Raw genomic sequence first — 72089 nt, forward strand, 5'->3', positions numbered from 1 at the left:
CAACTATTATCAAGTGCGATACTTAACAATTCAAATGGATTCACAACGAATGACAGAGCATAGTCCGAATTCGAACAGCACTCAAACATTCAAGTTGAAATCACAATGAATAACAAAGTACAAGCTCAATTTGAGCAGCACTCGGACAATCGTTAGATAGTTATAATCGATCGGACGTTGAATCGTAATAGCGATCGAGTTATTACCTTGATTGCGGCAGCACCTCGTGATCGTGTGTGTTTAATTGTAGTGTAACAGCTATAACTCGACGTACAGACGGAATCTGTGCGACGTTTGAACAACAGAAGCTAAGTGCCAATGTCGGCTATTTATAGTAATTTTTGGGTCTCCCTTACGGACCGTATGCCTGACCCCTTACGGTCCGTAAGCTAAGCAGTCTAATTCATAGGCTGCCTAGACTCGGGACTAGCCTTGGTGACTCAAGAATTTAACCAATCAGAACTGTGCAACGTTTTAATTTAGATAATTATCAGCTAGGGTTTGCCCCCCTCGAGTTTTAGGGGCCCTAATCCTGATTCTGATCATTCTGAAAATTTTAGGGTTAGTGCAGAATTACTTGGGTGTCTCAATTAGGGTTTTCTTATTGACTAATTATCGTCCTAATTATTGATTTTAGTGGCAGTTGTTACATGTAGGGTGCAAACGAGTCAAGCTGAGCCCGAGCTCGACCAGGCTCGAGCTCGTTTAACCTATGAAAGCTCGAGCTCGGTTCGAAGGTAATTTTTCAAGCTCGAGCTCGGCTCGGGCTCGACTTGTTTAGTATTTATTAATTAATTTATATTAATTATAATTATACATATAATTTAGTTATTTTTTATATTTATGTAAATGGTAATTATTATTATTTAAATATTTATTTAATATATTAATAAAAAATTATAAACAAAAAACTCGTTTAGGCTCACGAGCCGGCTCGAGCTCGATAAGCGAAGCTCGGGCTCGAGCTCGTTTACTAAATGAGCTTGTTTTTAGGCTCGGGCTCGAGCTCGAGCTCATTTAAGCTCGGCTCGTTCGAGTTTTTTTTTCGAGTCGAGCTCAAGTAGCTCGCGAGTAGCTCGGCTCGTTTGCACCTCTAGGCGGGTGCTCCCCTTGAAAATTAAACTTTAAGGGTTACACGTACGTGAAAATTCCGAGCGCACCTCATGAAATTTTGACACCGCACTCCATGAAATTAAAGTGAGAATGGAATAGTGTAGAGAAAAGTGAACATATAAGAATAAAACCTATTTTTCTGGCAACTAATGTTTTCTTAAGATTTTTCTCCGGCCTGCAATTATAGACAAGGATGTGAATTGATTGTGTTGAAGAAGACGAAGATAAGGAATAACGATTAGGTTTTTTATTTTAAGTAAGTACTGGGCCCAATAAGTTTTACAACAGCCCACCAAAGGCCTAATATTTTGATCCCTAATTTTTTTTCTCATTTAGTTATTGTTGTCTTTTTTTTTTCTGGTGGTTGACTAAGTAAACTTTTTAATGAAAGAGTAAGCTTTAAAAGTTTTTATATAGTTTAATTTTTTATTTATCTATATTTTCATATTTTTACAGTAAACTTTCTAATCAAAGAGTAAAGTCTTAAAAGCTTTTATTTTCTTTATTATGTCAGTTGATTTGGTTAATTGATTTTAACTAAAATATCAAGATTTACTAGTTTATTTAATGGTTTTGTTTATTATTATTATTTATTTAATAATTAGTACTGGTCCCAATGAATGTTACAACAGCCCACCAAAGGCCTGATATTTTGATCCACTATTTTTTTTTTTCGTTTAATTATTGTTTTGTCTTTTTTTTTTCTCGGTGGTTGACTAAGTAAACTTTTTAATGAAAGAGTAAGCTTCAAAAGTTTTTATATAGTTTAATTTTTTATTTATCTATATTTTCATATTTTTACAGTAAACTTTCTAATTAAAGAATAAAGCCTTAAAAGCTTTTATTTTCTTTATTATGTCAGTTGATTTGGTTAATTGATTTTAACTAAAACTAGAAATTGACTCACGTGCGTAGGGCCGCGGCCAACGAAATTGACATGCTGTTAAATCAGATTTACATTTACAATGTGTTTAAGATGTTTTTGTCGGTTAAGTCTCTATTACTATCTTATACAAATAAGTAATTCACCAAATAAGCTCAATACAATTAATGGTATCATAAATACTACGTTACATGACTTGTATCCATACAAATAACCTATCGTATTAAGCCCCTGCGTTGCGGCGGGAGCGTAAAACGGTGACACATAACACCAATGCCACACTATAGACAACGACCACCAACATTGAAGTTGTGGCGTTTTACCGTGGAGAAACTAGACCGACATATAAAACATAGAAAATAATAACTAAGGCGATTTAGGACTCGCGCGTTGTGATGAACTTATTAAACGGGAAAAAAATAGACGACGTAAATACACTGAACAACACACGTACGTTGCGCCATGTTAACTCGCAAAATTTAGAACGAAACGTATAACAAAACGTAAAATCGTTGAACCACACACACACATTGTGCCGTGTTAACTCGCAAAATTTAAAACCAAACGTAAAACGAAAAATTTTGCAAAATATGAAAAACATAGGGGATCAAAGTTGAAAGTAAAAAAGTTGTGAGGTTAAATTGGAAAAACTAAAAATTTTTGGATTAAACCTACAATATCAAGTAGATTTGGGTTTAAAGTGAAATATCAACAAATTTTTTTGAAAAACCCCCAAAACATAAGGTACAACATTTAATGCGTCAATTTGTTGCTAATTTATATGATGTAAATGTAAATATCAAGATTTACTCTTTTATTTAATGGTTTTGTTTATTATTATTTATTTAATAATTAGTACTGGGCCCAATGAATGTTACAACAGCCCACCAAAGGCCTGATATTTTGATCCACTGTTTTTTTTTCTCATTTAATTATTGTTTTGTCTTTTTTTTTCCGGTGGTTGACTAAGTAAACTTTTTAATGAAATAGTAAGCTTCAAAAGTTTTTATATAATTTACTTTTTTATTTATCTATATTTTCATATTTTTACAGTAAACTTTCTAATTAAAGAGTAAAGCCTTAAAAGTTTTTATTTTCTTTATTATCTCAGTTGATTTGGTTAATTGATTTTAACTAAAATATCAAGATTTACTCTTTTATTTAATGGTTTTGTTTATTATTATTTATTTAATAATTAGTACTGGGCCCAATGAATGTTACAACAGCCCACCAAAGGCCTGATATTTTGATCCACTGTTTTTTTTTCTCATTTAATTATTGTTTTGTCTTTTTTTTTCCGGTGGTTGACTAAGTAAACTTTTTAATGAAATAGTAAGCTTCAGAAGTTTTTATATAATTTACTTTTTTATTTATCTATATTTTCATATTTTTATAGTAAACTTTCTAATTAAAGAGTAAAGCCTTAAAAGTTTTTATTTTCTTTATTATCTCAGTTGATTTGGTTAATTGATTTTAACTAAAATATCAAGATTTACTCTTTTATTTAATGGTTTGTTTATTATTATTTATTTAATTTAGGGTTTAAACATCTATTTAAACCTTGATTCCGTTATAGAAAACTAATGTTATTCGATCATTCTTAGGTTTATACAAATAGTAATTGTAAGTTGTAACATCTTAAAGAATATAAACTTTTTTATTATGACCCTCATGACGTAAAGTTCTAGTTCTACACTTCTACCACTATTTGTTAGACTACCTTTTAATAATAGGATGTTAGGTTAAAAGGGAAGAAAATGTTTGTTTGAGACTTTTGGTTAATAGCTTAGGATATTCTAAGATTTCCATACGTTTTATTTAGTTTTTTTATTTATTTAATATGGTTCAAAATATTTGTTTAGAGGGTTTTCTAATTTTATTAATTTTATTAGGTTATGGCTAAATTCCAAAAATAAAAATCTATAAAGAGCAATTGTAAATATATTGTACTTCCGTTATGTATTTCTAGTGAAGAATGATGAATTTTCATTATATATTTAGAAATTAATTAGGTTTAACCTTTTTAGTCTGTGACCCGTCTTGACTCGACCCGACCTGACCCGACCCGAAGTGGACCATATTTTAATATTTAATGATCGATAAACCACCCCATAAAATTTCCACCACTCATGAAAAAATTCCTATGTCCGCCACTGTGTGTTTAATAACAAGGTTTCCATGAGACGTTTCAGTTGGCTTTAAGTCCCAAACGAAATCCAAACCAAAGTATTTAGTTAAGAATCTTATAAAACCGATCAGATTTAAGTTGTGGTTAATTTGATCCCGGTTATGTCTAATGAATTGATTTAGTTTTTGGTTAATATAATCAAAAACTTTGTATATTTTACAATCATTGGGTGTTTAAGTTCCTTACAAGTTTTTGACATGAATCCAATTCTTTTGATGTGTGGGTTTAAAAAGTTGAATGGCCTTTTGGTTTATTAATTATACCTTTGATATTGTTTTGGAATCTTGTGCTTCTTTATTGTTGATTAGATATAAATTTGACATGGGTTATAGAATTTGAAAATTCTTTTTGTTTGATTAGAAGATTTTTTTATGCCAACAACAATAATAATAATAATAATAATAATGTTTGTTTTTTCTCTAGTGTTACACTATTACAAAATGTTATATATACCTAATAACATATGTTTTGGGGACGTGCATATAAGCTCACTTTTTTTTTTGAACGGCAAATTTGGATCACTGACGGACCACTGGAGTATCATCGTGCCACCAGCGGAACCACCCGATCATATCCATCTCCACTAGGCATAATGGCTATACACCAATTCAGGAGGAAACCCAATAAACATGGGAAAAACCCCCTTTGTGGGAATCGAACTCAGGACCTTTTAGTCCCAAAGCTTTATCCCACCACCAAGATGCCACTAGGCTATAAAGCCATGGACTATAAGCTCACTTTTTAATTAGATGTTTATTTTCTTTATTTTGTACGAAGATTTAAAATTATTTTCTTTATCTAATTTGATAAAGGCTCTTCTGTTATCAATTGGTGTTATTGACTTGTTGGTGTTTTTTGATAAAAATTGTGTTATTGGTATTTTTATTTTGGAATCAAAGTTGTGTTCAATGTTCCATTAAATCAGAGCCCACACATTCTCAAATGGAATTATATAGATTGTCACGGGCTTTACGCAAGGAAGACAACAAGTGCTAGCCACATCCCTAATCAAAAAGACAAATTGGGGATAGTTAAATTGTAAAGGGGTGATGGAAACAACAGAAAACGAGACGCTTCATTTAAAGACTTCAATTTCTAGTGAATTAAAGCTAAATTAAATGTGTAATCATCAATTTCGAGTGATTGATGAATTAAAACAATTGGTAAGTTCTTTTTGTTTGATTAGAAGATTTTTTTTGCCAATAATAATAATTTTGGTTTATTTTTTTTTCTAGTGTTACACTGTTACAAAATGTTATATTTACCTAATGACATATGTTTTGGGGACGTGCATATAAGCTCACTCTTCAATTAGATGTTTATTTTCTGTATTTTGTACAAAGATTTAAAATTATTTCCTTTATCTAATTTGATAAAGGCTGTCTGTTATCAATCGGTGTTATTGCCTTATTGGTGTTTTTCGATAAAAATGGTGTTATTGGTATTTTTATTTTGGAATCAAAGTTGTCTTCAGTGTTCCATTAAATCAGAGCTCAGACCGTCTCAAATGGAATTATAGAGATGGTCACAGACTTTACGCAAGGAAGACAACAAGTGCTAGCCACATCCCTAATCAGAGAGATAAACTGGGGATATTTAAATTGTATAGGGGTGATAGAAACGACGGAAAGCGAGAAACTTCATTTGCAGACTTCAATTTCTAGTGAATTAAAACAAACTAAATGTGTAATCATCAATTTCGAGTGATTGATAAATTAAAACTGAATACAACGGTGCCTTTATACATCATGTGCCTTTTTGTGTGAGTAAGGGCACTTTGGGAAATAACTTAGGTCAAATATGGATTTGTGAATGAAACCTTTCACATGTCATCTTAAAATGTGTGTAACTTACTTTTGTGCTAATACTTCCTGCTTAATAATGTATTACATATATATAGATATTACATAGTTTATTCCATTTGTTTTCTTGAGTCTGGTGACATATACATGTATTTCTTCGATATCATGACTTAAGGTTCATGGATGACCTTATTTACCTCACCATTGATGTAATTGCAACTTCTCTGATACGTAAGAATATAAAACGTGACACGCAATAATATAAAACGTGATGTAATGTATTGTCTCTTATACAATTTTACTTACATCAGCTTATAAAAAGTCAACATATTTTTATTTTCGGTTTTTATGGTGCTGACACCCAACACCACTAATAAAAGGATCCAGACTACTAAACGCAAAAATGCATTGAATCATGACCAACAACACTATTATCCCAGTCTCACGAAAATTAAAGTAAAACAATTGAAAACTATAAAAAAATAGTACACATAATGGTTTATTAGTTGAGAACATGAAACTATATGTGACGACAAGTAACTCTTGTGGCTAGGTAAAGAAGTCTAAAGAGCATTAGTTCCCAGTCTCACGAAAATTAAAATAAAACAATTAAAATCTATAAAAAAACGAGTACACATAATGGTTTATTGGTTGAGAACATGAAACTATATTTGATGACAAGTAACTATTGTGACTAGGTAAAGAAGTCTAAAGAGAATTACTTAGAAGTCTTCAAAGACAATTTGAGTGTACATCCAAGAACATATACAATTCGAGGAGCTTACGGACATGCTAACTCAGCGATGCATGATCAATCACCTCAAGACCTTCACCCACTCTTGCTTCTCATACAGACGACCCATCTTTCTCTCTCCTCCCTTCTCACAAAACCTGCAAGCGTCTTCCACGCACCATTGACACCAACTTCCCTCTCCCATACCCTTTCTCCTCCATGCCAACCATCTTTACTCCATCCCCCCTTCACATATGTCTTGTCTTTCACTACAAATGCTTTAAAGAGCGGATATCACGTGTATATTGTATTTTTTAAATATCGGTTATTTTATTTAGATTTGAACCTTTTTTGCCTACTTAATCATCTACTTAACTTTTTTATACCTTTTTTTGTGTATTAGTGTATTGTTATGAATATATTTATTATTAATGTGGTTATCAACACCTAAAATAGATTAGGCTTGTTCCACAAGTTTTTCTCAAATATATATAGTCTTTTGTATCTCTTGTAATATACACTTCCAATCAATGAAATATTTCTCCCTATTATTTTCTTCTTCTTCTTCTTCTTCTTTGCTATTAGGCTAGTTTCACAACACGTTATCAGCACGGAAGTGCTCTCTCTAAAAACCCTAATCACAGCCACCACCGCTTGATTGCAAGTGCCTCGTAGATCTGCTTAAGCTAGGTCATTCTCTGGTTACAGGTGAACATCCCGATTAATTTTCACTTGTTTTCGTCTGAATTCTAGATGTTGGTTGCGTGGACCAGATGACTCATAATCTAGGTACGTACAATCTACTTTATCATTTAATATTTTACTTTTTCTTGGCAAATAATCACATATAATTAATAAATATTAATGTATTGTGACAAACCAAAATCGTTATTGATAATATAACACCATTAATATATATGATAGTTATTAATAAGAACATTATTATATTCTGGTTATTAATAATTATGATCGTATAATACATTATTAGTAATTATGTATGCTATTAATATATGTTATTTACATATACTAGTGGGAATGCCCGCGCGTTGCCGCGGGTAATTATGTTTTTTTTTGGCGCACGTTGCCTGGTCGATTTTACGTAATCTTTTTAATACCAAATTTGTAAAACAGCTAAAGTATTGAAATAGTGGGAACCCGGGCGTTCGGCAGAGTCGACAATACGAGGTGGTTACATGGTTGAAATCTTAAAGCACCAAATCTGACTCGGTTTACTTGCGTTAACCACAGTTGACCCGAAGTCTCACCCGTCTCCGACCTCACCCGATTACCCTCCCAACTTCACCAACCCTTTCCGGGTATCTAACTATCTCTTTCCACCGCGCAAACCACCCCTGTTTGCCGACATGACATCCAACGGTTCCGTTGCTGGAAACCACACCTCTATCCATCATCAAACATCACCGTTCATTCCAAGATTCACTACCAGCAAAATCTCTAAGGTAAAAGCACAACAGAGATGTAAAATCAGTTATTCTAGTTGAATACATTACCTGTTGAAAACTTGCCCCAATGTAATCAATTCCACTGAGCCAGTGGTTATGAAAACCTACAGTAACCATGTCACATGGTGAAAAGAACTGGTGCCCAACATCAACCCCTGCAATCATTAAGCCCCTAATACGGTCAACTTATGTATAACAATAAAGAAAACTCATAAGAATAATTAACAATTAAACAAAAGATTAATTCATAAGAATAATAATTAATAATAAAATATATAACATATTCTAAAGAAAACTCATACCATGTGGGCGTACGCCTTTCAACTCTAGGATCCTCGCCATAATATTTATCTGAATTCGGCTCGTATTTGTAAGTCAGTGGAAAATTTAATGCGCCTTCTGTCTACCCGTCAAACACACCTCCTAGTCTTAGCTACAAATTTATCGTAACGTTATTAAATAATCTCAAAATTTATAAGGGAAAACTTCGATGCGCTTGTTAGCTACGGTTCGTAATTTCTTCCCGCTTACTTATGAAAGGGTCAGGTCGGTTTGTATTTTGTTAGCTAACGGGTCAAATGGGTAAAATCTAAGAATTTTGGATAAAAATGAAACGGGCCAAAGGGGTCAAAAGTTTTTCAACGTGTATTTTTAGCGCATACAACCTCATAATCGATTTATACAGGAAAATCAAAGTTACGAATATGGTAATATCATAACTTACTTGATCACTCTCTAGCAATGCATTTTTGGAAATCAAATCGCATGTTTCCTCGTACGACAAATTAAAGCGGTAATTAAGGTCACCCAGCCATATAATTCACCTAAAAATTACAAAATCAATTTGTAACCTTTAAACATGAAATAAGCAATAACAGATAAAACAAACCACATATCTAAATCATGTACTCACTCATGATCCTTAATGCTCCTTGGAAGTGCAGCATTTGACATTGAAAATGAGTCAATCTACAGATTCTTTAACCCATTCAACAGATTTGAAAATTTGATTCAATGAACTAAGGCTACTACTTAAACAAAAGAAAATTTTAACATACAATTAACAGTTGAGCTGGAGTATGTCATGTTACTTGTGCCAAACAAAGGTCGCGATTTAACTGGAGTATGTCATGCTCTCTGTGCCAAATAACGGTTGTCTGCAATGCAATGCAATCAAACTAAAAGTTAGTCAACTAAAGCCTTAAGGCAAACAAGCAGTTGATTTGAACCAAGCAAGCAAAAAGCGAAAGGTCATGTTTCCTAAGGCTACCATCTCTAATGGTTGTAGGGCCATCCGCATAGAGAGCAACGACAGCAAGAGTCATGGTAACAGATCCTGACAGATCCTGTAAACTGTAATGTGTGGTATAGATATTAATTTATCGATAATTTCGATCTGTACGTCTCCGAGGGCGAGGGGGGAAGCCATAAGCAAAGCAGTAAGGTATTGACTACTTACAGATCCTGAGATCTTAACCTGTAAACATGAAAGACATATTTATTGTTATTTTACTATCATCACAAATCAAATTATTGACAATTTTTATATTTCCACTAATCAGTTAACCTTTACAAGAATGGTGTTATTGAAACGAAAAAAACAAATTAAAATTATTTGTTATTTTTACACATTTTTAATACAGGGATTTAATAGGTTTGTGCATCAAAAATAACTCAACAAAACTTTTGATCAGTTCGACCTGATTTATTAATTTGATACAATATAGACTCTGGTATTTTGTAATTGACGGAAAAGAAAAATTGTTAGGCTTTTAAAAGACGATAAACAAGATGCTTTTGTTGTTCTTACCAGTTATGTGATGCAGTTCTTGATCCTGATTTCGTGAAGTAGAAAAAAACGACGCAAAGGTCATGAGGAAATTATAAACCAACAATCGATTAGGGGTATCAACTGGTTAAACTTGATTCTTACCAGATGCTTTTGTTGTGCTAGCCCAAAAAACCAGCAAATTATTTATTACCATAAAAATACAAAAATCTTGACATAATAAAGCAAAAAAGTAAGAGTACAAAAAAAAATATAGGCCCTTGTTGTCCTTCCTGATCCGCATCTAACATCATAAACTAAAACAATCAGTCCAGATTTCTAACAATCCAGTATACCTACTAACTACTAAAAATACAAAATAATAATAATAATAATAATAATAATAATAATAATAATAATAATAATAATCAAAAACTAAAATCAGAAGCCTTCAAAACAATGCTTTCAGTTGTTTTCAAATACTGGCTCTAATATTAGGGTTTAAATCGATTTAATTAATTTCTTTGAGCTTATTTTCCCCAATTTGAGTTCTGATCTCTCTCTCTCTCTCTCTATGCACATATTGATCAACAATTCGTATACATATGCAATGAAAAGTTCAAATTAGGGTTAAATTAACGAAGAATTAGCAGCAGAAATTGACAAGTGGATGACTGAATCTTTAAAATTAAACATGAAAAATATTAATTATTAAACTGGTAATGATGGAAATTAGGATAATCAGAAGTGAATTGAGTAAAAGTGAAAGATGAATTGGGGATAAATAAGGGTGAGAATGAAGAGATACCTGACTGATTGGGATGAAGAAGAAGAAGAATTATGATGCAGTTACTTTGTATGTTTGTTTGATCATGTGTCGTCTACGGAGGAGACCACTGCACCGCCCAAGTCAAAGAACAAGATCAAGAACATGCCACTGAAAGAAGAAGATCAAGAACATGCCACTGAATTTTCCTGTACATTTATGAGCGACGGTATGATTTCTAGCATTTGGTGGTGAATTTCTTTTATTGATATAGCAATCATGGGAGTTTCAATCGATTAGATTATTGAATGAAATTGGACGTTTTGTGTGCTTGACATTCACTCTTCCGTTTGATTGAGGGACGTCTATTAGGTTTCCTGAGGGCAAAGAAGTAATGGATTTGGGGTGTTGTGAGTATGGGGTGTAGGTTGAATTTACTATTATACCCCTGCAGTGTCTTAAAATTTTGTACTCTTTACAATTTTACCCTCAGAAATCAAGCATTCATTAGTTGTACCTATTGCATAAAATGATGAACGCCATGTAAAATTACATGTGTGTACATCACTTCTCCTTTTTATAATAGTATAGATTATTTCTCTACATCTCTTTAAATATTTTTATAAGTAAAGTATTAATGCTAATATAAATATTAGTAAGGTTTTTATTTTATAAGATACTTATTATTGGGTTTATAGTTTTGTTTTTCTACTAAATCTATCAAACCAATCCATTCATACAATATTGGTTAAATCAAAATTTATAAGTATTATTCCAGTATGCTTAAATTATGAACTATTTTGGTTTTGATTTCATAAGATATAATGACAAAGTGGGTTTAATTGGTTCGGATTAATGTTCAGTAACATTATGAATTTGTAAATATTTCGATAAATGTTTTGTGTTAAAATTAGAGAAAAGAATTTGAAATCCATTGATTAAATCAATATATGTACAAAATTGGATTTATCGGCTACAGATTGAAAAGATATTTACTTCTTTCAGTTTATTAATATTTGCAATGCTATTAATAATGTGAGCAATAATTGTTTTAATATTGCATGGAAATAATATTTTGAATCCGTGAATTATCGTTTAAGTATTGTTACGCAATATCTTATTATTACATACTAAAATATGTTTTGGTTTTATATATTTTCAAATATGTATGGATTATCGACCATGATTTTCGTATTTAATATTTGAAAAATACAATTTAGAATCTATTCATTTAGATAACTAAGTGTTGTTTATCCAATATTAATATTAATCATACGTGGAATAGATTTCTTTTATCAATAGAATGGATCATCCAACGTTTATGGTGGTTTTGATATGCGTTTATATTTTAAGTTATAGATATAGATATACTTGTGATTGGTTAAACTGTGATATGTTAATACATAAATTATATATGTTTGTTTGTAATTTGACACAAAAAATTTCATAAAGTTTTATCATAACTCGTTTATATGGTGACATGTTATATCATCATGTATTGTATAATATAATTTTATGGTATGCCTTATATTTAGTACGATATCATTTATTTATGTGGATAGTATTGAGAGGAAAACTAAACCAAAGTTATGGCTTATTATCACTATCATGAATGAGTGTTAATATGTTTAGATATAACACCTAAATTGTCATACTCCCTGAATCTCATTATCAAGTTGTAGAAGGTCGTAATATGTTAGATTGATAAATCTAATCACTCAGACATCTAATTACTTCTTTATTGGTGTTATGAAAATTGCAAAGAGAAGATTATTACAAGGGAAACTTGGATAAATCTTTTCGGTTGTCACACCTCAAATATGCTCTTGAAGTAGCAATATTATTAAAAGGGTATGAAAGGTTTGAAGTGACTTTATATTCGTGTGACTGGGTAAAGAATGAAAAGCTATAAAGCTTGTTCTGTTTCTACTTCATTCCCTGAATTGAATGTGATTAAATAACGATGATTAAAAATGTCATGATCATGGACATAATTGAGAAGTTTGTAATGACAGTCATGTTAATAATGGAATCGATCATCAGAAGTGCTATGATAGCTAAGTTGATAATGAGATTGACCATTAGAATGTTATGATAGTAAAGTTAATAATGAGATTGTCTATCAAAATTGTAATAATGTCATAATAAGATTGACCACTAGAAGTGGTAAATTATGGGAGTAATTATATAAAGATAATATGTGGAGATGATGAAAATTGACGTGACAATTTGAAATGATAGTTAATTATTCTATCTCACGTTTTGTATTACATACGTGCAAGTAATACATATACGGTCGTAAACCAGAAGTTTATGGATCATAATTATTTAATTAGTTGGCATGACCGGTTAGACCACACCGTGTCAATGATGATGTGAAACGTATTAAAGAATTAGAATTCTCCAAGTTGATAATTAGCATGCAATATTTGCTCTCAAGGGAAATTCATTATTTACCAAACAAAGTAGGGTGAGAATCCCTAAATATTCTGGAAGTGATTAAAGGATATGCATATCCCAACATGGTACCATTTAGTGTTTTAAATCGATGCATCGTCTAAATGGTTATCAAATCCACAACCTGAAGTTTGTGCGATTGTGGCTTAGCTAATGTGATAGCAAGCATATTAATCCGTATTAGTATATTTTTTGGTAATAATGAATTTGATTCCCAAGTTATTAACGATCATCGGAATAAGTGTTATTGTTGAGATGATCACTAAACCTCTACTATTGATTACAAAGCCAATGATCATGAGAGGAGCAAAAGTTCATTTAGGTACATGTAATTTTACATATAGTACCATTAATTCACATCAAGCCAATAAGTTATAGTTCTCCCCATACAGTTGGTTTTTGGTCATAAACCAAAGATGTCTCATCAAAGATTCTGGTTGTGTGACATATATTGAAACTCATCCACCACACCGCACAAAGATGAGACTTCTAAAAAGTTTGAAAATATGTTGGGTATAAATAATCGTCTATTATTGAATACTTAAATCCATTAGTGAGAAATTTGTTTATGACTCATTGTTTTTCACTTTAGTGAACGAATGTTCCCAACATTAGGGGGAGATAACAAGCAGTTGGAAAGTAAAAAATGGAATGAATTATCATGTCATCTTGATCCTTAGACTATAAACGGTGAACCAGAAGTTCAAAGGATAATTCATTTACCAATATTAAAGAATAAATTACCAAACAAGTTCACTGACCTAAATAGAGTGACTAAGTAAGTCACAAAATCAACTGCTTATGCTCCAGATATATTTGGGTCCCAAAAGGACAACCACATAGTTTGTAATAAGTCTATTGCACGTCTAAAGCGTGGTAGACTAGTTGATTCCAATAATAAAATTCCTCGAAAATTGGAGCAAGTATTTAAGATGGTCAAGTCGAGGTTATAGTAATAAGATCTCCTGAAGAGACAGTAGACATGATGGTTCAAGAAGAACCTCAGGTACATGAAAATAAAGAGATCTCCATAAGTTGTATCATGTCTAATATATGTATGGAATCGAAATAAAAATCGACGTCGTTATACTTTTGTATATAATATAGCGCTTGAAATGATGAAATGACGAGGATCAAGATTTAAGATCTGCCTATGAATGAAAATACATAAATGATTGGCCAAAATGGAAAGACGCAAAGTATGGCAGATTTAAATTCTCTAATGAAATGGAAAGTTTTCGGACCAACAGTTCATACAACCGAATTTGTAAAGTATGTTGGATATTAATGGGGCTTTTATGCGAATCATGTGAAAATCAAAGTAAATGAGATAAGGCAAATATGATGCACAAGGATTTTCGCAAAAACCCATGATTGATTATAATGAGACATATTCTCTAGTGGTGGATGCAATGACTTTCCAATATTTTAGTAGTCTGGTAATATAAAGAGAGAATTGATATGCGTCTTATGAATGTTATGTATCACTTGATACTAAAAGTTTACATGAAAGTCCCTCAAGGATTTGAATTATCAAAAATCATGAGTTCTCGAGAACGGTATGATCGTTATATACAGATTCATATTTGAATATAATTGGAACTCCTGATTAGTATCGTAAAGCATTTAAGTGCTTATAAGGTTAGTTGAAACATCTTAAGGATGTAATTCTTGTGCACCAATAACTATACATAGAAAACTTGTGCTTGGTTATTATGGCATCTTAATGTACAATGTATAAGCATGGTACAATATGGATTAAATATTCAAGACATCATTGCATATGATATAGAAATCAATGAGGAGGTATATGTAATAGAACTCCTAAAGAGTGAATGCACATACATTGTTTTTCAAAGTTGAAAGAAGTATATATGACTGCATATGCCTAAAGCATTGATTTCAAGTCCTCAAGAATGTATCTTTATAAAGTTAAAGATAGTATGAACTAAAATAGTCAAGTTGAGTGTTGTACAACTCATGATATATTCTGATAAAGAGAAATATAAGTTTGATAATATTATCCATCTTTATCAAATGTTCTTTCTTAAAAGTTCACTATAATCGCAATTTTCAGTGATGATGTCTGAGCATCATCAAGAGAAACTGGCGAGCTTTTAGAAGTGGAATTTTTTAATGACCCTAGCACAGTCTAATTATTACTCGACTTGCAGTTCGAGTATATTTTTAATCATACTTTTATTCATCTATCAAACTACATCTAGAAGATGTTGGTGGGATATTTTAGTATGTAAAGAGCTCAACCTTATAGTATGTTAAAGGTTGTTCAGACACTTTTTATAAGAAATGATTATTATCATCTCCTACCAAAGTAGAGATTCTCATTTCAAAAGTACGATGACTAAAGTGCAATTGTGCATTAACTTAACTTTCAACTATGCATGATAATATATATTTTTATTTATCAACATGATATAGCACATGTCCAATGAGGAGACATTTGAATGGTAAAGCAGATATATCGATACCCTAAAGGTAAGAATGATATATGTCTGTATTTTACTAACCCATGAAAGCTAGTTCTGTTAGTCTTGTAGATATAAAGAATGTAACACCTCTTGGATCTTATGGTATTCATTCGCAAAAGGAAGCACTAGAAGTCTTACAAGAAGATTTTACAACATTACTCAATATAAATGATTGCACTTCAAGGCATCAAACGACAAATCATTCTACAAAAGTTTTGAGCAACTTTCGAGGATTATGGATACACTTTACCTAAAGGGTATATATTATAATAAGGGGGAGATTTATTCAAGTTGCACTCTTTTTCCCTTAACTAAGTTTTATCCCAATGGGTTTTCTTAGTAAGGTTTTTAATGAGGCAACATACCTGATCCAGAAGTATCAGGGGGAGATAATGTGTAGGGATGGCAATGGGTCGGGTTTGGGACGGGTTTAGGTAATCCCAAACCCAAACCCGGTTAGATAAGCTTGTCCCAAACCCGTCCCAAAACCCGTCGGGTTTCTAGCGGGTAAATACCCATCGGGTATCGGGTATACCCGCGGGTTTCGGGTAAACCCGTTAATTTAAAAAGACTACTCGTTGGGTATACTCATCTCAAAACCCATTGGGTATCTATCAGGTAACTACTAAACCGGTTACATTTTGTATTGTCATTATAAAAATATATATCAAATAACTACAATCTATACGGAATAGAATACATATATGTGTAAAAAATGGATGTGTCATATATATACATATTTAATAACATAAAAGAAATTATTAAGGTATACAATCGGGTAAACGGGTACACTTTATCGGGTAATTGGGTCGGGTAAACGGGTATATCACTAAATCCCAAACCCGTCCCAGACCCGTGAAAAAAATAAAAACTATTCCCAAACCCGATTAACCGACCCTAAACCCGTCCCAAATATGTCGGGTTTCGGGTTTACCCAACGGGTTCGGGTTTGATTGCCATCCCTAATAATGTGCATTACACGCTGCACTCTTTTTCCCTTAGCTATGGTTTTGTCTCACCGGGTTTTCCTACCAAGGTTTTTAACGAGACAGCATCAAGCGTATTATGTTGATAACCAAGGGGGAGTGTTATGAATATATTTATTATTAATGTGGTTATCAACACCTAAAATAGATTAGGCTTGTTCCACAAGTTTTTCTCAAATATATATAGTCTTTTGTATCTCTTGTAATATACACTTCCAATCAATGAAATATTTCTCCCTATTATTTTCTTCTTCTTCTTTTTTGCTATTAGGCTAGTTTCACAACATCTATATCATTTTTAACATTTACCTCCTTAATTACTTTTTACCGCCAAAACACACTAAAATTTACTCACACTTAACTTGCCGAAAAAGATTAGATTAGCCCACCCACCAACGACGACAAAATCAAATTTCGTTATTCCACCCGTTCTACAATCTCCTCCACCGCCTTCCTTCCTTCCTCTTCACACAACCCAAACCCTTTAAAACCACCACTCAACTCTTCACAATCCTCTCTACATCACTCCGTCAACAACTCCAAACAAGCAACGAACAACCACCAGCACTCAATTCTCAAGAATCTCCTGCTCAAAAGCACCTTTAATCGGTAAGTTTCGTTTCAATTTCTGATTCTTTGCTTGCAATTTCATATTCTGTATTCACTATTCAGATCGAATCATATTCTGTTAGTTCATAGTTCAAAGTTCATGACGATGTTAGATAGGCAACCGTTATATACCTAGGGTTAGGGTTTGGTTTGATTTGTGTTTACCGATCTCGAATCTAGTCAAATCGGTTTGTTGATTTCGGTTTCCATGGGGTTTTGTGACGGTTTTAGAACTTTTAGTGGCTTTTTGCTTCGTGTTTTGCCTAAGAAAAGACCTGTTGAAGTGGTTAAGTTTGATGATGATGATAGTAGTGATGATTGTACTGATAGTTTGCGTAAAAAGCGACGGATCGGTTGGTTGACCTATTTTTGTGAATTGATAATCTGTAGAACGACCACCGCCGGGACGGTAGGGAAGAAGAGCAGCGGTGGTGAGGAATTTAACAGTAGTGCAATCGGTATGGGGCTAGAGGATACGAATATGCAGGATATTGATGAGGATCTGCATAGCAGACAGCTTGCTGTGTATGGTCGTGAGACTATGAGGCGGCTCTTTGCGTCTAATGTGCTGATTTCTGGGATGCAAGGACTTGGTGCTGAGATAGGTAAACATGTCACTTTTTTTGATCTTGTGGTTATAAAGTAATAATTTTTCATTTCCTGTTATGAGTCTGCGGTTGTGGCAGTAATTGGTTTTTGTATGTCTAATATGAACATATTTTTGATTATTTGACTGTGATTACGCTGATTTTTTGATTTCAGTTAGTTCAAGTGTTCTTGTTTATTTTTCTTGTACTATAAGTCTGTAAGTTATGTTGCCACCAGGGTTATCTTTTGCATGTATACCATCATTTGGTTGTTCTTTTTATAACGCAGCCAATTTCTCTTGTTAGGCAAGTTGTTTTTATAGGCCCTCTCTTTCAGTTACGTTATTTTATTGATCCAAGTGCGTTATAGCTGCTGTTGGCTAGAGATCAATTATTTGTGTTTAATTGCTATGGTTGGCTGGGGGGGTGTTTGGATGTACATTTTGGAGGTGACCGTTGTAACTTTTGAAAATCCAAAAATGGATAATTAGTTAATTAAAGCTTTAAAGGGATAGGTAGGTACTTTTATATTTTGGTTATACAATCTTTTTTCATATATAACCCTTCTTGCACGGTTTTCCAAACCTTAGATAATCAGAAAATCAGAACCATACTAGTTTATTTGAACCATAGTTGTCAAGCGTAGCGATCACTATAGTGCACTACGTAGTGTATAGGCCTAGGCTCGCTATCAGGGTTGTAGCGATAGATAGCGATAATAGCAACAATTTACTTTTTTTGGTTTTTATAAATATAAATAGCAATTAAATATAGCTATAAAATAGTTGGATTTGAGGTTTTTTGTTACATATACATGTAAAACAGCATATATACCAGGGTATTTTGATCTAATATATAATTTTTTTCTAGTGTATTGCTATTTATAAAATAGCCACCCCCTATTTATCGCTATTCGCTATGTAGCATATAGGTACCTTATCGTTATTTGTCACTATTCGCCATTAACAACTATGATCCGAACACTCAAAACCGATTATCGGCACACTCAAAATTTGATTATTGCAACTACCTGTTGCAGTTTGCACATCCAAACACTACCTAGAAATTACATACATGGTGAATTGTAGAACCTATTTGTTGACTAATGTAGTAGGTAGTTATGCTATTATTTGTTTCAGTTAGTGCTTTATATTTGTTTCAATTAGTGCTTTATACTGTATCACATTATTTGTTTGGAGTTGGTGTGGTACTGCAATTTTAGCTATTAAGCCTATTAGAACTATATTATTGCTGTTGTCTTTCTATTATTATTCATATATTAAGATTTGACATTAAATATATTTACTGTCATTATCTTGCTTGTAACACAATTTCTTAAATTGGTGCTGTTTCATTTTGTAGCTGTCTTCATTTAAAGATTACTTTATGCTTGTGCTTAATTGACATTGTTTAAAAGTGATTATCATTTATAGAAATCAGATCATCAGTTGATTAGACTAATCCAATGACAGGTAGCTAATTTATGTGGCACAGCAATCAGTTTCGAATACCTTAAATGATTTTAAAATCAGAACAGCACTCACATTCACAAACACTCAACTGATTATTGCAACTTCAAGTTGCAAAATTAATCTTAAACACACATGCAAACTCCCTTTTAAAAGAATGAACAAGGTAAGGGTATCTATATATGATGGTCTTATGTATCAGGCAGTGATACCATTGGTGATTTCATTTTATCCATCGAACTGTTACTATTAGTTAATTAGAGACGCTGCATATTACACTATTAGAACTATCTTTGTAGCTGTTGTCTTTCTATCATTGTTCATACACCTGGAATTACATAACCTGATATTCTTGCTTGGATGGATTCAGTTTGAGATCTGTCATGCTGTCCTTTTGCATGGCTTCATTTTTCTCGTAAAATTCCTTGCAGCAAAAAATCTTATACTTGCTGGCGTGAAGTCTGTGACATTGCATGATGAAGGGTGTGTGGAACTGTGGGATTTGTCCAGCAATTTTATCTTCTCAGAGAACGATGTCGGCAAGAATAGAGCCCTAGCTTCTGTTCAAAAGCTGCAGGAGCTCAACAATGCTGTGCTAGTGTCAACCTTGCCTACAAAGTTGACTAAAGAACAACTTTCCAACTTTCAGGTATCCATTTACTTTACATGCACACACAATCTGTTAGATCTTCTCATCTTCAAGTATGTCACATAGGTATTGACAGAACAAGATGTAAAAAATAATGTTAATTCTAGACATGAAAGGTTTATGTGTTGTATGCTCAATGAAGAAATATATTTCATCAAGTCATCAACTATGCCATAAATGGTTTTCTTTGAAATTTTGTGTAGTGACAGCGTTAACAAGATGTAGTGGTTTATTATGTTAATTTATCACCTGATGTTTGTTGCATTATTCTTCCTCGGGTGAATATCCTCTTTCTGGAACATGACCTTAAGGCACATTTGACCGCCTTAAGCTATATTTTGCAACATTACAAAGATAGTTGTTTGATATATGTGCTGATTTTAGATATGCTTGCTTTATTTAAATTTGTTATGTCTTGAGGTTTTTACAGGCTGTAATATTTGCCATTGATATAAATAAGAGTGTAAGTGTCTTCTGCAACGACCAGCAAGTGTAAGGATTCCTTGCTTCATGAGTAGTGAACTGTTACACCTGAAACGAAAAATAGTTCTTTAATAGGTGTCGTCGTGATATGCAAATTAACAGAATAGGCTATTAGGAAGTGCGGAAATTTGTGAGAGCTTTATATGTCAGTTTATTCCTCATGAAGCAAGGAACCTTTGCACTTGTTGGTAGTTGCAAAAGACGCTTACACTTTAATGTAAATAAATGGCAAATACCGCAGTCTGTAAATATGACATAATTTATTTTAACAAAGCACACACGCACAACTATATTTATAGAGAGAGAATGATGACTTGTGCCCGAATAACAAGATATTGGTAGGGATGGAATGCCTTTCACGTTTAAATAGTACACCTATGTGTTTGATACTTTGATTGTTTGGATCGCTTGAATGATTACCAATGAGATGATGGGGAACTGCTAACCTAATATAGTAAAATATATCATTATTTAAGTCATAGACTCATAGTCGCTGAACTTATAGCTTTTAAGGATTTCATTATCGCTGTGAGTCTATTAGAAGGGCAAGACAGTCTTGCTTTTCCTTGGTAAGTTGTAATATTTCTAGTTATAGTTGTTAAAAGTCATCGCCTCTTCTCTTGTGCCTAGGCCTATTTTTCAGGCACGCTTTAAGTCCAGGCGATTGCGCTTTAATTTTCCAGGTGCGTAGATTCTGGCATGATTCTCAGATTCCGGTGAGTTTCTAGCTAAATTCTCTAAATTTCGGCAAGATTCCAGTTAAATTTCTACATTTATCCAAGGATAACTACTTTTCTACGCCAATACACTAATATTTTAGAACTTTTGGTACCAAACAGATGATATTAAATATTATATAATAGCTTTTGTTTATTTTATTTGAAGAATATTCTTATCTTTTCTAATATGTAATATATCTTTTATTTTTTTTTCATTGTGCGCTTTTTTTTTTCTCAAGCTCTCGCTTTTTTTTGTACCTTGCGCCTAGGCCCTAGGTGAGACCTATGCGCCTAGAGCCTTTAATAACTATGTTTCTAGTTACTTATAATATATAAAACTTCTATTTAGTATTAAGAAAAAAAATGAAGGATAAGCTCATAGACAAAGATAGTTTTGTTTATACGCATGAAGAGTACGACAAAAGCACAAAAGTTTGATTCTCTAGTTTTGAGTGCCTTACTTATTTTCCTTAGTTAAGTTCATCCATAGAGGATTAATGAAACAAGACTCTTTCATCTGACATAACATTCATTGACATGTAAATTTTTTTTTGATGTTGGTGTTAATACCAATACTATCTTTAGGTTAAAAATAGCCCACAAGGACACATTTTAGACAATAGTGATTTCCCTCATCTTGAATACTAACATGGACAAAAAACAGGTACTAAACAGTTCTAGGAACAGGGTCATTTATAATGTTTGGATATTGTAAAATATATTGGAGGTATGTTGAGGATATTAAATCTAGACGACCCATGTAGTGTTCCATGTTTCTCAAAACAAAAATTTGATTGAAGTCGTACATTTCTTAAACCTTATGATATTATCCAGTTTGAGTTTTGGTCAAGGAACAGAAAATATACGAACCCGATACTACCTTCAGATTTGTGTTTAGCGCAAGTGAAATTTTCAACGATTGAAACAAACCAACTTGCCTCAGAAACATTAGAATTAATAGATGGGCCCAAATCCCTTTGTAAATAAGATAGATATGAAAGAAGCTTCTTTTCCATAACGAGGAAAGGTGGACATTTGTGATTATTATGTCACAGTGTCATACACAAATTATCAAATTGAAGTACAACTTGTATAGAGTTTCTAACATCTGGTATAACTTTCAACAATAGCTGACAATGTCTATACTTGTAAACAAAAACAATACATACTTATAAGCGTCGTTTACAAGTACGTATATTTCTGGTTGAAATCTGTGTTTTTACTCTTTTAAGTTGATAACTTGGATGCTGTGTTACATTTCACTAATAAAACGGTCGTTGCGCCATTCTAGTAATTTTACTTGTTATCAGATTAATTGCACAGTTTTTTTATAGCTAAGCTGACGGTTCATCTTTTTATTATATTTCAGGCTGTGGTCTTTACTGATATCGACTTAAAAACGGCCATCGAGTTTGATGATTACTGCCACAATCATCAGCCTCCTATTGCTTTTATCAAGACTGAAGTCAGAGGACTTTTTGGTAACATCTTCTGTGATTTCGGCCCCGACTTTACCGTAACTGATGTTGACGGTGAAGAACCGCATTCTGGCATCATTGCATCTATCAGTAACGATAACCCCGCACTTGTGACATGTGTTGACGATGAACGCCTGGAGTTCCAAGATGGCGATCTCGTCATATTTTCTGAAATTCACGGGATGACAGAACTTAACGATGGAAAACCAAGAAAAGTCAAAAGTTGCAGACCGTATTCGTTCTTTCTGGAAGAAGACACCACCAAGTTCGGCACATATGTGAAAGGTGGTATAGTGACTCAAGTCAAACAACCAAAGGTCCTGAATTTCAAGCCGTTAAAAGAAGCACTCGGATCCCCAGGCGAGTTTCTGTTGAGTGATTTTTCCAAATTCGATCGCCCGCCGCTTCTGCATTTGGCTTTTCAAGCACTTGATAAGTTCAGATGTGAATTTGCGCGATTCCCCGTTGCTGGTTCGGAAGATGATGCGCAAAAGCTGGTTTCTATCGCTACTGCCATGAACGAGAGCTCGGGAGATGCAAAGTTGGATGATTTAAATCCGAAACTTTTGCGGGATTTTGCTTATGGGGCTCGAGCTGTGCTTAATCCCATGGCTGCCATGTTTGGTGGCATCGTTGGTCAAGAAGTTGTTAAGGCATGTTCCGGAAAGTTCCATCCACTTCTTCAGGTTAGTGTACCAGTACTATTTGTCTATTTAAATTTAGAGTTCTTGTGCTGTCTAGAGGCGGCAAGAATTTAGGCCCGTAAATGAATCGAACGAATACGAACACGAACATATAATCAAACACATTTTTTGTTCATGTTCGTGTATTAAGAAATTGGTCATGCTCGTGTTCGTGTTCGTTTATGTTCGTTCATTTAAAACCTAAACGAATAGTAATGAACGTAAAGGAATATTAAACAAACAACAAACATAAATGAACACAAATGAACATAATTGACTAAACATAAACGAACATAAAGTAATTTTTTTTATAAATTAGTGATTAATCACGATGAATTCCATTGGAAAATCCATTGTTATTACTAGTTACTATTACTAGAAAGTACAATTACCAATTTCTTATATTTATATACGTAGTAGAAAGTTCCTTTTATGTTTAATATTTATATAAATATAACTACTTATGTATTTAAATTGAAACGGACATAAACAAATGCAAATAAACGAACATAAACGGATGTTCACGAACATAAATGAACAAAACGCGTGTCCAATTACCAACTATATATTTGTATAAGTTAGTCTAATGTTTTTTTATTATGTTTCTACAGTTCTTTTACTTTGATTCAATCGAGTCACTTCCTACTGAACCACTGGAACCCAGTGACTACAAACCGTTGAACACCCGTTACGATGCCCAGATTTCAGTATTCGGAGCTAAATTCCAGAAGAAATTGGAAAACACACGGTCTTTTGTTGTAGGATCAGGCGCACTGGGATGCGAATTCTTGAAAAACTTGGCCTTAATGGGCGTTTCATGTGGCACTCAAGGGAAATTAACAGTCACAGATGATGATGTCATCGAAAAAAGCAATCTCAGCAGACAATTCTTGTTCCGTGACTGGAACATCGGGCAAGCGAAATCCACGGTTGCTGCGTCAGCAGCTACATTGATTAACCCTCATCTTCAGATCGAAGCTTTGCAGAACCGTGTGGGCTCGGAAACCGAGAGTGTATTTGACGACACTTTCTGGGAGAATTTAAACGTTGTCATTAATGCTTTGGATAATGTCAACGCGAGACTTTATGTTGACCAAAGATGTTTGTACTTCCAGAAGCCACTTCTCGAGTCGGGTACACTCGGCGCTAAGTGCAACACGCAGATGGTTATTCCTCACTTGACTGAAAACTATGGTGCTTCTAGGGACCCGCCGGAGAAGCAGGCACCTATGTGTACTGTGCACTCGTTCCCACATAACATTGACCATTGTTTGACTTGGGCTCGGTCCGAGTTCGAAGGGTTACTTGAGAAGACACCGTCGGAAGTTAACGCTTATCTCTCCAATCCAAGTGAATATACGTCGGCAATGAAGAATGCTGGTGATGCCCAGGCTCGGGATAATTTAGAACGCGTTCTTGAATGTCTTGACCGAGAGAGATGTGAAACATTCCAAGATTGCATCACTTGGACTCGTCTAAAGTAATACCTTTCTTTCACAATTTTTTTTTTTGCTTTTGAGTACAATGCCATTTTCGTCTATGGGGTATGGCCAGTTTTGTGATTTTTGTCCGAAGGTTTGCTCTTCCGCATTTGAATCCAAAAGGTTTGAAATCTTGCCATTTTTATCCGGATTGTTAACTCCATCCATTTTTCTCCGTTAAGTCGGGTATTTTTGCCGTTTAAGTTAACAAAAAAAGACGGAATTACCCCTGATTTAACGGAGAAAACTGGATGAAGTTAACGATCCAGATCAAAACGGCAGGATTTTAAACCTTTTGGATCTAGATGCCGAAAAACAACCTTTGGACGAAAGATGCAAAACTGGCCAAACCTCGGGGATGAAAATGACATTTTACTCATTACTTTTTATTACAATCTATGTTTTGTTCATGTAGTATACTGCTTCATGTTATTTCACTTACATAAATCTTTTACTAGGTTTGAAGATTATTTCTCTAATCGTATGAAGCAACTGATTTTTACATTCCCGGAAGACGCGTTAACGAGTACCGGAGCTCCATTTTGGTCAGCCCCAAAGCGTTTCCCTCGTCCACTGGAGTTCTCGGTTTCTGACCCGACCCATCTTAACTTTGTATTGGCGGGCTCCATTCTCCGGGCTGAAACATTTGGCATCCCGATTCCTGATTGGGCTAAAAACCCGAAGAAACTCGCTGAGGCTGTTGACCGGGTTATTGTTCCTGACTTTCAACCAAAACAGGGTGTCAAAATTGAAACCGATGAAAATGCTACTAGTTTATCTTCTGCGTCCATAGATGACGATGCGGTTATAGCGGAATTAATTAAGAAGCTAGAACAACGCACAAAGACTCTTCCCTCTGGTTATGTTATGAAACCTATTCAGTTTGAGAAGGTTCCCACTTTTACTTGATTTCATATGTATTTTAGGTTGCAATTTGTACCCGTTTACTTAAACGGGTCGATTTGATTTGAGGTTCTCTTTGATCTCATATGGGTCAAACAAGTTGAAGGTCACCAAAAACATATTTTTGATGCATAAAACCTAGGGCTGCAAATGAACAGAACTTTCAGTGAACAGTTCGTGAACCATTTGGCGGGAAGTTCGTTTGTTTAATAAATGAATGAACATGAACAAAGGCCACGCTCGTTCATTTATGTTCGTGAACGTGTCCGTTTATGTTCACGTGTTTGACAATATACCAGGGGTTTTAGTTTTCATATTTTATTCAAATACTTCAAAATTCCCACTAATTAAATATTTTTTAAAAATTAGTGTATTGTATATTATATAGTATATTACATATTATCTAGTCATATTTATGTACCATATATGTTCGTTTGTGTTCTTGAACGTTCGTTTGTGTTCATTTGCGTTCGTTTGTTTTCGTTACCTAAAATTAACGAACGAACACAAATAAACATGAACACACTCATTTCCATAATGGACGAACACAAACAAAAAATCTCGTTCGGGAAGTGTTCATGAACGGTTCGTGAACACATCTTTTTCTTAACAATCGAACACGAACAGTGCCTTGTTCGTGTTCGTTAGGTTCGTTTGCAACCCTAATATTTAATTTTTTTTTGGATTTGAGACAGAAATGTGCTTGTGTTAGAAAAATAAAGACGTGTTGTAGTTCGATCCATATTGAAATGGACAAAAAGGTGTTTATGGGGTCAACCGATTTCACCCGGGCCGTTTTGACCCATACTGAAAAGGTCCCAACTCGAGACTTGACTTATAAAAACACAAATGGTTATTTGCAGGACGATGACACAAACTACCACATGGATTTCATAGCCGGGCTGGCGAACATGAGAGCAAGAAACTACAGCATCCCCGAAGTTGACAAACTTCGAGCCAAATTCATAGCCGGAAGAATCATCCCTGCAATCGCCACGTCAACAGCAATGGCCACGGGTCTGGTCTGTCTAGAGCTCTACAAAGTTATCGACGGGGGCCACAAGGTGGAAGACTACCGTAACACGTTCGCCAACCTGGCACTCCCTCTGTTCTCCATGGCCGAGCCGGTCCCCGCAAAGGTCATCAAACACCAGGACTTGAGCTGGAGCGTGTGGGACCGGTGGTCGATTAAAGGCAACCCGACGTTACGCGAACTCATCAAATGGCTTTCGGATAAGGGACTTGACGCTTACAGCATTTCGTGTGGAAGCTGTTTGTTGTACAACAGTATGTTTCCGAGACATAAAGAGCGGATGGATAAGAAGGTGGTGGATTTGGCCCGGAATGTGGCTAAGATGGAGATTCCGTCGTATCGTCGACATTTGGATCTAATGGTGGCTTGTGAAGATGAGGAGGAGAATGACATTGACATCCCTCAGGTATCTGTATACTTTCGTTAACCGTTTTATCCGCGTTTGCGTGGGAATAATCGAACACGGTTTTTGTAATACCTTTGTGTGATTGTCGTTTCAACTTGTTTTATATGCATTTTCAATAACCATTTGCTTCAAAACCTAGTGAAACTTGACTAAACAATGTTGCATGTTGAATAACCTTCTGTTTCAAATCCATATTTATGATATATGTCATAAATATGAAGATGAGTAAAACTGATAGTGTGATTTTTTTTTGTTGGAGAAGTATGATATTATTCAAGTTTTATGAGGAATGTATGAAATTATCCATTTTTTTTATTGGAAAGTATGATATTAATCCGGGAACGTATATCTAAAAACATTTTGTATAAATGGTATAGTGCACTTTTGAGTTCTGGAGTTTTAATGTAAAAGCTCCTAATTGTAAGAAGGGTACAAAGACTTAAAAAAACCCACTACCAAAAAAAAAAAAAAAAAAACTTAAACATCCATCACCACCTAAAAACTTTAACCCCCACCCTCTCCCTCATCACTCACCCTCAATTTTTTTTTTTTTAAGGTTTTTTTAGGGTTGTTTGGAAGGGGAGGGGGGGGGGGGGGTAGGTTTTTGGGTGGTGGTGGGGTGGGGTGGGTGTTTAGGATTTGGGTGGTGATGTAGTGATTTTAATTTTAGGTTATTGGACACTTGTCACTCTATAAATTTTTCTTACACTTCTTACAATTAGGAGCCTTTGTAAAATACCTTAACCATATTAAACATATTTTGTATCGACATAGCATATGAACTCAACAATTTTGATACTATAAGATTTGCTAAGGTGTGAATTGATTTTCACATAGATAATATTTTAAAGAATAGTACATGAAAGGGTGTGAAAAGGTATTAAACTCATGTTTGGTTTCAATTTGTTCAACAACTTTTTTTTAGTAAAGATATACTAATTATTATTCCATATATAAATTAGCAACTACTTTATGCATATGGTAGTTGTACATTTAGCTTTGGTAGCTTTTCAAAAAAAATTAGAATTTCCCTTTTAACCCTAAAGTTTTAATCTTTGACAATTTACCCTAAAGTTTTAATGTTTGACAATTTAATTTCAAAGTTTTAATCTTTGTTTCCTTTTTAACCCTAAAGTTTTAATCTTTGACAATTTAAGTTTAAAGTTTTAATCTTTGGTAATTTACCCCCTTTGACTAATTTGATTTCTCACTTCTAATTCAAAAGTTTCCATCTTATACCATTTAAGCCATTTGATTAATTTGATTTATCAATCTAATTCAAAAGTTTCCATCTTTTGCAATTTAACCACTTTGATTTTTTTTTACTTATGTGTTGTAATCTTGGCTTTGGTGGTTTCTCAAAGAAAAAATGGTTATACATATGGTTGTTGTAACCTTGGCTTTGGTTTTTTTTTTTTAAAAAATGATTTTTTTACTTTTCCCGAAAAGTATTTCATAAATTACTTTTAACCCAAAACCATTTGTTTTTTACTTTTAACACAAAACTTTTTACCTTTTACAATCTATCCTCACAACTTTTTTTTACTTTCAACTTTGGTTCTTTATAGTTTTCATTTTCCGCAAATTTTTCGCTTTATGCTTCGTTCTAAATTTTGTGACTTAACACATCGCAACGTGCGTCTTTGGTTTAACGTTTTTACGTTTCGTTCTAAATTCTGCGAGTTAACACGACGCAACGCGCGTGTGTGCGTGAACGTTTTTACATCGTCTATTTTTCCCCGTTTGACAGATTCAACATAACGTGCGCGTCCTAAATCAACTTAGTTATAACTAAAAAATCCCCGCCGCATTGCGACGGGTCGTAATTCTAGTTAGCTTTTAATAATAAACCATGGTTAGATGACTCATTTTCATTAACATAATACATAGATTACCTTATAGAAGCGTAATAAATACATGTACGTAGCGATGATCAAATATGGTGATAAAAGAGAAATAAATAATTTTATGCGGCTACACAAACTTATAATCTTAGTACAATTAAAGCAACAAATACACGTGCAGCGATAATCAAATATGGTGATAAAAGAGAAATAAATATTTTTATTATTATGCGGCTACACAAACTTATTATCTAGTACAGTTAAAACAGCAAATACACGTGCATCGATGATCGAATATGGTGATAAAAGAGAAATAAATATTATTATGCGGCTACATAACCTTATTATCTAGTACAATTAAAGCAACAAATACACGTGTTTATATGGTTTTCATAGTTTGTTTATAGAATTTTGTTTTGTATTCAACGTGGCATTCATATATGATAATAATGAAACAGAATGAACAGTAGTAATATAATAATTTAAAATTAGAATTAAGAGATGAGTAAATGGTATCGGGTGTAGGTACCGATCTCAAATTTACCAAACCGGTGTATTTTCGGTACCGGTTCTGCACAGGTATTCACCGGTTTTTACCCTCAAATACCGGTGTCGTACCAGTACCGACCGGTACCGAACCGTACCATAATGAACAGCAGTGATTTATTATTAAATTAAAAATGAAACAGAATGAACAGTAGTAATATAATAATTTAAAATTAGAATTAAGAGATGAGTAAATGGTATCGGGTGTAGGTACCGATCTCAAATTTACCAAAACGGTGTATTTACGGTACCGGTTCTGCACAAGTATTCACCGGTTTTTACCCTCAAATACCGGTGCCGTACCAGTACCGACCGGTACCGAACCGTACCATAATGAACAGTAGTGATTTATTATTAAATTAAAATTAGAATTAGAATTAAGAGATGAGCAAATGGTATCGGGTATAGGTACCGGTCTCAAATTTACCAAACCGGTGTATTTTCGGTACCGGTTCTGTACAGGTATTCACCGGTTTTTACCCTCAAATACAGGTGCCGTACCGTACCAGTACCGACCGGTACTGAACCGTACCATACTAGGTATATTCGGTACCGGTACCCACTTTTGGGGATTTTGGTAACGGTATTTTCGGTACCGGTTGGTACCGAGCTCATCAAATCCTGTAGCAACGCAGCAATGCAAGTAATTGCACCGTTTAGATTAATTTCTACACACAGAAAGTAAACTGTATTTCGTTTGAATGAGGTTTTATATACACAATAACTTATTTTGCTTACTTTTTTCATGTAAAATTACTTTGAATATTTAGAATATTGATGAGCAAATTGTATCAAATCCTGTAAACGAACCGGTATCGTATCGGTACCAAATTTAATATACCAAATCATTTTCGGTACCAATTTGGTACCCACCTTTTGGCGTTTTCAGAATCGTTACTTTAAGTTCGACACCGGTCTAGCACCATACCTGTATTTATTGATTTTTACCTTCAAATACCATACCGTATTATACCGAGAATTTTCGGCGCCGGTACCTAATTTCGATGATTTTCCAGATCAGTACTTTCGCTTCCGTTACCGGTACCGAGCTTATCCATATTTTAACGTGTTAGCACCATAATAACTGAACTGAAAACAACCGAATTTCCAACGTGTAGGACGTGTGGGTCCTATTATTATTATTATTATTATATAGTAGGTTATTTAAAATCGTTTTTTTATGACGGAGTGATTATCCTTACCACGTAATTTTATTTATGTTTTAATATTCGGTATCTGTTTGCCGTTGCTGACACGTCTTTTGTAGTCATTGGGTCCCGCCGCAACGCGCGGGAGGAAAATAACTAGTTACCTTATAGTAGTTGAAATAAAACATTTAGAGTCAAATATCATTTAAGTCCATGTGATTTGGGTCATTTTGTCAGTTTGGTTCAAATGTTTCATTTTTCGTCTGTGAGTCCAAAAAGGTTTCACCGTTGCCACTTTAGTTCATTGGGTTAACTTCATCCATTTTTTCTGTTAACGAGAAGGTAAATGACCGAATTGCCCTTCTTGTTAACAGAAAAAATGGATGAAGTTAACCCAATGGACTAAAATGGCAACGGTGAAACCTTTTTAGACCCACAAGCGAAAAATAAAACCTTTGAACTAAACTGACAAAATAACTCAAACCACAGGACTAAAATGGTATTTAACTCAACATTTATTTTCATGGATGTAGAATTATAAAGAAAAGATAAAAGGGGTCATGACATCCATAAGTATGTTTTGCAAGCAAAGCTTTATTGAAGATTTGAAGTATGTGATGTAACTGTCGACCCATGTGAATCCACCCACCTCAACTTACAAAGATTCTTTATCAATGTAACTTACATCTTGGTTTACTTTAATGGTAATAAATATATACCACTTACTAAAAGTTGGAGTTTTAAATATATATATATTCTATTCTTTATGATTTTTTAATTTTTAATCATGGCCCTCACCAAGTTATGTCGCATTTTCAAAGTAACTGTTTTACTTGGTTCAAATGTTGGTTAAGTTGACATGATTAATTTGGTTAGTGAATGATTATTTTTTAGATGTTGTCAAAACTCAAAGGGTGTGTTTAAGTTAAAGACTCATGCTATCTTTACGCGCGGGATGGTCACATGAGTAGTTTACAGTTACACTTGGATCGTATGAAACAGAAGCCAATATAGATTATGTGATCCAACATAGAATGTGTGGTGAATAGTATAATATATAATGCGTTTAAAGGGCCGGGTTCTAAAGAACGCATAGGACGACTACAACAAGTTCATTAAACGACGTTTACAAAATTGCAAAGAATAGCCGTCTTTTAGTTGATTCAATTGCTCGTGAGGATCAAAATGGTGATGGTGTTTGTAGATGGGTTTCAAGTAAACAGCAAAAACCACTCATGAGGGACAAAGAGATAGGAGAGAAAATGATGGAACTTAATAAGGAATAAAGATTGTAAGATGGATAGCATTGAAGGACTTAGGGTAGTGGAAATAGACCATACAATAACTCCATAAGGATAAAAAAGAACTTTAATTGCTATTCTATGAAATTTAGATGTTTCTTTTAGGAATGCTGGATTTTTTACAATCTCAACTATTCGTCGTTGGTCGCTAACAGTTACAACTTTAAAAATAACCACCGGCAGTCCTAACTTTTAACACAATGACCTTCAATGGACGCTGACTAATAGAACCCTAACGCCGTTAGTATCCTGTCGCCGGGAAAACGTTTTTTGGCGGGAAAACTCAACATTTTTGTCCCGTACCTCTTTGTAACCTTATTATGAACCTCTGGAAACCTTTTTCTAGTAAAAACCCCAATTATTAAAGTCGCCAGAAAACTCCTTTTTCACCGGAAAACTCAACTTTTTGGTCGGAAACTCAACATTTTCGTCCCAAACCTCTTTGTAACCTTAGGTCGGACCTTTAGAAACCTTTTTCTGGACAAAAATGGTTTTCCGGCGACCAGAGACTAACGGCGTTAGGGTTCTGTTAGTCAGGGTCCATTGGTGGCCAATATGTCAATAGTTGGGACTGCCAGTGTTTATCTTTGAAGTTAGGACTGTTGGCGGCCAACGACGGATAGTTGAGATTATTAAAATCCAATATTCTTTTTTTTACATATTCATAAGACATTTGAATATCAATATGTTTTACTAATAATGTATATGTACCAAAGTGCCTTTGGCTTAGCATTATCAAGGCGAGGAACACTAGGTGTCCTACTCCTGAGGTCGAGGGTTCGAATTCCACAGTGTACAATGGTGTCAAATTAGGAGTAGGATTAGATTATTTATTAGTTAAATGTTTTGTGTTCTTGTAATGGATATTCACAGTCAAAAGTTAAATACAAATAATAATTTTTAAATGAAAACATAAATAATAATGATAGATAGAGATAGGGATGTAAACGAACCAAACGTTCGACGAACAGTTCATGAATCGTTCGCGCGGGAAGTTTGTTTGTGTTCGTTCGTTGATTAAACAAACGAACACGAACAAGAAATTTCGTTCGTTTAGTTAAATTAAATGAACAAACATGAACAGAGGCCGTGTTCGTTTATGTTTGCGAACGTTCGGTAACGTGTTCGTTTGTATTCGATAGTTCATTAGCAGTGGCGAAGTATAGAAGGGCGGGGAGGGGCGCCCGACCCCCTGAACTTTTCGCTCAGTAGTGTTATATATGTAGTTTTTTGTATAGAAATTTTTGGGTATATACGTTTTCGACCCCCCGGTTCTATAGAATTTTTTTGGTATATACGTTTTCGACCCCCCCGTCATTCGGGTCAAGCTTCGCCACTGTTCATTAGTGTTTTTAGTTTTTATATTTATTTAAATACTTCAAAATTCCGACAAATTAAATATCTAATAAATGAATGATTGTTTTTATATTATATATTATGTTCATGAACGATTGTTTGTGTTCGTTTGTTTCCATTTGTGCTCATGAACATTAGTTTGTGCTCATTTGTGTTCGTCAACGTTCATTTTTGTCCCGTTGTCTAAAATTAACAAACAAACACAAATGAACACGAACAAGTTCATTTCCTTAACAAACGAATACGGATATAAAATCTCGTTCCATAAGTGTTCGTCAACAGTTCGCGAACACATATATTTCTAAACAAACGAACATGAACAAGGTCTTGTTCGTGTTCGTTCTGTTCATTTGCACCCCTAGATAGAGATGACAACCTACATTAAATTAATATATAATTATTTCCTAATATCAATAAGGGGGTTTGTCATCAAAATCATGTTTGTTTTAAAGTTATTGTTGAAGAGTACGAGTCATTGAGTGTTATCCTTGTAAATCTACTTTCATAAAGTGGTTTCTATATACAAGGCCTATTGAAATAGTTGGATGTATTGTTATTATGAACTAGATAAAAATACAATAACATCATATTGTCTGAACATTTACAAAAATTATGGGGCGTTTGGTTCACAGAATGTTTTGGAATTAAAACTGGAATTATCCTTATATTAATAATTACCTGTTTTGAACAGTAATTGAACAGTAACTAGGGGTATTTTTGGAACATCAATAGTTCTTGCTCTCAAAACCTCCACCGCTTCATATAGCTAATATCCTGAATGTTTTTTAGGGTTCCGTTCTACATGGGGATACGGCGGCGGCGGCGGTAGTGGTGAACAGCGACGACAACCGCGGAGGTATTAGTGAACAACGCCGACGACTTAGCAGCGGCTGGCCCTGCAGGTGTGGATGGACCTGACGGTGGTTCAACATGATTGGCACCACCACCGCCAATTTCAGACAATCGGAACCGATGGAACCCTTATCGACTGGAGAAACCCCCAAAAGTTCTTCGCTACATGGTTAGTTGCATCACTCAATTTTGTTTCATGATCATCAAATCTGTTATGTTTTTACGCTTTTCTATGACCCAATTTTGTTGAAAACTGGATCGTTTTGTTTATTTAGGTGATGGAACGAATGTAGAGACAAGCATAGTCACGGCCATGTGAAGTTCGTGTGGTGCTCCAACTATGGCAAGTGTTACCCTATGGTCATTCTGTTTTTTTTCTTTACTTTGTTATATGTGTTGTTACAATCCGAATTGTTAAATCTAGAAGGATTCAGGTGTAGAATTGTTCCGTTCGGAACAAGACTCATTTTAATTATCACAGTGTGTGATTTTTCTGCAATTGTTGGATCATATTGGTGTCGTTCCTGATTCACAGATTTATTTATACACTTTGATCTAATATGTGCATCAGATTGTAGTTAAGTTAAATATATAAACCCTGTGAAATTTGAGTAGAGTAATTGATTGTTTAAATAGAATCACAAAAAAATTCATTTGAGTAGAGTAATTGATTGTTTAATTTGTTTAAACGGTCGACCCGAAACACGACATGATTTTAAATGGGTTCGACACGACACGAATACATATATGGGTCGGGTTAGAGTAGAAGAACTCAACCCGAAACCCATCAACCTGACATAATTGACACCCTTGTCTATGAACATTGCACTTATTAAACTTCATAAACAAGGACACATGAAAAATTCATTTCAGTTTCTAGCAAGAATGCATGATGATTTATAAATTCTAGCAAACTATAACATTCAATTATTTGCAAATTAGAAACATATATAAAGCTATGATTAGGGGTGTGAATTTCTGACACCACCCGAAAACCCGACACGAATCTAACACGAAATTCGCCGGTTGAGGTTTAGTCTAAGCGGGTTCGGGTCAGTTTCCGGTTGAACCCGCGAACCCGTTTAGGTTAACGGGTCGAGTTCAGGAGTTGTGTTTTTAAGTAAATATTAATTTTAATATATTAATTTCAGAAAAAAAATAAAAAAACTCGGGTTAAACGGGTCGTGTTCGGGTCAACGCACGAAGCTTCGGGTCGTGTTCGGGTTAATATGTATGATATGATTTTCGGGTTCGGGTCGTGCAAAATTTTCAGGTTCAGGTCGGGTTGAACCCGCTAATCAGCGAACACGACCCGTTTGACACCCCTAGCTGTGATTATATGTTAACAGAATCTTAGACTGAATGCAATTTCTTTTTCTTTAGGGTCCTTAAATGCGTAACATTTTGAGGGGATGCGTGTCGATTTTACCAACTTTCTCAATCAGAGGTTCTCACTAACTCACAGGTACTAATTTCACATTAGCATTTGTTCATTAAATTGGCGCAAAACTACAGTTGGACATTTTGACCCATTTACTTAAATATGGGTCGGTTTGTGTTGTGTTCAATTTCAAACGGGTCATATAATTATAACATGTCAAACGGGTTGAAAAATACATACAACCTTCTTATATTTGAATTGTTTATTTAAGATTTTGGTTAATAACGCATTAGTTAATAATGCAGTAAATAGTGTTTGTGGGTCAACCTGACTGAAACAACCCCCCGCCCCCAACCCCATCTCACAACTCTTTTAATTCGACAAGCCAATTTTAATGTTACAGCACCCTCATGGGACCGACGGAGATTCCTTCTCAATATGCTGAAATAATAAAATTCCGACTGCACACTATGCTTTTAGTGCTAACTTTATGCATCCAAAGGTGAGCTATTTACATTTTACAATCCCGTCTTATCGATCTCAATCTTAATTGTCGATCTAATGATCTGACTCTGATAACGTTGCTTGATGGGCAGTAGTTGATGCTTTTTGGAAGGGTTTTGACCGATGGGCGGGTCAACTCTTGAGTCAAATGTGACTTATCGGATAATCTTAGCATGAATGCCGATGCTCAGGTTGATTGGTTACAAGTAGTTACATAATTGCTTTGTTATCTAACATTGTTTTGGCTGAATAAATTTAATATTTATAAGATTTTTTTTCTTTTTTTCCTGCTCAGCTAACAAGTGAGCCGCACATGTCGAATGGAAAGGTTAACATCGACTATAAGGTAACTTATATATCTTGTAGGCACTTTATAACACATACATTATGCATGCTGGCTTTTATTTTATTTTTATTAGTTATATCATATGTCACGAAGCAAACATTTCGTTGGGTCCTTTATATGTTTCAGATTGTCAACTAAATGAATATGTTTTTCCTTTTGTGATAGTATTTAATTAATTAATTAAAGAAAAACGAGATAACTCGAGTTGTACATAAGTTGAGTAAGAAAACATAGTTTCAACCTCGAGCCCATGTTAGATTTGGTTTAACTTAGCTCTTTCGTTGAACACACCACTCATATGTAATTATAACTTTTTCTTACAAAAAATAACAAAAACGTAAAAATAATATATGTTTTATGTAGTGTCTGACTCGAATCTTTATGGGCTTGCATTGCACTCTTGCAGATGCCATCCCTACTAGAAAAAGCAATGTACTTGCAGATATATATCGTAGAAAATGGATGTACCAGATGTTTTGCAACCACAGGCTATGTTGGATGGACTTCATAAGTTTGGTACTTGGGTCTTTATTTAGTTTTTGTTGAGTTGGGCATCTACTGGATGCACATAGAGTCACATGATCTCAAACCTCTATTCAAGTGGCTCCATGCCACTCATCATATCTACAATAATCAAAATACCTTTCCCTTTCTTTCTTTCTTTATTTGTAAACAAGAAAGCTTCAAGATATAGATATTTAATCATGGTTATACTTTTTTATCAGGAATGGCATTCCACCCTATAGACGGCACATTGCCTTATTATTGATGGAAGCTATGTGGACAGTAAACATTCACGACTGTATTCATGGGAAGTTATGGCCAGTACCACATAATTCATCACACCACTAATCACTATAGCTAAGTTTATAGGTCAACTTTAGCTCTTTTTGCTCAAAAAGTCATGATTGTACACATGTTTATTTTAGTTGATTTGTCATGTTGGCAATTGGTATGCAAATTAGTCTACTTAACTGCAGCTAATGAATAATATCGGTAATCATGTTTTTGGCAAATAGCTCTATTTAGCTACTCTTGGTGAATCGTGTTAGTAATCATATCATGAAGCGCGGCGCAACGCGCACGCGGGGTAATATCTAGTTTGTATAAGAATTAAAGTTTAGAGTAAACTTTCGTTTTGCTCATTTTAATGGTTTTGCCCAAAACCTTTAAAAATAGCCATTTTCCTCCAATAGTTTGCTATGGTTTTTCCATTTTGCTCACCGCCTCTAACTCCATCCAAATTGTATGTTTTTCCATTTTGCTCTCCGCAGGGAGCAAAATGGAAAAACCATAGCAAACTATTGGAGGAAAATGACTATTTTTAAAGGTTTGGGGCAAAACCGTTAAAGTGACCAAACCACAGGGAGCAAGCAAAACGGAAGTTTACTCTAAAGTTTAAAGGAATTAGATTTGGAATTTAAACATTCCAATTGGAATTGGAATCTCAATTCCATTTTTGTTGTGTTTGGTTGTCTAATGAATTGGAATCCATCATCCCGGCACCCAACCCCCGGTTCGGGTCGAAACGGTACGGGTGGAAACGGTTCCGGTGGAAACTGTACGAGTCAAAATGGCTCTCGTCTAAACACTTTGGGTTGAAACGGTTCGCGTAGAAACGGTACGGGTCGAAACAATTCGCTTCAAAAAGGTTCGAGTCGAAATGGTTTGGGTCAAAACAGTTCAGGTCGAAAGGAGTTGCGTTGAAACGGTTCGGGTAGAAACTGTTGGGATTGAACCCTACCAGAGGAACAGATAATGAAAGCCAAAACCGGATCACAACAGTGGACTCAAAATAAGCAGCGGTTTACACTTGGTTTTCCCCTTGACAGTGGTTATCTAACAGCTGATGGATCTTAAGTACTTCTCACTATAACAACTGATGAACCAAACAAACACTGATGAGATTCTAAAGACTGCTGAAGACAAACACCGTTGCTCTATCAACTGCTGTTTCCTAAGTACTGCTGAAGACACAAGCACTGCCCATTCAAAGACTGATCACCTTTGAAGAAAGCACTGAAGCTCAACATCAGTGCTCAGGCTACAACAGTGGAACGTGAAACAGTTGTTATCTCTTGTTTTGTATTGTACTTATAATCAGATGATACACATCAGTAGTTTGTTTAGAATAGTGTTTATAGGTTGTTAGTTTGTTAGATGTCACTATCATGGTGACGTCAGCTGAGATGCTTCAGTGGTTTGGTTTGCCTATAAATGGAGCAGTACCCTGTACTGTTACATTTGATTGACTAAGTGGATTCTTCTTCTTCAGTCCAATCCTTTCATCTTGTGCAACCAACCTTGGGGTATCAGGCTGAGGGGGAGCTTAGTTCTGTAAACATGTTGTAATCATTTGCTTTGTATCTCAATCATTCAACTTAATGAAAAGCATTTATTTACCAAACTATTTTCTCTTCTGATTGTGTTCACAAAGTTTGTTTCTCATTTCCGCTACACTTAATCTCATTTTATATTCAATGTTCTGTCAAAATTATACAAACGAGCACAATCATGATAGCCTCCGATCCTAACAGAAACGGTATGGGTCGTAATGGTTCCAGCTGAAACGGTACGAACGGTTCAGGTCGAAACGGTTCATGTCTAAAGAGTTTGGGTAGAAACGGTACAGGTCAAAACGATTCGCGTCTAAACAGTTCGGGTTCAGTGGGGAATCTTGACCCGAATAATCGCGGGGGGGGGGGGGGTCGAAAACGTATATATCAAAAAATTTCTATACGAAAACTATATATATAACACTACTGAGCGAAAAGTTCGGGGGGTCGGGCGGCCCTACCAGCCCCTTCTATACTTCGCCACTGTTCTGGTTGAAAGGATTCGCGTCAAAACAGTTCGCGTAGAAACGGTACGGGTTGTAACGGTTCGCGTCGAAATGGTTAGAGTCGAAACGGTACAATTCGAAACGTTTCAGATCGAAACAATATGGGTCGAAATAGTGCGGGTCGAAACGATGCGGGTCGAAATGGCCAAAGATTCCAATGAATTTACTTTAATTCCTTCAGATATAGGAAGTATTTTGAATTTGTTTAGTTAAAGGAATTTGAAGGAATTCATGGCAAATTCCGGTTCCAATTTCATGGTCAACCAAACACGGAAAGATTGGAATTGAGATTCCAATTCCTTCAAATTCTGTAAACCAAACATTTTAAAAGATGGCATTTAAATCCAATTTTCTTAAATTCTTGCGAACCAAACACACCCTAACTATCAGATCATATGTGAAGCAATCAACAATCTTGTTTTTAGTATAATCCTCTAAAGTTCACGTGTTGCGTGACCAAGGTATAGGAAATACAGTGAATGATAAAGTTTATTCAAATTGCTAAAAGTGAACATAATGGTATATTCCTCATGACAAAGAATTTACCTAGTTTATTGAGTAAACTTCCATTTTGCTTTCTGTGGTTTGGTCATTTTAACGGTTTTGCCCCAAACTTTTAAAAATCGTCATTTTCCTCCAATAGTTTGCTATGATTTTTCCATTTTCCTCCCCGCCTCTAACTTCATTCAAATTGTCTGTTTTTCCATTTTTCTCCCTGCAGGGAGCAAAATAAAAAAAACATAGCAAACTATTGGAGGAAAATGGCAATTTTTAAAGATTTGAGACAAAACCGTTAAAGTGACCAAACCACAGGAAGCGAAGTTTACTCTAGTTTAAATTAGCAACATTTATATGGATCATAATATTATATCTTTATGCTTTTTTTTTTTTTTTTCAAAAAGGTTTTGATCTTTTTACTTTTTAGACTATGGGGCATGGGGCGGGGGTTGGGGCGTGGGTTGGCTGAAAACGTCCAAGCCATCACCCTCCGGTGTTTTATGGGTTTGGGCGTGGCCCAAGGGGCGGGAGTTTAAAGCCGGGCGTAGGGCGGGGCTACGAGACTGACTTGGCGGGATGTGATTGGCCAACAAAACTAGCCGTTTGGGCTAGCCTTTGGGCATTATTTAAAAAAAAAACTTTTTTCATTTATAAATACCTTACCATATTTAACATTTTTCTCACCCAATATCAAACACATAAAACACAATCTTGCCATGAGTTCTTCAAGTTCAAGTGAATCGTCATCATCATCTGACGATGGTGCGGAAATATTTCTACAAACGATCGCGACGGTGGTGAAAGCTATCGTGGAAGACGATGAGGAAGAGACTCCGCAACCTAAACGGAGGAGGTACATCGCTCGTGAACGGCACACCGCTAACAATATGTTGGTAAACGATTACTTCTCAGCGTAACCTAAGTATGATGAAAAAATGTTTAGGCGTCGTTTTCGTATGAGTAGAAACTTATTTTTAAGGATATCTAGAGATCTTGGGGAGAAGTATGTTTATTTCCAACAAAAAACGGATGTAACCGGGCAATTAGGATTTAGTACGTGGCAAAAGGTCACGGCCGCACTGAGACAGTTAGCGTACGACAATAGTTCGGACATTATGGATGACTATTTAAAAATGTCTGCACGTGTAGCTAGAAAAAGTCTTCACAACTTTTGTTCGTGTATTTTAGAATTTTATAGGAAAAGATATTTGAGAAAGTTCTCGTTCAGTGACATGCAACAAATATTGGAACATCACGCCGATTATCATGGGCTACCCGGGATGCTAGGTAGTTTAGATTGTATGAAATGGCTTTGGGAACTTTGTCCAACCGCATGGCAAGACGCTCACACGAGTGGATTTCACGGGATGCCAGCCATCATGCTTGAAGCGGTTGCATCCCAAGATCTTTGGATATGGCATGCGTTCTTCGGTATGCCAGGTTCACATAATGATATTACCATCATAAACCACTCGCCCCTTTTCAATGATCGGGTAAATGGTATAGGACCCAAAGGAACTTTCTTTGTAAACGGGGTTGAGTACGTGTATGGGTACTACCTAGTTGATGGATTTACCCAGAGTGGGAGGTTTTCGTAAAATCGTTCACAAGACATGGTACCATCGATCCGAAGAGATTAAAGTTTAACAGGGTCCAAATGGCTGCACGTAAAGACGTCGAGCGAGCATTCGGTGTTTTGAAGAAAAGGTGGCGAATATTGGCAATGCCTTGTCGACTATGGGACAAGGATCAGATTGGAAACGTGATGTACGCATGTGTCATTCTTCACAACATGATTTTGGAGGATGAAGGTAGAGCGATCGTTACATGCTATGATGACGATGACTCCCAACCAGGTAACGTAACAGTTACAGACGAAGATAAAGCGTCAAATGAATTTTTGATCAAGTCAAGGGATATACATCACAACCTTCGATCTGATTTGGTGCATCATGTTTCAACGATTCCTTGGTTCGAAACCGACGAAGGCGACGAAGAATGATTGTTTTTTATTTTGATACTATGTTTTTTGTAATTATTATGTATGTTTATGTAGTTTTTAATGGTTATATATATATATATATTAAAAAAAATTGATGTGGCTTGGCCACGCCAGCCCAGCCACGCCCACAATACCCCTACAACTTGGGTTTGTGTATTGAGTGCCCCAATAATCCACGTGTCAACCCATGCCCCAAACCCCCGCCCCACCATACCCCACGGTCTTAACCCAAAACTTTTTCATCCTTTATAGTTTTAACCTCATAAAATTTGTTTTTTTTACGTTTAACCTATAACTTTTCATTATTTGCAATTTTACCTCGCCATTGTTTCACTTTCAACTTGAATTGGCCCCAAGTTTCGTTATAAATTTTGCGAGTTAACACGACGCAATTTGTGTGTGTAGTTCAACGTGTTTACATTTCACTTTACGTTTTCATTCAAATTTTTGTGAGTTAACACAACGCGACGTGCATGTGTGGCTCAATGTTTTTATGTCTATTTTTTCCCGTTTGATAGGTTCGTCACAATGCACGGGTCCTACATCGTCTTAGTTATTAATTTCTATACTTTACGTTTCGGTCTAATTTTTTCGTATTAACACGCCGCAACTTCAGTGTAGGTGTCCGCTAGCGGTGGTGTGACATTAATGCTATTTGACATGGTTCTACGCCCACCGCAACGCTTGGAAGCTTAATTCTAGTTATTAATTAAAAATCATAAACTTCTATAATTTCTTTAGGGAAAAATACCAAATTAACATGTTTGACCAATTTTTTTTCTTCTAAAATAAACATCACTTTTTAGTATTTTCAAAACTACTTAAACCAATCAAATTGCGCCAGGTAAGCTTTGTCAACCGAGACGGCTAGTATTCAGCATGTTTTTTTGGCAAAAGCGCCGGCTCACCCCCGCTTTTGTTTATTTTAGATTTTTTTTTTCTAGTCAAATATGTTTATTTTAGTAATTTTCTATTTATTTTATCTTTGCAAGGATTAAAAAATATGCACAATTTTATTAACTAATAGATATGAATAGTAAGTTTGGTTTACTTATAAACTGTGTTGGTTAGCATGTACAAGTAATCAAGTATTGTTGCAATAGACAAGAATGATAAGTACGTCATATTACCTTAAATGTTTTAAAAGTTAACCAATAACCATCACGTCATACTTTGAGGCAATACAAATTTCGCTTATATCATAATCATCCAGTGCCCACTTGATGCATGACTGAAGGATATAAAAGGTAATGACTAATAAAACTGATTCACTTAGATTGGGTGGTGTAGTCTCGCATCCCTGTCAAATCAGTTTTCATAACGTCCTATAACGACTCTCTCCCCCGTTTTCAAGGCGTTAGGGGGGGGGGGGGGCTATGGAGGGGGCTCCATCTTTTTAACGAGCCCCAAAGGGTTATGCAGGTGGGGCCCATTCATTCCCACAAATCAGATTTTCCTATTTTGATTTCTTTTTTTATATTGTTTAAATGGGGCTTTAAAGAGGCATTATCCAACACCGTGCAAGTTAACGATAAAGCCCATCGCTTATGTGTACCTACGTGACACTCTAAAGCCCATAGAGCTTTATACCACACCATCCCGTATACATGATGGTCATACATTATAAAATACATTCCTAATTTTGGTGAAAATAATAATACGAGCATAAGAGCCACATTTGATGGACACTCGATATTGGGATTGAACTCACCAAAGAAATTTTAAACTAGAAAATATTCGATTATTAAAACAACTATAGTCGATCAGATGCTTCGACTATAGCCAATTCGGGCAACTAAAAGAAGCTGAATTTTGATTTCTTCAACTAACAATCCGTTTACACACCTTTAGGTAATAACAAAGTTTTTTGTTTCGAATCTTCCCCCGAAGTGTTCATCATCAGATTTAAAGGAGGTATTTCGTTTTTTCGGTTCGTATGAAGGGTCTTATATAGCCAGAAAACTAGATAGGTTGGGGAAGAGGTTTGGGTTCGTATCTTTTAGCGGTATTATGGATGTGAAAAAGACGGCGGGGGAGATGTCTGATCTGTGGATGGGGTCTTTAAGCTTTTTGTTTCTGTGGCTCGATTTGTGGATGGGGAGAAGGTGGATGTACCGAAGGAGGATGATGTTAACAGGAGGAAAGGTACGGGGAAGGCAGATGGTTTTCATGCAAACCCTAGTGATGGGGGAGCACAACATGACAAGGTTTATATTGGCGAGGGGGTTGTGGGGGTGAATGAGGGAGGAGGACGCACGTTCTTAGACAGTCTCTTAAACAGAAACAAGGTGGATGTTTTATCGGTTGATGATAACGTGGAAGGTTTCTATCAATGGCATAATTTTTCGGTTTTGGGTAGAGTGGTGGATTTCAAAAGATTAACGGAACTAAAGAGGTGTTTTACATCTAAAGGTTGGAAGAGTGTAGGGATCAAGTACGTTTCTGGCTTCACTGTGATGTTGGTCTTTAAGACGGAGGAGGAATGCGATAATTTTTGGATGGAAAAAGATAAGTGGTCGGATGTTTTTGTTTCGTTGGAGAGGTGGAATGGTAATCAAATGGTGGCGGATGAGAGAATAGCGTGGTTGAAGGTTCATGGGGTTCCGGTACAGTTAGCGATAGAACAGGTTTTCGATATGGTGGGTAGTCGTTATGGAAAAGTTATTAAATCAGCTAGGATGTCCTCTGAAGATTGCAATTTTTCTTAGGTGTACATTGGAGTGTTGTGTAATTCTAGCCGAAGGATAGTGGATAGGGTGGACATCTCTTGGAGACGTAATATATTCCAGGTTTGGGTTGACGAAGATGTTGGAGAGTGGGTTCCGGATTGTGTCGAAGAGATAGATGATTTGGTTGAGGAGATGGATCAGGATTTTTTGGTAAATAGGAATGTGGGTAATAGTGTTGATGATGTCGAGGGAGTTGAAGTTGAGGTGGGTGAATTAAGGGAGGTCCATAGTGATGGGAATGATATGGCTTTCAATATAGGGGTTGTTCATAATGAAGAGGGTGCATTAGTCGTGCGGAAGAAGTTTAAACGAAGATCTTTGTTCAAGAATAGGGGGGAGGCGAGTAATTCTCAAGAGAGACCTAAGAAGCGTCAAAGGGATGACAATGATCCGTTTGGTTTGGATAAGTTGATTGGTATTATCGTTTCTTCTTCATCGGCCCAGAATGATTTTAATGATAGGGAAGTGGGAGATAATTTTGGTACGCCGGACTTGAATGTTAGTCCAGAAGAGGTGGGCATCAACGTCGGAGCTGTGGGACAGCATGTGGACGAGGTAACCACTCCGATGGTGAATGATAATGGAGATTCGGTTACTGTACAAGTTGAAGCCGATAAGACTGTGAAATTGGGAGAGTTATTAGGGGCATCAGACCTTAACAATTTTGTTCCAAAGATTCAAGAGGTGATTAGAGAAGAAGGATTTCAATCGGGTGCTCAATGAATGTTATGTCATTGAACAATCGTGGGTTGGGGAGTTCTAGTAAGGCGGAATGGGTTCGTAATCTTCGTGTTAAACATGAGGTTCATTTCATTATGATTCAGGAAACACAAATGGTGTCGTTAGAGGGGGTGGATGTTGGAAGGTTTTGGGGAAGAGGAGATTTTGCTTTTGAGTGGGTTCCGTCTTCAGGACGGTCTGGCGGATTATTATCGATATGGGATTCCAATGTGTTCATAGTTGAGACGATTTAGAAGTTTTCAAATGTATTGGTGGTTTCAGGCAAAATGAAAACTAAGGGGGTGATGCACCATTTGATTAATGTTTATGCTCCGCATTCCGCAGTGGTGAAAAGGGCTCTTTGGGCAGAGATTAGTGGCCTTATAGGGGATGGCGATGGGTTTTGGACGGTTGCGGGTGATTTCAATTCGGTTAGAAATGAAGAGGAAAGAAGAAATTCCTATTTTAACTTATCCGAAGCTTATGATTTTAATAGTTTCATTGAAGATACGAATCTGCATGAGTACTCATTGAAAGGTAGACGGTATACGTTTGTGGCGGGTGATAAGATGAGTCGGATAGATAGAATTTTTGTGAATTGGAACCTTTTTTCAGCTTGGCCGTTGGCAGAATACTTAGCTTTGGAAAGAAAATGGTCAGATCATAGCCCGCTTATTTTAAAGACGACGTGTAGAAGCTTTGGGCCTAAACCGTTTCGGTTCTTTAATTCGTGGTTAGAGCGTCAAGATTTTACTGATTTGGTAAAGAATGCGATGTCTGTTATTGTGGTCGAAGGGGCTCCGGACACTCGACTTATGATGAAATTTAAGAAATTGAGGAGTTTAATCACGGAATGGGCGAGAAAGTGTTATGATAAGGATCGTGGTGAAACACAAATTCTGGAACAGGAACTTTGCAGTTTGGATGCTATCATTGAAGAACGACAGTTATCGAAGGAGGAGGTGTGGAGCTTGGAGGAGATCAAAAGAAGGTTACGCGAGCTAGAATGGTTTCGCCAAAAAGATTTGAAGCAGAAAGCGAGGAATAATTGGGCTTCCCATGGGGATGATAATACGAGGTTTTTTCATGCTTGCATTAATAAGAGGAAAGCTTCTAATTACTTTCCGGGGTTGATGGTTAATGGGGTTTGGGAAACGAAGCCGGAAATGGTCAAAAGAGAGGTGCTTAGATTCTTTAGATTGAAGTTTAAGGAACGTATGATCGTGCGTCCTAAACTGGTTTGTCATGGGTTGAAGAAGTTGGATAGTAGTGAAGCCGAAAGCTTGATTCAGAACTTTTCTATACAAGAGATTAAATATGCGGTTTTTTAGTGTGGGGCGGACAAGGCCCCGGGGCCGGATGGTTTTAATTTTCGATTTATTAGGTCGTTTTGGGATTTGTTCCAAAGTGATTTTCATGATTTGATAAGGCATTTTCACGGCGCAGGGGGTTTTAGTCCGGGGGTGGGGTCGTCTTTTATTACTTTGATTCCGAAGATTGGCGATCCGGTTGAGCTGTCCGATTTTAGACCTATTAATTTGATTGGGATTATTAGTAAGGTTGTTTCTAAAGTGTTGGCGAATAGGCTGAAGATGGTTTTGGGTAAAGTTGTTTCGGAAACTCAGTCAGCTTTCTTGACTGGGAGGTATATATTAGACGGACCTCTGATGGTGAACGAGGTGATTTCGTGGGCTAAGAAGCGAGAGAAGAAAATGTTTCTTTTCAAAATTGATTTCGATAAAGCTTACGATAATGTTAATTGGGATTTCCTTTTGTCGGTCCTAGAACAAATGGAATTTCCATTAAAGTGGCGTATTTGGATAAAGGGGATATTGGTTTCGGCTAGGTCGGCGATTCTCGTAAATGGGTCGCCTACCTTTGAATTCGGTTGTCAAAAGGGTATACGGCAAGGTGATCCCATCTCCCCTTTTTTATTTATTATTCTTATGGAGGCTTTTTCTTGTTTAATGAATAGAGCTTCGGAGTCGGGAGCGTTTGATGGTGTGCACCTTCCGAATGGTGGCCCGGTTTTATCTCATTTATTATTTGCGGATGATGCTATGTTGATGGGAGAGTGGTCTACATTTAATTTCGATAACATGAGGCGGATTTTGCGGATTTTTTATTTGTGCTCGGGTCTAAAGATTAATCTTCATAAGTCGGTTTTGTACGGTATAGGGGTTGAAAAAGATGAGTTGAACGATAGAGTGGTTTTTCTCGGGTGCAAAAGAGGAGAAATTCGGTTTACGTATTTGGGAATTAAAGTTGGTGCAAATATGAACCGGGTTACTAACTGGGAACCGGTAGTTACCACATTTAGAAGGCGATTAGCGAAGTGGAAGGCGAATTCTTTATCTATGGGAGGACGGGTGACTTTGATTAAATCCATTCTTAATAGTCTTCCAACTTATTATTTTTCCTTGTTTAAAGCTCTGAAGAAAACTATTAATGAATTGGAAGGTTTGATGAGAAGGTTTTTGTGGGGTGGGTCTGATGAGGTTAGAAAATTAAGTTGGGTTTCGTGGGAAACGGTTACAAAGTCCATCGCGGAGGGGGGATTGGGAATTGTTAGACTCGAGCTTAACAATCAAGTGTTGCTGGTTAAATGGGTTTGGAGGTATCTAAACGAGAGCCATCATTTGTGGAGAAGGGTCGTTATGTCAATCCATGGGTCGTCTAGGGGTTGGGGAATTGTTCCGGTGAATAACGCATATACATGTGTTTGGAAGAATTGCATTTTGATGTGCAACAATATAAAAGTCGAAGGTAAAGGTATTAGTAGTGTCATTCGAGGCCAATTAGGAGATGGGAAAGGTATTCGGTTTTGGTTGGATACGTGGTTGGACGACGAATCATTTAAAGTTAGTTTTCCTAATTTGTTTGCGCTGGAAAAAGAGAAAAGAGTGTTGGTGTGTGATCGGTTGGAGACTCAAGGATCTGGCCGTATTATGAAGTGGAGTTGGAAGCGTCTTATAAGTGGTACACAAGAGCTCGAAGAGAAGAATGGATTGGAAGGGTTATTGAGTAGGGTTAATTTGAATGATAGGAGAGACGATTGGGTATGGTATAATGGGAGGCAAAAAGAATTTTCTGTGTCCGAGGTCAAGAAGTGGTTGAACGGGTCGACGAGCAATGGAGAAAGACTTGGTTTTACTTGGTGTAAGTGGGTGCCTCTTAAATGTAACATATTTATGTGGCGTCTCTTTTTGGATCGATTGCCTACCAAAAAGGCTTTGATAAGGAGAAATTTACAAGTGGGTAACCCTTTATGTGAATGGTGCGAGATAGAGGAAGAATCATCGGAACACTTGTTTATCGGATGTGGTTTTTCGGCCGGGGTTTGGAATGGAGTCTCAAGATGGTGTCGTATTCCGGATATATATGCATTTCATATTAAAGACTTGGTGGGTTTGCATGACACGTGTGGGACGACAGGTACCAAGAAGATGGTACTTCAAGGGGTTATTATCATCGCTTGTTGGGTGTTGTGGAAAGCTTGAAACGAAAAGATATTTTCAAATAAGCATTCGAATGTGGTGGAAGTGGTGACGGACATCAAGGTTTTGGCTTTTTTTTAGTACAAACATAGATTCAAAAACGGTATAGTGGACTGGGATAGATGGTCTAATTTTGATGTGATGTAATCGGTTGTGTTTGTATGGTTTTTGGTTGTTGGCTTGTTATCCCCGTCTTAGGGATAGCTTCTTTGTTGTGGTAATGAAAGTTAACCTTCAAAAAAAAAAAAAAATATAAACATATATTTATAGCATGCACATTCCATCCATCAAACCATCTCTATCTTTAAAAATTACTTTTTTTCTAAAAATACACTACGACTTATCCCATATTTCTCTCCCTCAAATCTAAATTTTAAAAAGTTGTTAAAGTAACTTTTTATATATAAACAACTACTATTTATCATCAATCAAATAAAAACGAGACATATATTAAATAAGTGTTTGTGAGTAATATAAAGATAAAAATGATGGATGAGATGGGAGAGGTTTTCTAAAATGAAAAATAAATTTTGAAAAGTACGATTTTTTTTTATTTTAATTATAAGGTAAAAATGGTGGAGAGGATGTGATTGCTCTTATACACCAAACCAAAGATGCATATAGTAATTTAATGTATAAGATCATGGGTAGTGGTAAGGGTGAATAATGCCCCCACTCTTGGGCGTTTTCTGTCATGTGGCAGTACAATCAACAAGGGGCATTATTTTTGCGTTTTTTTTTTTTTTTTCTAAAATGGGTGTAACGGGGATGTGAGCATTATGTTAAAAGGATGTAGAGAATTAAATAAAAATAAAAAAACCAACAAAAAGAGCTATTGGCCAAAAAAAGGAAAATTAAATGTGATTGGCCATTCAAAATTGCTCCAAGCGTGATTTGAAAAACACCAAAACAAAAAAATCAGCCAACATGCTCAGGGGGTGGTTCCCTGACTTGTTTGGTCGGGACCGGGCAAAAAAAACTGGGCAACCACGCCCAGTACACATGGTCTAAGAAAACTGATTTAGTGAAAAGACAGATTTTATATGAAAGTAAAACAACTTTAGAAAATTTAAAAAGTTTTAATAATAATGAAATTTACATAAAACGAATAATAGATTTTGTTATAAAATTTGTTGGAGATTATAAAAGCGTATATATGTTTTATAAAAAAATTGGAAATATCTTTCAATGAAGTTTATAAGGTACAAATTCACTTGGTATTGACTATTGTTAAGATTTTGGAATAATAAATTGTAATTTTAGTCTCCGAATTTTGAACCAAAATCACATTATAGTTCAAATAGTTTTCTTTTTGTGTCATTTTTCATCCAACTCACTAACTCTATTAAAAAAAGTCATTTAACTTAGGGGCATTTTTGGTCAAACCACATTTTTTTGCAGGTGCCATGGTATGAGAATGCTGGTGTGCCGATTTACAGTGAAGATAATGACGGTGGTTGCTGGTTTGCGATGATGGCGGTGGTGTTGGTTGATGACATGGGTGGTGGAAAAGTGGCCGGCGGTGGTGGAAATGGTGGGTGGTGATGGTGGTGGCATGGGTGGGTGGGTGGTGATAATGCAGGCAACTAGGCAAGTGATGACGATAATAGAAGGTTATGATGGGGTGGGTGGTGGGAGATGGTGGTGGTTGAAAATGGCAAAAAATGACAAAAGTCAGGTACTAAAATGACACGAAAAAAAAAACTATTTGTATTAAAATAGCAGAAAGAAAAACTATTCAGACTAAAGTGACATTTTGGATCAAACCTCAGGAACTAAAATGACAATTTACTCAGTTAATAAAGAATCGGGAGCCTAATTCTATTACAAGCTTGAAAAAATGCTATACCCGGATCGGGATAAGTGGGTCGTTTTTTATGAGGTCGACCTATTGTAATGTTGTTTGTTTTGGTTGTATCCCCTTTTTTTCATCCTCATCCTCTTGCTGGGCACTATATCAATATATAGATGTTTTTATGTTAAAAAATTACTAAAAAAAATAATATGGAATTACTAATAACGATGATTTACATTATGAATCGCCTAATCCAATCAATGACAAAACAATTAATTATCAAAACATCTTGATATAAAATAAAAAAGCTACAAAGAACAAAGTGTAAATGAAAATAATGTAATAGGTCGAGGTAAGGTTAAACCACCTACTCAAAAAATATGTTACCTTGAAACGGATTTACATAGGTTAACATCACCTACGATCATTGTTTGTCTCTATCAGTTACTTGTTATCGTCAATGACACCACCACTGCCACCGAACAACACCACCTTCTATGCTACCACCTCCCGCCACGTCGACGACACCACCACCACCACCACTGTAGCTTTCTTCATTGTTGTTGACACCATCACCACCACCACCGTCTATGCCATTACATCCACCGTCACCATCATTCACCATAAAAAAGATACATCAAGTAAACCTATTTTAATACTTTTTTTTAACAACTCATTTCAACCTAAGTCTAACTTTTTTTCTAAACTCATTTTGACCCGAGTTGAAGGGGTAAGGTCCCAAAAACCTCATAAAAAGGATTTGAGACCATACCACAAACTGGCCTTTCAACCTTTTAACCTTGCGCGGCCGCGCATTGGTCTTACAAAAGGGAGAAAGTAATCAACAATTTATAGTCGCGCGCTCAAAGGAAAGCATAAAATCCTTGCGCCTTCTTCCATTAGCAAAGGATTGAAATCCTAAAGATCAATACTTCCGCCCAAATATCCAAACTTGGTTATTATTTTGCCCAAACTTGGGATTTACATATCTGTGTCCACACAGTAAGGTGTCACACTAGATTACAGCAGTAATCTTCTAGAAAGAATATGATCGTACACCACCCAGACGGTTACTACCGTCTGGACACGTGTCATTACCACAGGCATCCCTGAAACCACAACGAAAGCATGCAATTGGAGAATGATCTCCACTTAATCACTTTTCACGTGGCAATTCCCCAGCCTTAGATCAAACCACGATCCGTGTGCATTCACATCGGATCGAGGCAACTTGATGTGAGATCAAAGAATTTAACGGAAGAAAATATAACCGCTACGGCGTTAGCATCTTCCGTCATCTTTTCAATAACAGGTTTTCCCTCCCAAACTCCCGGTTATAAATACGAGAACTGTTCAGGTAAAAACTCAGATCACACTCACTTCTCAAATACTATCTCTTCTCCATTACCAATACTTATTCTCACACCGGAGTCGGGTCAAGGAGAGAACCCTCTTCTCCCCTTGGCGAGGCTAACAGTGCTCTTTTTTGCAGAACCACCGGAGAAGAAGTTCGGTAGCAACTGAATCAACCGAGAGAGAGCTAACCCTTATATGCGGATTCAAACCCCCTAGATATTTCGGTTCCGACCATTTATCTAGTGTTTCTTCATTGGCGCCCACCGTTTTCTCAGTTTTTCTAGTTTCTACCTCGTTTCGATTCAGTTCATTCCATTTTTCTGTTTTTGCACATGGCAGAAAATTCGTCATCTCACCGGCAATCTGGTCCTCGACCAAACGTCGGAAACAATTTACCAGTGGAAGGGATTGTAGAAGAGGCCTCAGACGATAATGAGGTTCAATCCAATCGAGCAAATGATCCTGTTACTCCAGGAATGTTACCAGCAAATCCCGCTCAGTCAATTTTACCACCAGGAGAAACTCCGATATCATGGTATGTCCGATCCCAAGGGGCATTAAACGCAATGTACACACAGTTGTGTGCTCAAACTGCTCCCGTGACCCAATCACGAATGCCGAGATCTAGAGTTCATGCTTCCCAGCGAGAAGAATCAACTTATGATGATACAGGCAGTTACCAGAGACAACACCGTGGTGAACCACACCCTCGTCGAAGGCAATCGGTTCATGATAGGTTGGGTTACCAACGGGACACTCACACTGATGAATCCGATCAAACATATCGTTTGAGTGCAAACACTAGCGTATTCAACAGACTGCAGCCAAACTATAACAAATGCAAGCCTCGAGCGGTTTATAACACTGAGGCAGAGCATAATTATGACTTAGTTTACCGCCCTGAAGAAGCAGCAGAAAACTCGAAGTTCATACTGGAGATAGCTCTGGCTCCATTGGAGAGGGCAAAATTACCATCTAACGTTGGGAAATTCAATGGGTTAACTGACCCCGATGATCATCTGAGAGTATTCACCAGCGCAGGGTTGGTTGGCGGTTGGACTCTTCCGCTATGGTGTCATTTGTTTGTACAAACATTAACCGGCCCAGCGCGAATCTGGTTTGATAACCTACCGACGGGACAGATCGAGTCATGGAAAGATCTGCGTAAAAAGTTTTTAACACACTTCAGCCAACAAAGGCGTTCCATGCGTGATACATCCGATGTCATGAACATCTGGCGCCGCGATGATGAGAATCTGGAGGATTTTATCACCAGATACAATAAAGAAGTGTTGGAGATTGGCGGTGTTAACGAACAACTAATCCGTGCTCAGTTTAAGTATGCGGTTAGATGTGACGACATGGTCAAGGTATTATCTGGAACAGAGGGCCTCCCCAAGAGTTGGGAAAAGATAATGGCGGCGGCCAAGGTTTATGCGCAGACTGAGAAAAACCTTACTACAAACAGGCCACCACCACCACACAACAGGCCCGCAGACTTAAGTGCAACCGGTGAGAGAAGGTTCAAAAAATCATGGCGCGAGTCATCAGGAAGTCGTTCCTCTGAAGATGCCCGCACAACAATCAACAAGCTCTCTGCACAAAGAGAAAACAAGCACGAAAATATGGAGAGGCAGTGGACTCCCCTAACAAAGACCCCGGCGGAGGTTCTGAGTACTGAGGACTACCAGTTCAAACCTCCGATTCCGATGAAGAGTAAACGTGGTCAAGACCCAGCGCAATACTGCGAATATCATAAAGACAACGGGCACACCACGAATAACTGCATATCTCTGCGCATGGAAATAGAGAAAGCCCTCAAAAATGGAGAACTTACGCATTTACTCCAGAATATGCGCAAGGAGATTAAGCAGATTACCCGGGGAGAAGAAAGCTCAAACAAACGGGCCAAAACTTAGAGGACTCTATAGGTTTTCCGCAGAAAAGACGTGACTTATCAAATGCGGCGGAACTATCAGGGAGTAAGTTAAGTTCCATTTAATTATCAAAAAAAAAAACTTTGTAACGCCTCCGAGCTTTATCCATGAATAAAATTACAAAGTTTCTATTATTTTTGTGTTTACAAAGTGCATGCAATTTCTTTTTAGTAAGCGCAAAAACATTATGGTAGTATAAAACAAGCTCCATGCGCGGTCAGTGATCACGTCACAAACGACCATAAACTCACACATGAGCTTCATACCAACTTCATTCGTCTTACTCAAGTAAAAGCAATTGTACTCATGCAAAATATTGTAAAGTCATTTAACAAAACAAATAGAAACATACTATCTTCAGCGTACAAATACGCCCTAAAGAGCTTCAAACACAGCAGTGTTTCGAATTCTTGCGCAACAGCGCACTGACAAAACAAGGATCTACATCCCACAAAAAACAAATTGTTCAAAACAATTACATCCTACTCTAAATCTTCACCCTCATCCGGAAAGATTTCTTTAAGTTGCGCCACGTGATCATCCGATTGCAGCGCCACATTTATCAACTCCATAACTGGAAGTTGCAAATTATTAAACTCTGTCTTCAGGGAAGCAAGCGCAGCGGCAGTATCTACGCCAAAGGTAGCAGACTTGCTATCATCTCAGTTAACCTTCAGCGCGCTATTCACATGTTGGGAGCATTCCGCGTAACCTTGCGCATACCCATCTCGCCGTGCAGCAACCATCAAATTAGCAACAGTTTTATCCAGTTCTTCAGAGTTTAAACAGATTCAGCAACCTATGAAATCAAGCGAAAATAAGCATAAAAAAAAAGAAGCGCATATATGATTTCGCAACAAAAAAGGGAAAAGGAACTTACACAAGCAATCCCGCGATCCTTCAACCAGGCCATATCATTCTTTAAAGGGTCAAGCTCGCTTTCCGCTGTGACCCGCGCCGTTTCTGAATTTTCCAGTTTCTCTTCAACCTCAGTCAAACGGCGGGAGGTTTTAGTATTTTCGGAATGCGCAAGTTCCAGATCCTTCTTCAGTTGTTCCTGGTCAGAAACCAAAGCAGTAAGTTCCTCTAATTCTTTATCTCTAACGGCAAGAGTGGTTAAAGCTTGTACCTCCCGTTGCTCACTTCGTTCCCTATGAGAACGCGCCTCCACCAGCGCAGCTTCCATATCCGCTTTTTCTTTCTTCAATCTTTCTACCTCCGCATCTTGGTTCTTCAGATTTTCAACTTCAGCCTTGAGGTTATTAATAATATTACGAAGGTTTGCCTTCTCAGCATTATCCTTTTCGCAAATTTTTCTACAATTTTTACGCTCTTCGGAAAGGAGAGCAGCTTTAGCCTCCGCTTTTCTTCTCCAACCAGCAACGGACCATTCCTCAGTCTTACGCTCAGTTTCAAACTTGGCTTGATCAGCCTCTAATTTAGCCATTAACTGAGCCAGACGCCTCTCCTCTTTGGCGAATTTCTTCTGAGCCCCCATAAAGGATTTCTGCTCCTTATGCATGCTGTACCGCTCACGAACAATACGGTGGGTGGTAGAGACATGAGAAGCAGTTTCAGCAAAATAAGACTGGTAGGTCTGCTTATAAGACCGATCTTCCTGAAACTTGACCTCCCCAGGTGGAAGTATCCCCTGCAACCAATGTTGGCACACATGCCAATCCGCGAAAGTATCACCTTTCTTCAAATTCCAAACGGGGGCATGAGGGTCAGCAACATCCTTCTCCGTATAGGTCCGATAGTAATAATCTCCCAAGGTTTCCTATGGGCGGATGGGAGATTGTTTACTAACACCAGCAGACGAATCTTGCTCTTCAACTGTCACCTTCTCAACATGCTCCGGGGTAGTGGCCGAAGGTTTAGGGGAAGGAGTAGAAGTTTTTTCAGTTGCCCCTTCCCCCAGGTCTTGAACAACAACCTCAGGGGTTGGGGGATTATCAGCATCACCCATCACACTTGGGTCAGCTTCAACAGGCTCCTCAGCTTCAACGGTCTTCTCCACACCATCAACCTCTGTAGGTTCCAGCTGATCAGCAACAGAAATGTGTGGAGGGGTAGAGGGAAGTTCTTTATTTACCACAGATGGCAAGTTTGTGGGAATTGAAGCAACAGGAACTTCTGGAAAAGTAAAAATCCATAAGGATCTAGTCCGCATAAAGAAAACAAGGAAAGATGCTACTTACCAGGAACAGATTCCGTAACAAAGGCATCAAGATTCCCTCTTCGGGTAATTTTCTTCCTCTGAACTTTTTTAGGAGGTTGACCCTCCGCGTCAGTGTCAGCTTGCTTCCTTTTACCAGCCTTCCTATGCACCAAATGCTCGGGACTAGAATCCAAATCGATAGGCTCATTTGGATTGGAAGGGGGAACGTCAGCAGAGTCCCTCGGCTCAGGTTTCGGTTCTCGAACAGTCACTACAGGAGCAAGACCCTCCAAAGAATCAGAAACCACCACATAATCACATCTGGAGTCAGGAGAACAGCGCGTACATTTCTTCTCTCCAACACTCTTCATCTTCAACGGTTGAACTTTAACAGCTTCACCCCTCTTCGACGAAGAAGCAGAAGTTGTCGCGCGCCTTTTCTTTTCAGGGCCTGTGCCCAAATTCAACAACTCACCTGCAAAGGCGCAGAATAAAGAATTTACCCACAACGCGCAAGAACAGGAAACAGAAACAAATGTAACTTACCCGCACCAGCAGCCGGGTGAACAGATAAATCCGCATCCCGCGGAAGAACAAAATTTCCCACAATGCGGTGGTACCAAAGCTCTTCTTCTGGTTTTTTCTTGATTGTACCCATTCGACCGCCTTCCCTCTTGAAGGCAACAACATACAGAGAAACAACTACATTCGAAGAAAGCAGCGGGTCAAAAAAAAAAAAAAAAAGAGAGGGGAAGAATCCCAAACTTACTATGACCATCCTCCGTATATACAGGTTTGTCGTCACGCTCCATCTTCCGGTTTAAACTCATGCCGGCTCCAACAAGAGCTTTCTCCGGCAACACAATATTAGGCACATCTTTCAAATCTTGATACCAGTTCTCACTAACGGGGGTCTGAAGGGTTTCAATCAGAACATCATCCTTCCCCCTTAGAACCATCTTCATCGGAATCAGTCCAGCCTTGATAAAGAAAAATTTTTGCTTCCAATCATGGAAAGATTTCGGGAGATGCAGTAAAATTTTCTTAGCAGAAACCCTCTGAACGAACGAATAGAACCCTTGGGTACAATGCATCTGATGAAAAACCCTAAATCGGGGGACGGTTGGTTCAACATACATCGTCCGACACACGAATTCAAAATGTCGAACCCTAACCATACCAATAGGGTGAAGTTGGGAGATATGCAGGTTGTAAAACTCAAGGATTTCAAGAAAAAATCTAGTGACAGGCAAGCGAAAATTACCATCACAGAAAAAATCCCAAAAGAGGGTAATATACCCAGTCGGAGCATCTGCCGCCGTCTGCCCCTCTTCAGGGTACAGAGCACCCCAGCTTTCTGGAAACTTGAAATTCTGAACTAAACCATCAAAAGACGCTCTAGACCACTTCAACGGTGGAAGTTCAGTCGACATCTCTTCAGCAAGACCTTCTTGATGTTCTCCGGTTGACATAAGAAGGGGAACAGTGGATTTTCTTTTAAACAGAGAAGGGGGAAAAATTTTCAACAAAACAATAATTACACAAGAGAGGTTATCCAAATGTTATATATACTTATCACAATAAATAGCATCGGTAACCGTCACAGCGACTGTTCCGGGTATCACAGTTCCCCAAACAGCAGAAAAAAGAAATGTCAGAACACACACGCGTTTACACGCGCGCGTATAAGACACGTACAGTAAAAAACAACTGACAATGACAGGTTGTCAAATCAATTTACTACACCAGCCTCGTTGAAAGTCAAAGATTTTTCATAAAAAATCTTTACAAAAAATTCAATCTTCTCACAGAAGATTTCTTATTTTTTCGCGCCCAAAAACATTTCTCTCTCTTAAGTCCAGTGCTCCACTTATTTGCATAAGTACAACACTAGACTGGGGGGACTTGAAGGGGTAAGGTCCCAAAAACCTCATAAAAAGGATTTGAGACCATTCCACAAACTGGCCTTTTAACCTTTTAACCTTGCGCGGCCGCGCATTGGTCTTACAAAAGGGAGAAAGTAATCAACAATTTATAGTCGCGCGCCCAAAAGAAAGCATAAAATCCTTGCGCCTTCTTCCATTAGCAAAGGATTGAAATCCTAAAGATCAATACTTCCGCCCAAATATCCAAACTTGGTTATTATTTTGCCCAAACTTGGGATTTACACATCTGTGTCTACACAGTAAGGTGTCACACTAGATTACAGCAGTAATCTTCTAGAAAGAATATGATCGTACACCACCCAGACGGTTACAACCGTCTGGACACGTGTCATTACCACAGGCATCCCTGAAACCACAACGAAAGCATGCAATTGGAGAATGATCTCCGCTTAATCACTTTCCACGTGGCAATTCCCCAGCCTTAGTCAAACCACGATCCGTGTGCATTCACATCGGATCGAGGCAACTTGACGTGAGATCAAAGAATTTAACGGAAGAAAATATAACCGCTACGGCGTTAGCATCTTCCGTCATCTTTTCAATAACAGGTTTTCCCTCCCAAACTCCCGGTTATAAATACGAGAACTGTTCAGGTAAAAACTCAGATCACACTCACTTCTCAAATACTATCTCTTCTCCATTACCAATACTTATTCTCACACCGGAGTCGGGTCAAGGAGAGAACCCTCTTCTCCCCTTGGCGAGGCTAACAGTGCTCTTTTTTGCAGAACCACCGGAGAAGAAGTTCGGTAGCAACTGAATCAACTGAGAGAGAGCTAACCCTTTTATGCGGATTCAAACCCCCTAGATATTTCGATTCCGACCATTTATCTAGTGTTTCTTCACGAGTCAAATTGATATACCTTTTTTTTAGTATGGACCTTTTAACACAAGCACTTTGCTCAGAATTCATAACTCGTATTAACCTATCACATAACCTTACCTGTCCGTTTTACCAATCTTACTCTCTATTGTTAGGGTGGGGGTATAATGTTCGATGAGTGGGTGATTGAGCGGGTGTCACCGATCGGTGACCATACCCCCTTGATTGAGTTAGGGTGTTTGAGTAGGAGAGAGAGTGAGAAATCGTGGAGTATTCACCAAAGTGGAGGAGTGATGGAGGAGAGAGAGAGAGAGAGAGGAGAGAGAGGAGAGAGAGGAGAGATTAACCAATCAAAAAATTTATAACTCAATCACCCTAGAGTGCAAAATGAGGAGTAGAATAAGGAGTTGATATGACATAATATTATTGGGTAGGATTTCACTCAATCACCCTAGAGTGATTAACCATACCCTTCACCCTTAAGTTTGAAATTAAGCACATATATTTGACAATTTTCCTCTAAGAGTATGGACAAGTAAAATAGGATTTTATTTTAAGTTAGAGTAAAATGCACGTTTTTTATGTTCTCTCAAACTTGCAGGTTTCAGTCTTTATGTTTAAAACTTGTTAAATACATCCTTTAAGTTTATTTTTGTTACGGGTTCAATCATTTACGACTAACCAAGTTAATTTCACCAGCTAAATTCCTTTACATGCATAACATGTGAGGGTATATTCGTCATTTTGGTTGATCATCTTATTTGTAGTCTATTAGCTTTTTTTTTAGTATTTATAAAAATGTTTTTTATTTAATTTAATTATTATATTATTTTATATTTTATTTTGATTCAAGATTTATTTCCTTTTTCAGGCCTTTTACTTTTTTCCTATATATAGAAATATACTTTTCTATATAAAAGAAATTCATAAAATCTTATTTACAACATTTAAGATAAGTAATACTTCTCCTACATATTTATCGATATCTCATATCAATATAAAGATGTTTAAACAAATGTTAAATAAGATATGAGATACGTTATATCTGTTAACAAACATGTTTATTTTGTTAATAGATATAACATATCTCATTTCATTTTGAGAAAATAAATGTTAAAATAGTTAAAAGTGCAAATACATACATAGATATACACACGAATGACAGATATTGTTATATACCGTTTTGGGCCCTGATCCTTGAGAATTTGAGATTCCTTTTTCAAGTCTGCCCTCTGATTGCTTTAATACCTTAACATTTAAGTGCTCCAATCCATCACCTATGAGACATCAACAGCCACCATTCAACTCCACAACCCGTAACAACATCAACAACCACCATCCAACTCCACCGGTCGGATGACCAACCAAAATGACCAATATACCCTCACATGTTATGCATGTGAGAGAATTTAACTGATGAAATTAACTTGGTTAGTCGTATATGATTGAACCCGTAACAAAAATAAACTTAAAGAATGTTTTTAACAAGTTTTAAACATAAAGGCTGAAACCTTTACATTTACATAAAGGACATTTTGTGCAATTTACTCTTTAAGTTATTATGTCCTTGAACTTTTACGTTTACATTAACAAAATTAAAACGGATTTGACCACATAAATTGAAGCTCTCATAGTTATTTGTTGCACATGTAATGTATATCGCCGGTATTAATTTATCCCACATGTTCAATTAATAATGCATGCAGTAATAAACACATACGTGCTTGAATCATGTAATAATGCATACAATAATAAACACATACTTGCTTGAATCATGTGAAGAAGATAGGCGATAAATTGTCAAATTACACATTTTAAGGAAAATATTCTGGTAGACTTATGACATAAGTTTTTATAATGTTTACTAGCATCTATATGTAATTTCGATATTGACCCTATATTTTTATGATTTTTTATATATGTAATAAAATAAAACTCATATTGAGATTGAAAATTTGGGTCAAATCTTGCTATAGAAATATATGCTTCCTATATTATAACAATCTTTTATCAATTTGTAAGTGATAAAAAAATGAGAAGATATCACCACTCAATAAAGAATATATTGCATTCTATTGAGGCAAGATAATGTTTATAAATCGAAATTCTGGTGCACACCGTTACTTACACTAAAATAGTAAAAGTTATAATATGCAAATGGTTAATTCATATTATATGTGTGATATTTTTTTCAAAAACTATAGTTTACCAATTATCTACTATAACAAAATCGGTGGGCGGCAATAGTATTGTGCTAGGATTGGTTGAGTGGGGCGGTCACATGCCACCCACAATTTTTTTTTACCAAATTACGATTTTGTCCCGTTTTAAATTTATAGCTTTACTATTGCTTTTATTTTTTCCTCCTAGCCAAATTACAATTTTTCCCTCAGTTCAAATTTACAGCTTCGCCATCGCTTTAGTTTTTTTCTGTCAAATTACGATTTTGTCCCCAATGTAATGTTTTGTCAATATAGCCATGCTATCATTTTAGTTTCTTTTTTATTTTTACAAAAGTATTGTAATGTTTTGTTTTGATTTGTTGACTCAGTGTAATTTCTATTTGCGTCATACGGCTGGCTAACATATGCTCATTTGTCCTGAACAAATACAATTTTGCCCCGGTTTAAAATTATAGTATTTTCATCATTTTAGTTTTTTTAGCAAAAGTATGTTAGTGTTTTGTTTTAATTGGTTGAGTCGACGTAACTTTATTGTGATCGTGTTATGAGTAGTATGTACAAGTAACCAAAACACAGACGTACATTAGAAAATTATTCGGCTTTTTGCCCCGCAACGCGGACGGGGCAAAAACTAGTTAGCAAACAAGTTTGGTTCTTGAAGACAATGGTTGTTTGTTTTTTGAAATAAAATCACACCATATGTATTTAAGAACCAAAGTAAGTATTATATTAAATATTTTACTATATTGAGTATTATATTTATTTATTCAATATTTAATATATATTAAATATTTTACTATATTGAGTATTATATTTATTTATTATTTATTATATTAAATAAATTACTATTACTATATTTAACAATTAGCAACTTGATTAACATTATTCAACATGCCTATTTTTATATACGTGTTAATAGAAAAAAAAAAATTCAAAACTAAGTTGTGAGTTGTAATGTACAGGTAATCAAAACACAAGTGTACATGTAATCAAACCTGCCTCACATTTAGTTTTTTTCTATAAACTAACGTTGTTTATCCTTTTTGTTATTCTAAAAACATAATGCATTGATTTATAAAATTTCGAATATACTGTTGCGCCGTGCTTATTTTTATACATTTCAATAAAAGTTTTGTTCAAAATCAAACAAGTCACATACAATTTTCTTTACCATAACAAACCGTCCAAATACTATCCAAACAACTTCGATAGCGGCACAAATATTCGCTTGAATGGTATTCTGTTATAAATTTTGTCTTTCCAGATTGCTTACCGATATCGTAACGAACAAAAGTGATACCAACCGAATATCCGCCGCAATGCGTGAGGAAATTCCGGTGATCTTAATTCTTTTTAAGGTAAATAGTTAACCAATTTTACATCCTAGCAAATTGATTATGATTATCATTGTCACACATAATAATTGAAAGAATGGTCACAAAATGGCAATAACTGTCCAAATTGCTTTCACATTTGCATAAAATCACTATTCACACCCAAACACCAACAAACAAATCCACCATTTTTGCACCTTCAAAACCCTCCATACCACCATTCATTTCACATCAAATCAAATCAAATCATCATTTCTGTGATCCGACGGTTGTAGTCCGCCCTGAGATGTGGAAATCTCGCCGGAAATCCATCAGTGAAATCAACAACATCAACGGTTCCGATTCAATCCGTACATCATCTCCGAATCACAACTTCACTCATTCATCGTTAAAAGACGTCGAAACTCTCTTTTCCGATGACGTCACTAATCGCTTTGACAAAACCCTAGGTCAACCGTCACCGTGTTCCGCCACCGCCACCCCCACCGCCACCGCAACGGCCACCAGAAGACTATCAATATTCCACCGAGTTCACCTCGCTAACAAAATCACGCGCGCGTTCTCCACAAATCAAAGCCCTAATTCCACCAAATCTCAACCGGATTCACCAAAACCTACAAAATCAACAAATTCTACAAAATCTGTAAAATCCGACCGTCAGATCTCGATTCCTGGAGCCGAAAAACGCGTCATACTCTACACAACAAGCCTGCGAGTGGTCCGGCCGACGTTCGAAGCGTGTAGAAGCGTTCAATCGATCTTACGAGGCTTCCGCGTGTCAATCGACGAACGAGATCTATCAATGGACTCCAGATTCTTACAGGAACTGCAGAATATCATGTCAGAATCCGGTGAGTTTGAAGATGAAGACGAGATTGACAAGACGAAGTTGCAGTTACAGTTACCTAGGGTTTTCATCGGCGGAAAGTACATCGGAGGAGCGGAGGAGGTGAAGCAGTTGCATGAAACCGGCGAGTTGAAGAAGTTTGTTGAGCGGTTACCGGCGGTTAGTGGTGGTGTGTGTGCAGTTTGTGGTGATTTCAGGTTTGTTGTGTGTGATGAGTGTAATGGAAGCCGGAAGTGTTACAGTGACAAAGGTGGGTTTAGGAGTTGTACGTTGTGCAATGAGAATGGTTTGGTTAGGTGTACGTGTTGTTAGATGGTATAGAGATAGTTGTTGTTAGCAATGTTTTGGAAACCGGCCGGTTCTACCGGTTAAACCGTCCGGTAGAACTGGTCAAACTGCCTGATACACCTGGTTAAACTGTTTCTGAGTCAAATCCGGTACGGTATAAAAACGGATTTTGAAACATTGGTTGTTAGTGAGAGGGTTTATTTTGTTTAAATGATGATTATTACAGAGTTGATTCTTGAATTTGATTTGTTTTGTGATTTTTTGTTGGTTTGTTTTGAATTTGGTTTATGTTTAGGTTGATCAGTGGTAATCGGACCGGTTATTGAATCAGTCGTCATAGTGAACTTATTGGTTCGAGTTGACTCAATCCGACGCGTTATTTCGTCTGGTTTGGGTCTGATCGGCCAGTCTGGTTCGGAAAAAAATGTGAGAAATGTGTATAATGTTCATCATATAGTGGGAGATATAAAGAGTTGCGAGGACTGGACAATTCGGTTTTCCACGTATCGATTTTACCATTCGGTTTTCTAGTCCCATGTAAGTATCGTTTGTTTTTTTACGTCTCGGGGCTTTTTGGTTTCCCATTGGGTTTGGACGACGCGGACAAGCATGTCGTTACATACTTATGGTCGAGTCTTGGGTTCTAGCTCATCGCCATATGCGGTTACATAAGTGTCTTATTATAGTATTTATTACAACCAAAACAATATCTATAGCTTTCTATATGGTTTTCAAATTATTTATTTAAAACTGGTAGTTTAAACGACATATTTAAGAAAAAAAACCCCAAGATAATAGTAAAATAAAAATGTCCTTTTGTTATAACTAATGCCAATTTTCTTATTTTATAGCATCAATAGTCAATACATTCATTCCAATATAAGACAACAGCGTTATGAGTTGTGAAATATTATCTACTTATCTATGTATTCCAAGTTAGATCTTTCAAGGCTGTATTCCAAGTTAGACTGGTCAAATTTTGGTGTAGTAAATTAAGCCCACGTGATAGTGTATATTAAATTAAATTAAATTAATAAACAAACTATTTATCAACCAGTTCAGCTAGAATTCAGCCGGTATTGGTTTATTACGGTACTGGTAGAGTATTGACATGGTATCACAATTGCAAGATAAACCTAAAATCAAAGTTGTTATATGCTCAAAAGGATGTCAATACGTGTTTTATATGGAACGAAAACCGTAAAATGAATATCAGTAATGGTTTCGATAGTACCGATATCGGCACCGATGTCCGACTGGAATTTACGTAGTGCCGATATTATTGGGGATGGTATCAATTTGGTTTATCACGGGGATATCAACACTCGTTATAGCTTATGACATAGAAAAATGACTACAACACCATTTTCAACGAAAATTATACCCCAAACCATGAAAATGAAGGCTAGTTTTTTGAACGGTATAGGTTCGGTCCCTCATGTTTTTTTTGAACAAAATAACAATTTAAATAAAAAAATATTAAGTTCAAAATCCATTCTTTTCGCTTTTTATAAATAATAGAATTAGTAATCGAATATATGTTATAGTTAGGTTAGAAACCCGTGTATTATACTGGTTGGATCAATGAAATAGTTAATTTTATATTTAATTAACGAGAGATTTGTCTGATAAATTATCAATTTTTTTTTGTAAAGAGACATGAAAAGTATATATAATGGTTGTATAATTTTAAAGCACAAGTGCAAAAACCGTATAAACAAGACAATTTTATAATTAACTAAAAAAAGGAAAAAAAGAAAGACGAAAGATCATTTGTACTAAATGACTTTAAATATCAAAGTGAGTTGAGATCATGTACAAACAATGCTAAACAATGCTAAGTGTAAGAATTCTAAGAGTAGGTCTGAGCCATTGATAGTTTAAATCAAGGGTTAGTATTGATTACAAATAAAATCCTTATAATTAATAATTAGTACTAAAAAGTTAGGGGTAATTTAGTAAAATTGTTAATTTATATTAGATAATAAAATCTAGAGTTAATTACGTAGTTAGTCCCTTTGGTTTACACTAAATAACAATCTAAGGTACTAAGAGTTTAAAATCACGTTTTAGGGTACTAACTTTTAATTTTTTAACAAAGTAAGGTATTAACGTTAATTAGCTGTTAATTACTAACCCTGACACCCTCACGTGCCATAAACGTGAGGGTAAAATTGTACCATTCAATCTAAGGTCCATTGCTTTTAATTAAACTCTGCTTCAACCATCAGTCTATTCATTTTCACACCCCTATACTCTGTAAACCCAATCGAAGAAACCTTGATTTCTAGGGTTTGAGCAATGGATCTTCTGAGACAAGAAGATGAACCATTTGACTACGATGCCAAATACGGTAAGTCGCCTACTCAATGATGCTTTATTGGATGCTATTGACAATGGATTTGCATAATTTTCATGTTCTAAAAGACGATCAATGTTCTTTTCAGGTTCACAAACAGGATTATTTTCTCTGAAGATACACTACAATGGGCAATTTGGAATCAAAAATCAAAATCTTTGCTACATAACTGGTAAGGTAATCTATGTTGATTTCATGGATACGAACATGTTTTGTATCCATGATGTCAACGACGCTATGAGGTTGTTAGGGTTTTCAGAAGATAAAGTTCATCATTTTTATTATGTGGTTCCTGGTAGTGAGGTACATACTGGTCTTATGTCTTTAAGCACTGATGATAATGTACGAGGCATGAGTCAATATGTGCTACAAGGTTCCAAACTCATAAGTTTATATGTAGAGCATGGTTTAGGCATTGCAACCGAAGATGTGACAGTCAATGCTGGTAATGTAGATGACCCTAAGAATGCACATAAAGTAGATGAAGATGTGACAGTCAATGCTGGTAATGTAGATGACCCTAAGAATGCACATAAAGTTGTAACACCCCCCCCAAAAAAATTGGGTTTGTTAATTATACTAGATTAACCAAAAATAAACAGGTAAAATACTGTAGGTGGTAAAAGTAAACCTGGTGAATATTAGGATTTAAATAAATAAATCTAATATTTATTGAAAGGATGAAACAAAATACTTTGAGAAAACAAAGTATATAAAAGGCCCGAGTAAACGGGGCTTAAAATAAAACGGGTTATGAACAAGATAAAATAACTAGGAATAAATAACCTAGTTAGTCACAAGTCTTGTAGTAATAAAGAAATTGGTTAAAACACACTATATGCAACTTGGGGAAAGTAGAGGGGCCGAAAGTGATAAACTAGAAACTAGTTTGTAATAAATAAAATATCAAACACCAAAACACACACCTTGAGTGTGTGTTCTGGCCGACCCTTTCAACAGGAGCCAAAGAACTCCTTTGTTCAAACCCTAACTAGCATAATTTCAAGCAAATTGGAAGGGCAAGTCACACCCAAATTGAAATCCAAGCACGGATTAGTGATCACCTCAGTGAAGTGATCATAAGGTATGTCAAATTTTACTATTTTGTTCCATCTCAAATTCTTGATGAACTCTAGGAATTCGAAATTTGATCTTGAATGATGGATATTTGGGTGGAAATAGGATGTATGCATGATTAGAAACAAACCCTAGTTAATAAACTAAGGAATTTGAGTGCATGTTAGTAAAACTCATGATCTCTAACTAGGTGTTTAATGGGTTTTGTAGAAACATGATGAACACTAGAATCATGATTATCAAACTAGTGTTATTTGAACTCTATGAAGTTAATCTTGACATTGAACCATGAACTAGATGATTATTTAGTAAAAGATGATGAAATTGGCAAGATATGTAGTCATGGAGTTTGATTGTTAATTTTATAAAAGTATGCTCACTAGGTGTTTGATATAATGCCTAAGAGAAAGCCAAATGTTGAAATTTCGAATGAAATGCGCATTTGAATAATATGGCAAATTATGTGAAATATGAAGCGATAAGGGTTCAAAACATCATGTTGAATTAAACTTAATTGTGTAAATCATGTGATCAAAAGTAGTTGACATTTGATAAGTTAAACTAACCAATGATGAAGTCGAATAGAAGTTTCGATATAGAAAATACGTAAGGTGGAATAGTCGTGTTTGTTAATGACTAATCTAACCACCTTCTAAATGATGACGATAGTTTGACGCTTAACGAGCTAGGTGGCGGCTTGGGGAAAAGAAGCGGGTCAAACGACTTTAATACGCGGAAAAGAGCGAAATCAGATAAAAGGTAAGTTAAGCTTACACCCCCTTTTTAATTACAATAAACTTACTTGTGAATATTGATTGTGAATAATGTTAAGTAATTGGAATATGATGTTCCGGCAAGATACAATGCAAGTCGGAATAAGTAAAAAGGTAAGAAACCATAAATTATGGTAAAAATGGGTAAAATGGTAAATTAGTCGGGTGAAGACTAATAACTAACGAATTATGAACAATACTATATGAGGTTAATTGTAACGTGTAAAAGTGGTTTAGTAATAATCCGGACACGAGTTGACGGATAGAATAAAAGATGTGAAAAGACACCATTTGGTATAAGTCATAACGGGTCAAACAATTCAAGAAATGTCTTTTAAGTAGTAAGGACTCATGGTGCTAACCGGAATGGGTTCAAGGGGCGAAATGGTATCAAAATACTATCATATGATGATAAATGATCATTTTGACTAAACGGGTCAAAGGGTGTGTTAACACCATTTGAGGATAATTACTGACGATCGCTTGTTAAGTTTTGGTGATTACAGGAAAGTAATATAAGGTTCGCGACGCTATTAATTAGTAAGTTAATAGTGAAGGTATTTTAGACGGGTCAAAACTTTGACCCGAGCCAGGTATGTGCAAATAAGATTATAGTTTTAAGTGCGATTTGGTCAAACATGTTATTAAAAGTCCATCGTCGTCAAAAGACTTGAAACTTGTCTTTCGCAAAAATTTCTAAACCGAAGATTAGAATACAGAACAAGTAGTTTATCACATTAAATCCACCACAAATATTGTTGTGGTGGAAAACAAGTAGAAACCATAGTGTGGAAATAAGATGCAAGCAAAGGATGAGCGTAATTTAAGCTTAAAAGTGTATAAGTACCCTTAACGGGTCAAAATAAGAGTATAAGAAAAAACGGGTTAAGAATGCGTATAAACCCATGATTAGAACCTTGTACAATAGGAAAAAATTATAATAATATGTTATAAAAAGAAAACAAAGGCGACAAACAAGTTTGTTTGATGAAAACACGAACGGGTCAAGAAGCGTCATAGTTAGATTTCAAGCCGAGAGCTTGAAATCTAAAATTTAGTGAAGTTAGATGTCGGGTTTTTACTTCATAAGATGGAGAATTAAATTATGAACGCGTAGGAAAAAGAATCGCGTAAAACGGATCAATAACGAATAAGTTATGGTCGTTTCCGTAAAAACTGTTATTGCTGGAAAATGCAGGTCCCAGATCCAGACGTGCTGAAAAACGGTCTCCCCCGCGCCACGCGAGGGAGCAAGGTGGTGCCGGCGCGTGGCGCGACAACACCCTGTTTCGGCGAAAATTTTGTATTTTAATCAGTTTCGTTTCCCGGACTCGTTTAGACACGTTTTAAACTACGTATGACTATTTCAATTCATGTTTTATGAATTGTAGGTATAATTTACAGTACCGGAGGACGATCAAGCTCAACGAAGAACCGAACACGATCAAGATACAAGCTTCCGCACTATGTATCGTTGTTATGTTAAATGACGAACTTACACTTGTTATGTTATATAGTTTTAATTCTGTAAAAGTTTTAATGAACCCGTATTTTCAATGTATTTGAAATCATAATTAGCCGTTAGTTTTCGTAAACTATACGAAAACCGTTAACTAATAATAAGGGTGTTACAAGTTGGTAATCAGAGCTCATGGTTAAAAAATAAAGTGTGTTCGGTTTGAGACTTGATCGCAAATCTGGTAAGTACATGTATATTAATGGTTTAGTATGATAAAAGTGTTGTGAATAACACATAGGGTTATCGTGTAATACACGTTACCCCAATGGAAATGATTGGTATAGTTAACGAAATCACGTGCTTGGACACGTATAGTAAAAAGCCTTGTATTACAATACGGGCGTTTATTAATGTCGAAATTACTATCCTTTGTAAATATTTACTTGAAGGAGACTTGCATCTGAAGATGACGAGAGTTGAACGAATTGTGGATATGACGGGGAAACGGTCCGAGGTATGACAAGCAGAGCATACTCATTGAAGGATCGTTGTGTGACCCGAATGAGTCGATCAAAAGAGTTGTTTATCCGAATCAAAGGCGGAATCAATGAAACAGACGCTCGATGTAATTATAAATTTCTCTTGTATTAATCTGATAGAATTACAGCACCTGGAGACAATCCGGCAGCACTTCGTTACCGAATACAAGACCTAATTCCGCTCCAAATGAAACGGATATGTTCCTATATATAGTTGTTGTGATTCCGCTTGAAATGAACCAAGACACTTTCAAGCGGAATTAACTTGGTTAATTTCGCTTGAACATGTCTTTGGTTGTTTCAAGCGGAATTACCAAAAAACACATGAAAATTATTTTCTAGCAACTAGAGCACTGGTTATCCTATCCTATCTCATTACATGACTCGATACAAGACGGAGTCAATAGACATAGTGCACTAACAGACTCCCCCTTGGATGTTGACGAAGTCTTCAGTGTCGAGTCTTTATCATGACACATCTTCAATCTTGATCAGTCTTCAAATTCTTTCCAAATTGTCTAATACTGTAAGCATCTATCAATCTTTCTCTTTTCTTCACAGGTTCAGAATCTCATCCTGGCTCTATCTTTATCATTCTACCATAATCTGACTCTGACTCTTGCTTTATCAGCTTCTTCAGGCTCCCCCTTTCATCAAGCTTCCGTGCTTTAGGGATCGACACCTAGCTTTCCGGTTACAAGCTCCCCCTTGCTTTGAGCTCGTCTTCAGACTCCCCCTTAGACTATGCTATCCGGATCGTAGCCTGGTACAATATCTGCAACAATCATACGTTTATAAGTAACAACATTTTAGACTTCCAAATATCCAGGAATATTAACCTGGCTCACTCAATTTTTCTAAACTAACACTTATTAATGACCTTGGAGATATCACAAACTGTTTTTGATTTTTGAATAAAAAATCAAGTTTCAAATTATTGAACTTGTTTTATTTTCAAAAACACAATCAGCTTACTAAGATTTTGACACTCAGCATCTCAGACATCGGTTGTCGAAAATAAAACAGAAATCAAAATCTTTTTGGATTTTCTGAAATATAAAGCAGTAAGGAAATATTTACAAACATATTTACAGACAATATTTTTGTTTGAGTATGCATCAGAGGATCATATCAGTTTTTGATAAGTCACAAGTACCGTTGAGCTTAGTTACACATTAAGAATTAAACAATTCACTTAGATTGTCGATATACTGATCCACTTAAATTTTCACACAAACTTCAACTGATTCAGGATACGAATTAGGTGTTTTAAGAACTTAAACTCATTCATGTGTCCCACCTCTTCAATATACTCCCGTATCCATATCCCAATATTCAGTCTTACAGGTGAGTATACGTAGATGATATCTGTAAGGGGTTAAATTGCGAAACCGTGAGAGCTCAAGTCAGAACTTCCGTTCAGCAGAGAGATGACGATTCGACTTTAGGTGTGTTCCCTTTAGAGAATCTTTTCTTCAACAGCACATGATTAGCATTTTTCAATATTTCATCATTTTTATGCTGAGGGCGATGCTATATTTCAAGCAAGCAGAAAGTATTATACGGGGACTAGGCCATTGCTTCCACAAAATCAGAAGTCCCGGGATAATACCCCAGATATCACTGAGTATAAAGACCTAGTATCTCAGAAAAAGGGACCTTTCAAACGAAATTTCAGGGGTTACCTATATATCCAAGTAGTGTTCCCCACGAAATAAGCAAGTTTGAATTTAGGTTTATATCCTGAAAAAGTTTACTAAATGTATAAAAACCTATCGGCATATCATCAGTGAGACTGTTTAACGCTATTTAATTATTACATTTCTTTAGCATACTTTAACTGCTTACTGATGTACTATCATTTCCTCTTTTTACACAAAAACTCAATTTTCGAATTTTATCATGTTTTTGGCTTTTCAAATTTTCTAATGTTTTTGTATTTGCTGAAATATACTTACTCCCCCTAAAATGCAAAATCATTAAAAGAAAATTTTACAACCAATACTGATAGCTTTGTCTCGCCATCCATTTTCTGCTTAATGTGCTCTGTTTTGCAGAAAATCTAACATAAAGTACCCCCATGATTTACAACCCATTGATTTTCGACAGTTCGAAAACCGTTTTTTCAATCTTGTGAAAGTAACCATGTTTGTTCCGCCGTGAGGGTTTCGGCATATTCAAGTAACATATTTTTTTTAATTTTCTATTTTTTGAGAAAAACTAAAAACAAACATATTTTTGATTTTTCAAGTTTTTAACAAACTAAAAACATATTTTTGGTTTTTAATTTTTCAAATTTTTAGGGTTTTGAAAATATTGTTTATTTATATACAGAAAACAAATAAACTCCCTGTTTCAACCAACACAGGGTCCAGCAGCCTCTTCCTTCTTTCCATGTGCCAGGCTGCTCCAACTATCATTCTCACAATCTTTGGTTTTGTTAAGCACCTGCACATTCAAAGTATTCAATTACTTGAACAATTTAGTCCAGGTCTGTT

At 36.1% G+C, this 72089-nt stretch overlaps 2 protein-coding genes, 1 long non-coding RNA gene and 1 pseudogene across 4 annotated transcripts; 3 read left to right on the forward strand and 1 right to left on the reverse strand.

Moving 5' to 3' along the window:
* Nucleotides 1-7916: 7916 nt before the first annotated feature.
* LOC110871264 lies at nucleotides 7917-9318 on the reverse strand. Of its 2 annotated transcripts, XR_004865292.1 has the most exons (6): nucleotides 9241-9318; nucleotides 9096-9160; nucleotides 8907-9006; nucleotides 8485-8615; nucleotides 8231-8337; nucleotides 7917-8118 (listed from the first exon to the last, which is right to left on the reverse strand). It is a non-coding gene; the product is annotated as an uncharacterized LOC110871264 (long non-coding RNA). The 2 variants fall into 2 exon arrangements; XR_002553604.2 differs by lacking the exon at nucleotides 9241-9318 and having other exon boundaries at nucleotides 7920-8118; nucleotides 9096-9167.
* A 7714-nt stretch (nucleotides 9319-17032) lies between these two features.
* LOC110873247 (ubiquitin-activating enzyme E1 1) lies at nucleotides 17033-27399 on the forward strand. The gene is made up of 7 exons (XM_022122183.2): nucleotides 17033-17257; nucleotides 17648-17862; nucleotides 19745-19962; nucleotides 22534-23328; nucleotides 23937-24805; nucleotides 25265-25697; nucleotides 26573-27399. Exons 2-7 carry the CDS (start codon nucleotides 17718-17720, stop codon nucleotides 27167-27169), a joined length of 3057 nt encoding a protein of 1018 aa, XP_021977875.1. The 5' UTR covers nucleotides 17033-17257; nucleotides 17648-17717; the 3' UTR covers nucleotides 27170-27399.
* A 7543-nt stretch (nucleotides 27400-34942) lies between these two features.
* Nucleotides 34943-37461, forward strand: LOC110870271 (annotated as a pseudogene).
* A 24868-nt stretch (nucleotides 37462-62329) lies between these two features.
* On the forward strand, nucleotides 62330-63644 carry LOC110873249 (uncharacterized protein At5g39865). The gene has a single exon (XM_022122184.2). It carries the CDS (start codon nucleotides 62536-62538, stop codon nucleotides 63406-63408), a length of 873 nt encoding a protein of 290 aa, XP_021977876.1. The 5' UTR covers nucleotides 62330-62535; the 3' UTR covers nucleotides 63409-63644.
* The last annotated feature ends 8445 nt before the right edge of the window (nucleotides 63645-72089 follow it).

This window comes from Helianthus annuus, chromosome 8, assembly GCF_002127325.2.
Source record: "Helianthus annuus cultivar XRQ/B chromosome 8, HanXRQr2.0-SUNRISE, whole genome shotgun sequence".
NCBI classification, from domain to species: Eukaryota; Viridiplantae; Streptophyta; class Magnoliopsida; order Asterales; family Asteraceae; genus Helianthus; species Helianthus annuus.

Bases quoted from the DNA above. Each gene is read 5' to 3' on its own strand.
- LOC110873249 (XM_022122184.2), top strand. From the start codon at position 62,536: ATGTGGAAATCTCGCCGGAAATCCATCAGTGAAATCAACAACATCAAC.
- LOC110873247 (XM_022122183.2), top strand. From the start codon at position 17,718: ATGGGGCTAGAGGATACGAATATGCAGGATATTGATGAGGATCTGCAT. The intron at 17,863-19,744 runs GTAAACATGTCA...AATTCCTTGCAG, and splicing joins AGGACTTGGTGCTGAGATAG to CAAAAAATCTTATACTTGCT. The intron at 24,806-25,264 runs GTAATACCTTTC...ATCTTTTACTAG, and splicing joins ATCACTTGGACTCGTCTAAA to GTTTGAAGATTATTTCTCTA.